At 39.2% G+C, this 72,089-nt stretch overlaps 2 protein-coding genes across 2 annotated transcripts; one reads left to right on the forward strand and one right to left on the reverse strand.

Annotated features, from left to right (window-relative positions):
* Positions 1-9,654: 9,654 nt before the first annotated feature.
* On the forward strand, positions 9,655-26,359 carry LOC114319147 (uncharacterized). Its single transcript, XM_028266141.2, has 2 exons — positions 9,655-10,615; positions 25,972-26,359. The coding sequence occupies exons 1-2, from the start codon at positions 10,072-10,074 to the stop codon at positions 26,151-26,153; spliced, it is 726 nt and encodes a 241-aa protein (XP_028121942.2). The 5' UTR covers positions 9,655-10,071; the 3' UTR covers positions 26,154-26,359.
* A 3,570-nt stretch (positions 26,360-29,929) lies between these two features.
* On the reverse strand, positions 29,930-39,662 carry LOC114319148 (iron-sulfur assembly protein IscA-like 1, mitochondrial). The gene is made up of 3 exons (XM_028266142.2): positions 39,263-39,662; positions 30,837-30,954; positions 29,930-30,287 (listed from the first exon to the last, which is right to left on the reverse strand). The coding sequence occupies exons 1-3, from the start codon at positions 39,459-39,461 to the stop codon at positions 30,176-30,178; spliced, it is 429 nt and encodes a 142-aa protein (XP_028121943.1). The 5' UTR covers positions 39,462-39,662; the 3' UTR covers positions 29,930-30,175.
* Positions 39,663-72,089: the final 32,427 nt, after the last annotated feature.

The raw sequence follows: 72,089 nt of genomic DNA on the forward strand, positions 1-72,089 counted from the left end.
AAGGCAGTGGCGGAGCTGGAGAGTCTGAAGAGGGGAGTGGAAGAGGAGAGGGCGACGGCGGCCGCTGAAAGGGGGGCCCTGCAACGGGAGCTGGACGAGGAGAGGGCGAAGGCGGCGTCTGAGAGGGCGGCCTACCCTGATCTGTGCGTCGCAGCAGTGGAACAATATAAAGGGTCCCCCGAATTTCAGTTGGTGGTAGATGCCGCTGTCGTCAGGAGTCTGGCTGGGCAAGAGTCTGGGGGGGTAGGTCCATCAAGGAGGACTGCTGGAGGTAGGACAGAGGCAGAGGTGATTGAAAGCTTCCAGCAGTCAGACTTCTACAAGCACGAAATGGCCGAGTTCTGGGACAGCGGTTGGAAGATGTTCAAGCGCAAAGCTGAAAAGCTGTTCCCACACTTGGACCTTAGTAGTGTGACGATAGGGGAAGATGATGTGGCCCAGACCCCCCTGGACGAAGGCATTGAAGAAGAAGATCTGGCGTCTAGTGAGGAGGAGTAGCCAGGGAGAAGAAGAACTGGGCGTGCTCTGTGTCTGTGTGTGTGTTTTTTTTTTTTTTTTTTTTTAATGTACTTGTGAACACAATGTAAAGGAATGAGTGCATGAATAAATGTATGAAGAATTTATTTGTAATGAATTTGTGTACAAAGGTTACTTCGTTTATGTTGCCAGTTGAATTTTGGTTATTTTGTTCATGGTGCCAGAATAAATGAAGTGTTGTTATAAAAACTGGTCATAGAGATTGGGTCAATAAAGATATCGTGTAAAATTAAAGTTAAAGGTTCCTCTCTGCGGAGTGTGATTAGAGTTGTATGAAAATTGAAAGGATGATAGTGTTTGATTGAACAATTGGAGTAGCAAATTGTAGAGCATAATATTAAGCACGGATGAAGACTAAACATTTAATTGCAAATTGTAACTAAACAGTTAATTGTAAACTGGGTGAGGTGGCAAATAATCTGATTAGTAAATGAAATACGTGAGAGTATGTTTGGAATTTAGCTAGGTAAAAACGTGGTCCTGGAATTATGAAGAAACTTCAAAATATGACTAAGTGTTAAAAATGTGGTTCTGCTTAGCTTTGAAGCGCAGAGTCAGGCTGAGGCTTTTGAAGTGCTCGGTCTGGCCGAGGCTTTGAAGTGCTCAGTCTGGCTGAGGCTTTGAAGTGCTCGGTCTGGCCGAGGCTTTGAAGTGCTCAGTCTGGCTGAGGCTTTTGAAGTGCTCGGTCTAGCCGAGGCTTTGGAGTGCTCAGTCTGGCTGAGGCTTTGAAGTGCTCGGTCTGGCCGAGGCTTTGGAGTGCTCAGTCTGGCTGAGGCTTTGAAGTGCTCAGTCTGGCTGAGGCTTTTGAAGTGCTCGGTCTGGCCGAGGCTTTGAAATGCTGCAAGTGAAAAAGTTATGGGAACGACATAGAGACAGTTGAATTATGAAAACCGAGGTCACCAGTTGGAATTTACATTATGTATAAAAAAAGAAATACAACAATGTTGACAATACAAAAGTATGAACTTATTGGTAGTAACGCTTCAAATGTTCCGCATTCCAGGGATGGGGCAGGTCTCGGCCTTCCATGTCTTGAAGTCGGTAAGTGCTTGGTCGTGGTCGGGCTTTCACAACGTAGGGCCCCTCCCATTTGGCTGCCAGTTTGCCCTCGGTTGGATTCTTCGTGGCAAGAGTCACTTCTCGTAAGACAAGGTCCCCTACGGAGAACTCTCGTGGTCGGACTCGGTGGTTGTAGTGTGTTCTCATTTTCTACTGGTACGAAGCCAATCTGACAGCAGCGGTCTCTCTGAGTTCTTCGACGAGGTCCAAGTCTGTTAGGTGGAGTTCTTCGGCTGCGGCCAGATCCGGATGTAAAACCCTGGGAGTGGGCAAACCGACTTCTACCGGAATAACCGCCTCAACGCCATATGTTAAGCAAAAAGGGGTTTCACCAGTGGGAGTGCGAGCAGTGGTTCGGTAAGCCCAGAGTACGTTTGGTAGTTCCTCAGCCCAAAGGCCTTTAGCAGCTTCGAGCTTAGTTTTGATGATTTTCAGAAGGGAACGGTTGGTGACCTCAACTTGGCCGTTTGCTTGGGGGTGGCCGGGGGAAGAGAAACATGGTTGAATCTGGAGATCTGCACAAAATTTTCTGTACTTCGCGTTATCGAATTGTTTACCATTGTCAGAGATGATGGCTTGAGGGATGCCAAATCGGCAAATGATCGATTGCCAGATAAACCTGGTGGTGTTCCGCTCGGTGATTGTGGCAAGGGGCTCAGCCTTGACCCACTTGGTGAAGTAATCAATAGCGACAATCGCGAACTTGGTCTGGCCTCGACCGGTAGGAAGTGTACCGACCAGGTCGATCCCCCACTTGGCAAACGAGTAAGGGCTGCAGAGTGTGATTAACTCTGTAGGAGGAGCATAGGGGATGTTGGCAAAGGGTTGACATTTATCGCATTTGAGCATGAAGTCGGTCGCATCCTGATTAAGAGTCGGCCAAAAATACCCAGTACGGAGTATCTTCTGGGCAAGGGACCTGCCACCCGAGTGATTACCATAAATTCCCTCATGGATCTCCTGTATTACATAAGTTGCTTGAGTTGGATTGAGGCATCGTAGATATGGCCGGGAGAAACCGCGTTTGTATAATATACCATCGACAATGACGTAATTGAACGCTCGGGATCAGACTTTGGCAGCCTGCTGCTGGTCATTTGGGAGTACTCCTGTGGTCAAGAAGAGGAGAATGTCGGATGCCCAAGGGATGGGTTCGTTTTGTATGTATTGTACAGCTTGCAGATCGGGTGAAATGGCTGGGTGGTGTAGATATTCGACGCCGACGTCGTGGCTGAGAGTAGGATGGTCAGCAGAGGCCAATTGAGCCATCTCATCTGCTTTGGAGTTTGCCGCCCGAGGAATGTACCTGATGTGGAAGGTATTGAAAAGGCGAGCAAGGGGGAGTGCCAGGTCCCTGTAAGCTCGCATCGTGTCTTCCTTGGCATCAAAGTCCCCCGTCATCTGACCGACGACGAGTTGGGAGTCGCTGAATACTCGGAGGTGGCTGACCCTTATGTCCTTGGCAAGGTGGAGTCCTGCTATTAATGCCTCGTACTCGGCTTCATTGTTGCTTGTTTCGAATAAGAAACGGAGGGCACATTTGAAGTAGCCGCCCTCAAGGGAGGTGAGGATGAGGCCGGCACCACTTCCTTCTCTTCGGGACGAACCGTCGACATTGAGAGTCCAAGAATGAGGATCTTCTGGTTCTGTTGGAGTTGGTGGGGGCGGAGGTGTAGTGGTCGGGGTCGGTTTGGTGAATTCCATGATGAAGTCAGCTACAGCCTGCCCCTTGATTGCTGTTCGAGAGCGGTAAGAGATGTCGAACTGGCTGAGTTCTACGGACCACTGCATCAGTCTACCTGAGAGTTCTGGTTGCTGTATGACCTTCTTCAGGGGCTGGTCGGTGAGGACCACTATGGAGTGGGCTTGGAAGTATGGGCGGAGTTGTCTAGAGGCAATGACCAAGGCCAGGGACAGTTTTTCCAGCAAGGGGTAGTTTTGCTCCGCGCCCCTGAGAGCCCGACTGATGTAATAGACCGGCCGTTGAATTGAGCCATCTTCTCTGAGGAGAGCTACACTGACTGCGGTTCCCGATACGGCTAGGTAGAGGAAGAGGGGTTCGCCCGTGATTGCTTGGGAGAGAAGGGGGGGTTGGCTATGCATTGCTTTAACTGTTGGAAGGCCTCTTCGGATTCAGCTGTCCATTCAAAAGTCTGCCGAAGAACTTTGAAGAAGGGCAAGCACTTATCTGTTGCACGGGAAATGAAGCGGTTGAGGGCCGCCACTCGTCTAGTGAGTCTCTGAACCTCTTTGACCATGCTAGGCGACTGCATCTCAACCAAGGCCTTTATCTTCTCAGGGTTAGCTTCGATGCCGCGCTGACTGACCAAAAAGCCCAAAAATTTGTCAGACCCTACGCCGAAGGCGCACTTCTCTGGGTTGAGCTTCATCTGGTACTTGCGCAAGGTGGCAAAGGTCTCACGTAAATCAGTGAGGTGATCGGAGGAGTATTTGCTTTTGACTAGCATGTCGTCGACGTAGACTTTCATATTCCGACCTATTTGGTGATGGAAAACAGCGTTAACCAGCCGCTAATAAGTGGCCCCAGCATTCTTCAATCCGAACGGCATTACACAGTAGTGGTAGGTACCTCGATCGGTAATAAATGATGTGTGCTCCCGATCAGATGTGTGCATCAGGATTTAGTTGTACCCAGAGAAGGCATCCATGAAGCTGAGCATTTGATGACCGGCCGTGGCATCGACCAGCAGATCTATGCGGGGAAGAGGGTAGCTGTCTTTGGGACAAGCTCGGTTCAGGTCAGAGTAGTTAACACAGAGCCGCCATTTACCATTGTGTTTGTGGACGAGGACCACGTTGGACAACCACCTAGGATAGTCCACATTTTTTATGAACTGGGCCTCGAGGAGTTTGTCAACTTCGGCGGCTATAAGAGTGTTGCGCTCCGGATGGAAAATGCGTTGCTTCTGGCGGTGGGGTCGAAAGTGGGGTTTGATGCTGAGGCGATGGGTTATGAAGGAGGGGTCGATGCCTGGCATGTCAGAATGGGTCCATGCGAATACATCTCTGTGCTCGGTCAGAAGAGCAGTAAGGTCGGCCTTAGCTTGGGAAGGTAATTGGCTGCCAATCTTGGCGGTTTTGATTGGGTTGGTGGGATCAATGTTAACTTCAACAAGTTCCTCTACAGGTTCACCTCTGACCAGCTCGTCCTCGTCTCGGACGTCGAGCCCTTCGATGATCATGGCCTCTTTTAGCTTGACTTCTTTGAGTGAGCCGACATAACACTCCCTGGCCACGGTCTGTTCTCCTTTGACAGTTTCGACACTGAGATCAGTGGGAAATTTGATGGCAAGATGATATGTAGATGTGATGGCTTGGAAGGCGTTGAGGGCTGTGCGGCCAAGGATGATGTTGTAAGCAAAGGGGCAGTCGACCACTAGAAATGTGAACAACTTAGTGGTCTGCCGTGGGTGCTCGCCAATGGTGATAGGTAGATCGATGGAGCCGATGGAGGTCACACGGTCGCCGGTGAAGCCGACCAGAGGGGTTTGGAGAGGAGACAAGCTTTCCTCTCCAATCTTGAGCTGGCGGAAGCAATTGAGGAAGATAATGTCTGAAGAGCTGCCGTTGTCTATGAGGACTCGTCTGACTTTGTAGTTGGAGAGGATGGCGGAAATGACGAGGGGGTCATCATGTGGGTAACGGACTCCTGCACAGTCAGTGTCGGTGAAGGTGATGGGTTCGATCCATTGTTTCGACTGTTTGGGAGGTCGGTCCACCGTCGCCACTGTTTTGTCTGATCCCTGCCTGATTTTTCTGAGTTCTGCCTTCTGAGCCGAGCGGGATGGCCCCCCGCAAGCAAGGCCGCCTGAAATAACTCGGATTTCCTCGACTGGTGGAGGGGGGATTACCAGGAGGCCGAGGCTGTGGTGGTGGGCGATCGTGGCCTTAGTTAGGTGGGGCTTGATTGCGGGGTGGTGTTTGTCGGCGATTGTTTCTGGTGAGGTCGGTTCTTTGCCTCTATGGAGGGCGGGTGTCTGTGAATCGGCTGAGGCGGCCCTGGCGTATGAAGGTCTCGATCTGATCTTTGAGGTTAATACACTTGTCAGTGGTATGACCATGGTCTTGGTGGAAACGGCAGTATTTGGACTGATCTTTTCGAGTGGAAGGGTTTCGTGAGGGTAGGGGCCACTTGAGGGGGTAGTCCCGTTGGATCTGATTGAGGACGTGCTCCATGGGGGAGTTGAGAGGTGTGTATTGCTCAAACCGACCGGGCAGCCGGGTCGGAGTCGACCGATTGGCACGGGGGGGTCGGTCGTTATAGTGGGGTGTTTGGCTATTATACTGGGTGGCTCTGTTTTTGGGGTCTTTCCTCTTGTCTCTAGGGATCGGATTTTTAGGGGTGGGCTCTTGCCGAGCGGCCAGGGAATCTTCAGCATTCATGTATTTCTGGGCTTTGGAGAGTAGGGTTGCCATGGTGGTTGGAGGGTTTTTGGAGAGCGAGAAAGAAAGTCCGACGACCGCAGGCCGGCCATGAAGGCGGTAAGGATGACCTTGTCGTCATTCTCCGCCACTTGAAGAGCCTCGGTGTTGAAGCGAGTGACGAAGCTGCGGAGCGACTCCCCCTCGGTCTGACGAATGTTCAGGAGTTGGGTGGCTGGGCGTCTCTGACGCTGGGCCCCGATGAAGTGGCTCAAGAAAGAGTCACTGAGGTGTTGGAAGGTAGAGACGGAGTCCGCCGGTAACTGGCTAAACCACAATCGAGCTGATCCCTTTAGTGTCACTAGAAAGGCTCGGCACATGATCTCGTCAGGGAAAGCGTGGAGGGTCATGAGGGTGCGGTATGTTTCCAGATGGTCAACTGGGTCCGTCGTGCCATCGAATGAGTCAATGGTAGGCATTTTGAACTTGGCGGGCAGCGGTTTGCAGCGGATGGAGGCAACAAAGGGCGAGTTGGCGGTGGCTGAGGGCTTGTGCTGGATGTTCTGGATGACCCCTTGTAGTTGGAGTTTCATGGCTCGGAGTTCTGCGTCCTAGAGGGGAATGTTGTCTCCATGGTCGGTCAATGGGGGCTGGACACTGCTGGCTTCCCCCTCAGGGGCTAGTGGCACGACCGGCGGGCGTGGAGGCAGGGGTGGTAGGCTCACATGTGGAGGAGGAGGGGGTTGTAAACCTTCTGGGTTGGAAGGTTGGGAGGAGGGGGTTGTGGGGCAGTGTGGTCGGGGGTTCTTGCTTGGTTGGGTGGAATGTCTGGAGGTGGAGCAGAGAGGTTTCTTTGGAGCAAAGCATTGATCAGGGCCTGGTTTTGCTCGGCCATGCGGTTAATACTGTTAGTAAGTTTGATGATGTACTGTGGTGGGTTGTTTGGATGGGAAGGGTTTGTTTGATGATCGGTGGTATTATGGTGGGAGGCCATGGACCTAGTCGTGACCATACACCTGGACGGGTGAGAGGAAAAAGGTAATAGTGAGGAAGGAGGGCTCCGGCGATAGCGAACACAACTAGCGCACGAATAAACCACCAGCTTCCCACAGACGGCGCCAACTGATAATACTGTCCGTCTCTGGTGGATGGGTCGGGCTGGTCCAAGCCCTTCAAGTTCCAGTTCAGGATGATGATTCCGCTGAGTGACCTGCAAGCAAGTCCAAAGGGGAACGGGACAGTCCCCCAGTGAACCCTCCGGCGAGATAATCAGTAGTCAAAGAAGAGAATGTAGAGAGAGAGAGAGAGAGAGAGAGAGAGATAAAAGTCTAACCTTCCTCTTGTCCTGTATCCTTGCTTATATCCTTTGGTAATCATTTCACTGCCCCTTGTGACGTGCCCCCTTCCGCCGAAAGCCTGTGCCGTAGCTTACCTTGTTCAGGGTGAGGGGGCTCTGTTCCGACGGGAAGGTGTTATCGTAATAAATGCTGTGACGGGCTGCATTAATGGTGATGTGTTGTGGTAATAACTCTGCAGATCTTTGTCTGCTGATGTGGCCTGTGTTCCACCTGCCATGTGCCCAAATGCCATTGGCCCTCCATGTCTAGATGGCCTCCAGCTGTCCTGGGCTTTGTCAACCGGGTTATGCTATTGGTCCCAAGCGATGGGTTTGGGGTGGTTTGTTGTGGGCCGTATGCCTTGTGGGCCCATCCATGTCAACCTATACTCTATTTTTTTGACTATTCACATGTGGTAAGCTTTTCTAAACCTATGATTTGATAAGTGTGAATAAGTTACTATCTTCTGTCTGAACGATATAATAACAATGTGATATTAATGAGAGTATTATTTGTACAAGTGAGTGACATGACATAAACATGAACAGTGGACCTAAGGTCATTCTACATATATTTGAACTATGAAGCGAAGTCTCTCGATATATCTGAATTGAGCCTATGGTCGTTTTGTGTATTTGATAAAGTGGATCCAAGGTCGTTCTAGATCTTCCTGATAAGATTGATTGACTGATATGATATGATTGAATCTCTGAATGGTCTGAATAACTGATATGCAATTGTAATAATTGAATGGCTATTATACTACTGTAAATGATTGGACCCAAGGTCATTCTGATAAGAGATGACTGAATCCGATCGGTGAGTTTGTTAACTGTTGGACCTAAGGTCATTGTGTACACTGTTGGGCACAAGGTCGTTCTATTGAGGAATAATTGAACTCGTACCGTATATTCTGCTATCTCTTGGACCTAAAGTCGTTCAGCCGCATGTTGGACCCGAGGTCGTTCTGATATAAAATGCTTACTGATTATATATACTTATTGATTAGATATGTTTATCTATTAAAAGGGGCTCATTCACTCAACCCCACTACTTTGGTACTATTCATTGGGCGTTAGCTCACTATTTATTTATATGTATATAGATGAGCAGCGGGATGTGCAGCCTCAGCCCTAGTAAACTCGTTAAGGATATCAGATATCGTGGAGTCTGCTTTGAATGCCTCACGTGCGAGGCATTGTTAATGATTTTTCTTTTGTTTACTTTTGTAGTCCCATATGACCAAGTATGTATCTAAGCATATAACTTAGTTGCTATTAAGATTGTTTATGAATGATCTTGGATAAATGTATATCAATATTGACTGTATAGTGTGAGTTATTAATATAATGTGAAAAGTTTTTGTAATGCCATATATGCATAATTCATTAGACAAAATTTTCAATTCTGCTTCTCCATCTGGCCCCCTATTAATATTAAATGTGATTGATTTCTGTCTGAGGCTATAAGTAATTTCATGATTATTGGTCAGTTATGATCCTAACCTCTAGAGGCGAGTTCGAGTCATGACGGCTTTCCAAATATTTTACACCCATATTTGAGTATTGTGGTTGGATATAATTCTCAAAAATTAATTTTACACCCATGTTTGAAAACTTTTTCCAGCACTTGAATTTTGAATTTCGAAATTTGGTCTACTGGTTATTCGCTTGAATTTTGAATTTTGAATTTTTGGGTGTGTTCGACCGTCCTCCAGGACGTTCAGCCGATTGACGGGAACAGTTTTTTTTTTAGTTGTTATGTGAATAAATTTTCCAATAATTTTTTTCAATACTTATTTTTTAGAATTGAATTTTAAAAAAAAAAGTTTAGTTATGAGTTTTGAATAAAATTTTCAATAAAGTTTTGAATTGTATATTTGGTTATGAGTTACAAGGTTTTTAATTAAAGTTTTGAAAACCATTTTTAAAACTCATAATCAAACAATTTTACTTATTTTAAAACTCATTTAAAAAATTCAATATTCAATTCAAAATTTAATTCAAAACTCTTTTAAAACTCAAAACTAAACAAATTTTTTATTTTCGAATCATAATTTCAAAACTTACAAATTTAAAATACAATTCTATTATCAAATTATAATTCTACAATTCTACTAAACGCTACCTTCTTTTTATTTTTTGTGTTGGAATTTCGAAGGAACAATTTTAGGTGTTGTTTGGTTTTTGAGTTGAGACTAAAAAATCACAAAAGTGCAAAAAAAAAATTTAAAATCACAAAAGAATAAAAATCACAAAAAAATAAATAAAAAAAAATTTGTCATTCCAAAGTTAAAAGGTCAAATAAAAATACTAAACAATCAAAAAAGTCTAGGCTAAAAAAGTTTTAAAAAAATCAAAAAAAGAAAAATAAAAAAAAAAAAAAACCAAAAAATCAACTAAAAAAAAGTCATCGCCTGTGTCAGCACCGATCAGAGTCTAGGTGCTCTCAGAGTCAGCACTCTTCCAATCAGCGCCTCCATGGTATTTTCCTTCTCCTCAACACACTTGGTTCTGTCAGTCTTCTGATTCTTCTAGTTTTTGCTGTGTCTTTCTACTAAAGCTGCTTATTCTATCATCTGTAATCACCTTTTTCTGTACTTGATAGGCACAATAGAACTAATTTAGAGATACCCAAATCAAGATTCCTTCAAATTTCATCAAACTGTAGAAACTAGAAGGAACCCTTTTAACAATTAATACATTTGAACTTCATCTTTTGCCTCAATCTTTGTATTTTGGGTCAAGAAAAAAACATGGGTTTTGGTTTATCTGTGCTGATAGGGTTGAAGGCAACTGTTCTATTCTTGGTATTTGCTTACCTTAGAGTCCTTGGTTTCAAATTGTTGTCACTACCCGTGTTGTACGCATCTTTGATTTCCATGTTGGTCTCAATTGCTTCTCACCCATATATTAATCTTCCCATTCTTTTGGGGAAAAACCCAGATGGGACTTTCCCCATTTGGTCATTAATTATGTTCAGTCCATACTTGTATTTTGTCCGTGGTTTCTCGGCGTTGCGAAGATTCAGCAGTGGGGAGGCTCCTTATAGCCAAATTAGTGAGGGTTTGTATGTTGGAGGGTGGCCTTGTTCACCTGAAAAACTGCCTCCTGGAAATCCTGCTATTATTGATTGTACTTGTGAATTGCCAAGGAATTTAGAATTACCAGGACATGGATATTTGTGCATACCCACTTGGGATACGAGGTCACCTCGGCTGAGTGAAATGGAATCCGCAATTCAGTGGGCTTGTAGGAAGAGAGCTCAGAAAATACCGATCTTCATTCACTGTGCATATGGTATGATTTGAACTTCCTATGAGTTTCATGTTTTAGTATTGAAGCAAACTTGGCTTATGAAGTACTTGTTTCTAATCCTTGATGTTTTTATGTTGTTACAAAATTGCTTGATTCTTGTCTGGTTTTATATCGATAAACTGTCCATGAAAACTTCTTTCTGGTATCTTGAATAAGGGGTTGTTTGGGGTGTCCTAAATAAGTACACTTTTTGTCTTTTTGGACTAAAAAATTGAGGAAGAAAATATGGATGTTTGGGTTAACTTTTTAACTTTTTATGGAAAAATGTGTAATAAAAAATTGTAAAAATTGATTTGTAGGAAAAAAATAGGATTGAGAGTTATGCAGCCGTAATTGTTGACTTTTGGTGAATAGTGTTAACTTTTTAATTTTTTGGCTTTTTGACTTTTTTACAATATGCCAAACTTGGCCTAAGTGTCTCTTTACGTAGTTGTCAATTGGCAAGGAACATAAGTTCCATTTGTTTTCAATGGAATGGCTGAAACATTTTCATGTCCTAATTGACCGAAAAGAAATGCTCGTGGAATTATGAATTTTTGTTTGCATAAAAACACAGCAGAATATAGCAAAACACACAAACAAACTGTGCAATATACTGAAACAATAAGTTGTGTTGACGCAAACAATAAGTCATTTTCTTTTGGAAATATATAAAAGACTCTTAATATTGTAATACTATTATTATTACTGACTAAGTAAAGTTTTAGAGCTTATTTTGTTGGATCTTACACATTTTTAGAGTCATCTACATTTGAGTTTTAATAAAATTGAGTTGTTTGACAATACTTAATAATTTTTGGTATATATACGTATTACAATTGTTCTTTTATGTGATATATACATCTCAATATGTTTAATTAATCAATCATTAGGTTTTCATACATTTATGCAAATTTCAATTTATGTTACGAAGCATTTCTATGTATATTCAATTTCTTTTTGTCGATTCAAAATGTTTCTGAATGATTTTCATTTCCATGCTAAATTAAACACCCAGAGTCATCTTTACACAAATAGGGGGTGAAATTTCATCTTTGCTAGTGTGATTTTCACCAACCAATCAATAGTTTGTATTTTGAGCTATTGACCAAGCAAAAAATCTCATTTCCACAGATCAAAATTGACCCCAAACTATGATTGAGAACATTGAAGCAAACTCTTGATCTCCTAATGATTATGCAACTAATGACCAAATCCCATATAAGAGCATCAATTCACTGTCCTTCCAAGAAGAAGAAAAACCTTAACTTCAATTTTGTGGCACTCTCTAAAAGGAAAGGAACCTTGGCTTGATGGTGATGCTTTATCAAACTGCTCCCTGCTTCTTATATCATAATAGATTAAAATGCTTGGACACATGATTTTCAATTTTCCACAATATTTGCAAGGAAGCCTCCTGCTTGATTTGATTGCTCCTCCATCAGAAATTTTTTCAGATGATCTCATTTTTAAGGGCCTAGCAACTTCAAAATGGGATCTCTTTCTATATTAGCCTTTATAAGGAAAGTAGATTCTTAAGGTACTTTGATTTTCAGGAGGTTGTTTCTTTACTTCCTCAGGAAGGGGTCAGGTGTACAAAGGCCCCTTTGAAAGTGATGTTCTTTGTTTTGACTACTGTATTAGAAGCCAGTTTGACTTATTAATCTAAAAAAGTGGACATATTTCATTACTGATTGCTTTTGTATTTGCCAACAAGAGAAAACTTTTAATCTCCTGCTTATTCACTTTGGAGTTTTGGCACTTGTTATTCTTAGTTTTGGAGTAGATGGCTCGTCCTGGTTTCTTTTTGGGCTAATTGGATGGTTAGGCTGGTAGGTGTTCACAAAGAGGTAGGAAGAGTTGCCATTTGGCTCCTTACGCTTGATGTGGTTGATTTGTCTTGAGCATAATGGTTGGTCTTTTGAAAAAAATGAAGTTCCTGCCTATAGATTGACATACTCATTATTGTTTGTCTTTTGTATTATTGCCATCGGGGGTCATTTTCAACTTTTCTCTCTTTTGTAAGTTTGGTACGGGCTGTAATTTCATATTGATAAATTGGGTAGTCTTCTTTTTGGTATATCTTGTGAGTACATGGGTCACACCCTGTTTTCTTGGTGCTATTTAATGAAATACTTGCTTTTAAAAAAAAAAAAAAAAAAAAAAAAGCTTAATGTATTTTTTAATACTATCAAGGTTCAAATCATAAGAAAATGGCGCCTTTTAACTTATATTTAGATTACACTATTTTGTATGTCTTATATATAGGTTTGAGGGAAGGGAAAGCTTTAAAGTTCTTCCCTTCTCCAGCATTTTTTTTTTATATTTTATTTTAAGAAGAAAGAAGAGAAATGTAGAAATCTGGAAAGCATTCTCTCTCTGTGGGCCTACAAGAACTATAATATTGAAGTGATTATGAGTGATTGGAGACAAGTACAAATTCAGGAGAAGGTATAATCAAAAAAGGACTTAAGTGAGCTTCTTCCTTCATATCCAATTCTTGTCTATAACCAATCTGATTATACATTTCAAGCTTTCGACTATTGTATATTCTCTTCATTTTAAGTGAGGAATCAAATGATGCGAAAAGTTTACATGGGGCCAACTGAAATAAAGGTTGTAGTTAGGAATGTGTTTTTTTTTTTTTTTTTTTGGTATTGCCAACTTCTTTGGTTCAGCTTCTCCATTATAGCGCAGCAAATCACTGATTACGTGAATCTTGTACTGATAATTCTTTTCATGCTAAGATCATGCAAAGTCCCAAAATGTGGTGTACTGGAAAATTTTCAACGCAGATTGGTATAATTGGAAGAATTTGCTACTGGCCTTCCATCAAGGATATGTATGTTTTGAAACTACCGCTGCCAAAGCTATGATTTGTTCTAGTAGTTAGTGTTTTAATGAAGTAATAAGTAATATCATGTAGGAGAGATGGACGGGTGTTTCTAGGTATAGCAGTGGAACTGGCTCATCCTGACAGTAGCAGAATGGACAGAGCTTGAGCTCAACTGGTTAACTCACTGAGAACCAAAACATGCTTAGATAGGATTGCCTTCTTTGCAAAGACATAAGCCGCAACGAATTTCATCAATTTTCTAAAATTTTGACCTTCACTTTCCATTTGGGTTTGAGCTTATTCAAAAAGTTTTGCATTTTAAAACTTATTTCAGTTTCAGCATCTTAAAGTACTCCCTCTGTCTAAAAATATTATTTCCTTATTTTATTTTTTATTGTCCCAAAATATTAGTCTCCTTTTCAAAAATCAAGGACTAAAATAACATGAATTTGTTGGAGATAAGATTATATTGTCAAAGATATCATAAGATATGGACATCTCATGATTTGTGCTTCTCATGATTTTTTGTATCTTTGATTTATTTTAATTCTTTAATTGAATGGATTTAATTCCATCTCTCATCCTATATATATAGTGTATCATTTAAACAAGAGGATAAAAGATGTAGCCGTTTAGGACTTTGTGTGTGTGGATAAAGGCCAATTGGCTGAAGCATATTAAACCTTTGTGTTCTTTCTTTTCTCTTTTCTGTCTTGATTATCTCTTTATGTTCAACCTTAGTGCCTTATTACAAAATTCAACTTTGTATCAGAGCCTACCAAACCATAGCCATATTTCCCTCTAGAGTTCTTTCTTACTCCATATTATTCTTTTTTTGGTTATCAAGGTGTTTTTCCCTTTTCCTTGTGTTGATCACTGGTTTGCTGATGTGGCAAGCAAACTTTGTTATTTTTACTTGTTTTGGGACTGCCAGTATATTTGGTAGCATTATTCCATGATACGCCAAGTTTTTCGGCTACTTCTCTACCCTTTTGGGGTCCCTGTGCTGATATTGTAAACACATATTTGGTTCTTTTTTGTTTTTGGGCCACCGTTGTGTTCAGTAGCATTCGTTGTGATACGTCGTTCTTTCGGCATTGTTGCTTTTGTTAGCATATTATATTAAGTGATAGCATATGATATTCGCCGAAAGGCACACTAGGGTCTGTCTGTAATCACTGTAATCATTTTATGCACTCAGGGATAGCACTCAGGGATCATCTTGTAAATTGCATTTCTTGTAAACCCTAATCTTCTTTTATAAATAGGGGATGATATTCTATCTTCCCCAAGCTGGTTACCCAAGCTTCATGGTATCAGAGCTACACCTCTAGGGTTAGGGTTCAAAACCGTACCTAGTTGGATCATCTGCTTCGTCGATCTTCAGCCACCGTCGTCACTCCGCTTCGTCTTCATCAGCCGCTTCGTCTTCATCAGCCGATTGGATCATCTGCTTCGTCTTCGTTGATCTCCTGCTTCGTCGATCTCCTCAGGTCCTCAGCTCGTCTTCGTCTTCTCCTCAGCTCGTCGATCTCATCGCCCTCGTCGTCCTCAGCTCCTCTGTCGTCTCCGTCACTCGTCGCCCTCAGCTTCGTCACTCGTCGTCCCTCGTCGTCCTCACTGTGGTATGATACTCTAGTATATCTATAAATATATGTATATATCCTGATATCTACATAAATCAATCAAAAAAAAAAAAAAAAAACAAAAACAAAACAAAAACAAAAACAAAAAAAAAACAAAAAAAAATCAATAAAAATCAATAAAAAAAAAAACAAAAAAAAAACAAAAAAAAAAACAAAAAAAAAAAAAAAACAAAAACAAAAATGGTTTCTTAATTTTGTTATATCTTTATAGTGGTCATTGTGCCTGTTATATCACTACCACCTTCCAGGTTTGTGATTGCCCCTAGTTGTGTTGCGGGTTCGGTAGTATTGTATCTATGACAGATTCCACCAGTGTGTCCCCTTCTTCTCAAACACCAAAGAGTGAGAGTCCCATTCTACCTACTGCCATGATTGAGAATCCCAACCCTAGTCTGAAAATCACCACCTCTCTATTTAATGGTCAGAACTACCTAGCATGGTCCCAAAGTTTGACTATGTTTTTGAAGAGCAGAGGGAAGATGGGATATGTTGATGGCAGGATACAGGCCCCTAGTACCACTGACTCAAGTTATGAACAATGGGAGATTACTAACTCTTTAATTATGAGTTGGCTTATCCATTCGATGGTTCCAGAACTTGGTGAGGGCTACTTGTCTATGGAGACTGCCCAGGATGTTTGGGAGGCTGTGGCTGTTACCTATTCCCGCAAAGGGAATTTTTCACAGGCATTTGAGTTGCGCCGCTCTATTGAGAGCACACTTCAGGGGGAGCAAACTGTTCTTCAGTACTTCACTTTCCTCACCAACGGCTGGAAACGCCTTGATCACCTGGAAGACTATAAGCCCGTTTGCCCTACTGATTCTGTCGGGTACAAGAAGTTCATCGCACGGGAACGGGTCTTTAAATTTTTGGCCGGCCTAAATGTGGAGTATGATCCAGTTAGGGGTCGAGTTCTGAGTATGGATACTCTTCCTTCACTTCAGGAGGCATTTTCCTATGTACAAAATGAGGAGAGTCGCCGGTCTGCTATGATGTCCCCTGTCTCTACTGACCGTTCCGCATTACTGTCTACTCCTCGAGATGGCCTCAGCCTGCCTCATCCGTCTGCTGCTAAGGAGTCTGTATTTTGTGATTATTGCAAGAAGCCGCGGCATACTCGTGAGACGTGTTGGAAGCTTCATGGGACTCCATCCGGGGGTCGCAGTGATCGGTCTGGTTCTCGAGGAGGTCGGTCAGGTCAATCTAGGGGACGTGGTTCCTATTCCCGGGCTCATCAGTCTAGTGCCGTTGATACCCTTGATACTACTTCTACTTCTGTTACCCAAGCTTCTGACACTGAGCTGGAGGATGCTTTGCGCCAATTGTTGGACCGCCGATCTTCTACTGCTCTCAGTACCGCTTCCTCATCCTTTGCCCGCTCAGGTAACTTAGCATCTTCTCCTTGTGCTTTCCTGTGTCATACATCTTTGCCTTGGATTATTGATTCTGGTGCCTCAGATCATATGTCTGGCTCCGCTGATCTTTTCTCTGTCTATAAGCCCTCTTCAGGTCAGGACAAAGTTAGGATTGCCGATGGAACTGTTTCTTCCATTTCTGGCAAAGGTTTAGTCCAAGTCACTCCTACCATACATCTATCTTCTGTTCTCCATGTTCCCAAGTTTTCTGTTAATCTATTATCCTTAAGTCGTCTTACCCAGGATTTGAATTGTCGTGTGACGTTTTTTCCTGATCATTGTCTTTTTCAGGACCTTGTCACGAGGAGGACGATTGGCAGTGGTAGTGCAGCAAATGGTCTCTACTTCCTAGATCAACCGGACAAACTTGCTTATTCTTCCACCACGTCTTCTACTACCCCCGCTGATGTATGGCTGTGGCATCGGCGTCTTGGGCATCCCTCCTTTCATTTACTTAAGCATTTATTTCCTTCTAGTTTCGCAAATCATCATGTGTCTGACTTTCTTTGTGAGTCTTGTCAACTTGGAAAACAACATAGAGCTTCTTTTGCTCCCAGTTTGAATAAAAGCTTTGTTCCTTTTTCATTAATACATTCTGATGTTTGGGGTCCCTCTCGTGTTCTGTCTGTGAAAGGTCATCGCTGGTTTGTTACATTTATTGATGATTTTTCTCGTGCTACTTGGGTGTATCTCATGAAAGATAAAAGTGAGGTTTTCTCTGTGTTTCGCACTTTTCATAAGATGATTTGTACTCAGTTTGGGGCCACTATCAAAATCTTTCGTTCTGATAATGGCGGGGAATACATCGATTCTAGGTTAGGACAATATTTCTCTACTCATGGCATTATCCATCAGACCTCTTGCACCAATACCCCTCAACAAAATGGGGTGGCCGAACGCAAGAATCGGCATCTTCTTGACATGGCTCGGTGCATGTGTTTTTTTATGCATGTGCCTCGACCCTATTGGGGCGACGCTGTTCTCACCGCTGCCCATCTTATTAATCGTCTCCCTACCCAGGTCTTGGCCAAACAGGCTCCGCTTCACGTCCTCCTCGGTTCTCAGTCCTTGTTTTCTATTCCTCCTAAAATATTTGGTTGTGTCTGTTTTGTCCATAATCACTCTCCCTCTCGTGGTAAGTTGGACCCTCGCTCCCTCAAGTGTGTTTTCCTTGGTTACTCTCCTACTCAAAAGGGGTATAAATGTTACCACCCTTCGTCTCGTAAGTGGTTTGTGTCCATGGATGTCACTTTCTTTGAATCCCAGTCCTATTTCTTGTCCTCTCCGGTGTCACCGTCCTCATTTCCGGGGGAGCCTTGGTGTGAAGTGAGTCCTGTGCCTCCTATGGTGGAACCAGTTGTTCTTGCACCACCCTCTACTACTGTGCTTCCTATGGTGGAACCAGTTGTTCTTGAACCCCCCTCTTCTACTGGGACTATAGAACCCACTGTCACCAAGAATACGGACGGGCATGTTTATGTCCGGGACATAGACAGAAAACAAGTTAACTGGATACACGGGACCGTTTCTGCTACCCCACTGCCATCTCCTGCTTCTGATGAGAGTCGAGGTAACTTTGAATCTCTCGAGTCCATTGATCTTGATGTTCCTATTGCCAAGAGGAAGGGTGTGAGATCTTGTACTCAACATCCTATCTCACAGTTTGTATCATACTCTCATTTGTCATCCTCATATAGAGCGTTTGTGTCCAATATTTCCTCTGTTAGCATTCCTAACCATTTTCAGGATGCTCTTGCTACCTCTGAATGGAAACTAGCCATGATTGAGGAAATGAAAGCACTTAGGAAGAATGGCACTTGGGAATTGACTGAGTTACCTCCGGGCAAACGACCTGTGGGATGTAAATGGGTATATACTGTGAAACACAAAGCAGATGGGTCTATTGAGCGTTACAAGGCAAGACTTGTGGCAAAAGGGTTTACTCAGACATATGGCATTGATTATCAGGAGACCTTCGCACCCGTGGCTAAAATGAATTCAGTCAGAATACTTCTCTCTTTAGCAGCTAATCTAGATTGGCCGCTTTATCAGTTTGATGTCAAGAATGCTTTTCTCCATGGTGACCTCGAAGAAGAAGTATATATGGACATTCCTCCAGGTTTTAAGGATCATCAAACAGAAGGCAAAGTATGCAAACTTCGGAAGTCATTATATGGTCTCAAACAGTCTCCAAGGGCTTGGTTTGAGAGATTCACTCAGGCTATGATTAAATATGGCTTCAAACAAAGTCAGGCAGATCACACATTGTTTGTGAAACATTCCTCACACGGTAAGACTACAACACTTATTGTTTATGTAGATGACATAGTTCTTACAGGCAATGATAGTGGGGAAATACCTCTGTTGAAGAAATATTTAGCTAAAGAGTTTGAAATCAAAGACTTGGGCAGCTTGAAGTATTTTCTGGGCATTGAAGTTGCTCGCTCTAAGGATGGGATATTTATCTCACAGAGAAAATATGTGCTTGACCTGTTGAAGGAAACTGGGATGCTTGGCTGCAAGGCATGTGCCACCCCCCTGGAACCCAATCAGAAATTAGGGGATGATGAAGGAGGAGAAGTTGTGGATAGGGGGAGCTATCAACGATTAGTGGGTAAGCTCATTTACCTCTCTCACTCCCGTCCTGATATTGCTGTTGCTGTCAGTATAGTTAGTCAGTTTATGCATGCTCCTCATCAGATTCACCTTGAGGCTGTAATGAGAATCTTGAGGTATTTGAAGTCTGCTCCTGGTAAGGGTCTGTATTTTTCAAAGTATGATCATCTTCGTGTAGAAGCCTATACAGATGCTGACTGGGCTGGGTCAGTAACTGATAGGAGATCAATTTCAGACCATGTTTGTTTGGGTGGACATGAGCTTGGGATTAGACTAATAGTCCAATAAAATTATTAATCCGATGTTTGGTTAAACAATTGAAGTACGGACTAATTATTTTAAACTTGACTATTAGTTAAGATAGGATACATAATCCAACGGATTCGTAGTCCTAGGACTATTAGTCATGGGAATGCTAATCCAGTCCGCCCAAACAAACATGGCCTCAGGGTATTGCACATTTGTTGGCGGCAACCTAGTTACTTGGAGGAGTAAGAAACAGAATGTGGTTGCCAGGTCAAGCGCAGAAGCTGAGTTTAGAGCTATGGCACAAGGTGTGTGTGAACTTTTATGGATCAAATTATTGTTGCGTGATCTAGGTATTGATCAGACGGACTCCATGCGGTTATACTGTGACAATAAGGCCGCCATCAACATCGCTCACAATCCAGTTCAACATGACAGGACAAAACATGTTGAGATTGATCGCCACTTCATTAAGGAGAAACTCACTAGTGGTATCATTTGTACTCCCTTTGTCCAGTCTGGTGAACAACTTGCTGACATTCTCACCAAGGGAATTGGGAATAAACCATTTCATGACATCGTAGGCAAGCTGGGCATGAGAGATATCTTCGCACCAGCTTGAGGGGGAGTGTTAGCATATTATATTAAGTGATAACATATGATATTCGCCGAAAGGCACACTAGGGTCTGTCTGTAATCACTGTAATCATTTTATGCACTCAGGGATAGCACTCAGGGATCATCTTGTAAATTGCATTTCTTGTAAACCCTAATCTTCTTTTATAAATAGGGGATGATATTCTATCTTCCCCAAGCTGGTTACCCAAGCTTCAGCTTTCTCTCTGTCGGTTGGTTTCTGTTGTTGCCATCATGACTAAGTTGATTCGTTGCCTATGAACGTTTCTCAGTTGCAAGATGTTGATTCCTTACCTATGTTCTCCGAAATTGTCATTAAAGGAAGTTATTACAATTGTTGTCGGCTTTCAACAACTCAATTGTAGTTGTTTGTGATGATCATCATATTTTTGAGTTCAAGATGGACACTTCACTTCAACCATTCTGTGTTCCAACTTGAGGGGGGTGTTGGAGATAAGATTATGTTAAAACCTATCACCTACTTCACCCACTTAAACCTACTCCACTAAACCTAACCCACTACACCACTACCACCTCACCTACTCCACTAAACCTAACCCACTACACCACTACCACCTCCACTTCACCTACTCCTTACCTACTACACACTCACCCTCTTCTATATATAGGAATCATGAATCATTGTAATAAATCAATAAACATCAATCAATAATACATAAATTTTTACATGGTATCAGAGCAAGGTTAAGACCTTAGTATTTCTCGCTTCACCGGCGGGCGGCAACCTCGCCTTGGCCGCCCGCCGGACCTCAACCTATTCCGCTTATTTTCTACACATACCTTGACTTCTTCAACATTTTCTTACACCCCTCCTCCGCTATGTCGGCGGCGGCACCCGCATCATCGTCTAGCCTCTATCGCCGTTCACCTCGCCTCTCACATATCCGTGGTTGTACTCTTACTCCTCGTCGTCGTCGTTGGCGTTTCTGGCGCTGCTTTTCTGCTCGTCACTGCTGTTTTTTTTCCCGATTTGCTCTCTCTCTCTTAGCCATGGATTTGGGTGTGGGGTGTAGAGCTGTGGCTCTGTTGTTGGTAGCCATGTTTGCTGGCTTGAAGGTTTCAATGGCAGCAGTGTACAAGGTTGGGGACTCCGCTGGTTGAACCATCATTGGGAATATTGATTACAAGGCCTGGGCTGCTTCCAAGACGTTTCATGTTGGAGATGTCATCATTTTCGAATACAATTTTCAATGTCACGTGTTGCAAGTGCCCCACAAAGAATACCAAGCCTGCAGAAGTGTAAGACAGTAACATGCATCTTCACATACAGCTTGGGTAATGTGTAACTATCAAAAGCACAAGCTTCTTGGACATCCCTCTCTCTCTCTCTCCATGGACCCAACATCATCATCATGCACCCACTCTATCTCCCTCTCTCTCATCTTTTCCCACTTTCAAACCCACTTTAATCATATCTCTCCTTTCTCTTAATTTATTTCATCCACAAATATTTTTCTCTATTTTCTTTATCCATTATTTTCTTTTATTTTATTTTTCTTATTAAACAAAACAACACCACAAAATAACACCAACAACATCCACAACCTTGTCATTTTATTCATATCAGGGGATCAACCCCGATCACACTTTTACATCAAAAAAAAAAAAAAAAAAAAAAAAACCCACACAAACAAAAACAAAACTACCACACCCACAGTGGGATTTTTCTTCTCTACTCAGCCACCGGTCTTTTCTTCTTGCCTCCGTCCTGGGTGGTCCTTGCCGGTGTTGCCTCCGTGCTTCCTAGACCACCAAGCAAGTTGCCTCCTCCCTGCTCCTCCACTACAGCATACGGTGGACCTCCAAATCGGAACATCACGGTGGCCTTCCGCTTCAGCTCCTTATTTTCCGCCTTTAGCACACTTAACTCTGCTCGCGCATCCTTATACATGTGTTGGAGCAGAGCCAGTTGGGCGTTTAACTGCTGCACCTCATTTGTCCTACTCTGCAGCCGGTTCGACAAATTTGTAACCGCAGTCATGGTTTCCACACATGACTTCAATGTATACTGATTGGCCTCCACATCCGACTGCACTGCCATTCTTTGCTCCACCGACCGCATCGGAAAGTTCAACGGAGCAAAACCAGAGGTGTTTGGTTGAGGTTCACGGGCCTCCGCACCAGTTATCTCTCTTGTTGACTCGTTGAGGTCGGGAAAGAGAGTGAGTAGACCACGGGATGAAGAGGCCATATTCTGGGTAGCTGAACGGGAAGAAGAGGCCATGTTTTTTGGGTTGCTGAGTGTTTCAGCGAAATAGCGATTTCAGACTGATAATATTCGGAAGGGGAGTGTTTCAAGATTTGCAGCTCTTAGAGGCAATCTCTCAGAAAAACGAATATCTCTCTCAGAAAATGAAGAGTTTTTTCAGAAGTTTTTTCCCAGGTTTTTTTGTCTTCGCTTCTGCCTCAAGCACAGCCTCCGCATTGGTTTATATCGACACTGACGACGCGGCCGACACGCCACTCTGTCACTCACGTGCCTCGCCGCGTCTCCGGCTCACCTTTTGATGGCTCGACGCTTTCTGTCGGGCACGACTTTTGATGAAGTGGGCGCGCCTTTTGAGGGCGCAACTTTTGATGGCACGTCTTTTTATGGATTGGGCACGCCTTTTGATGGCACGCCTTTTGAAAGATTGGACACACCTTTTGAGGGTGCGACTTTTTAAGGGTCCGACAAGACTCTGTAAACTGTCCCGACATTGATTCCGGTTAGCTCCTTCATGGGTCCGACAAGACTCTGTAAACTGTCTCGACATTGATTCCGGTTAGCTCCTTTATGGGTCCGACAAGACTCTGTAAACTGTCCCGACATTGATTCCGGTTAGCTCCTTTATGGGTCCGACAAGACTCTGTAAACTGTCCCGACATTGATTCCGGTTAGTTTCTACAAGGGTCCAGCAAGACTCTGTAAACTGTCACAACAACTGTCACAACATTGTCTGCTACAACGGTCCGACATGATCCCATAAACTGTCTTCTACATCGGTCTGACACCACCATACAGTGTCCTCTACAACGTTATGACACCCCCATACAGTGTCCTCTACAACGTTATGACACCCCCATACCGTGTCCTCTACAACGTTATGACACCCCCATACCGTGTCCTCTACAACGTTATGACACCACCATCCAGTGTCTTCACCAATGGTCTGACACGACCATACAGTGTCACCTATCCTCTTTTATTTTTATGTATTTTCTTGTTTTGTAACTCTCTCCAAACTCAAGTTGGTTAGTTCCTATCTCCCTTGAGTTTGCGGGGGGCTGTTAAAACCTATCACCTACTTCACCCACTTAAACCTACTCCACTAAACCTAACCCACTACACCACTACCACCTCACCTACTCCACTAAACCTAACCCACTACACCACTACCACCTCCACTTCACCTACTCCTTACCTACTACACACTCACCCTCTTCTATATATAGGAATCATGAATCATTGTAATAAATCAATAAACATCAATCAATAATACATAAATTTTTACAGATTATATTATCAAAGATATCATAAGATATGGAAGTTATTAGAAGATATAGAGATCTTATGATTTGTGTTTCTCATGATTTTTTATATTTTTGACTTATTTTAATTCCTTAATTGAATGGATTTGATTGTAGCTCTCATCCTATATATATGGTGTATCATGTAAATAAGAGTACAAAGTTGAGTGAATGAAAAATGTAGCCGTTTAGGGCTTTGTGTGTGGATGTAGGCCAATATTGGCTGAAGCACGTCAAACCTTTGTGTTCTTTCTTTTCTCTTTTCTATCTTTATTATCTCTCCATATTCAACATTATTGCCCTATTACAAAATTCAACTGAATTTCCTATCTTGTCCTTCTTTTAAATTCATTAACATTAATATTTTTGAAGTGTAATAATTGTACTACCAAAGGGTAGTTTTGGAAAGTTAATATTTTTGAAGTATAATAATTGTACGGGAGGCTCTATTTACACACCACCTTTTTTCTCAAGGCACACCATTAATTAATTTATTTTTTATTACAATTTTAACCTTAGGTGAAATGACTATAATGGACAAGCTATGATACACACCATTTATATAATTACCATAAAGGACCGGACAAACTACTCTTGTTCGAAAGAAATGGATCGAACAAATTACTCTTGTTCGACAAAAATGAACCGGACAAACTATTCTTGTTCGAAAGCCAAGTGTCGAACTCCATATTGTTCGACAGAAATTGACCGAACATATGTTTGGGGTTCGAAATTCCAGTGTCGAACAGTTCGGAAACTCAATCATGCGAATACAAATTTCATGGCAATGGAAAAAACTACCTAAGACCCTAAAATCTGAGCCAAATGAGAACTCACCTACTGTATCTCCAATGTGAGTTGTTTCCAACTGTGTTGAGCACCGCTGATGACGTCTTTGATGAGGAAAAAAGTGTATTCAGCAAATGGGTGTTCACCGTTTGAACAGAGAATGGAGGGGGAGATGGAATATCGTGGGTGGGTGAGGTGTGTGAGTGAGGTTAGATATGGAAGATTGTGGGTAGATTTTGAGTGGGGTGTGTGAGTGAGTGAGGGTAAAGATGGAAGGTTCTGGTGTGTATTGAGTAAAATATTAATTTATTAAATTATTATAGGTGTGCATTGAGAAATGGTTTGCCTTGAGATAAAATGTGATAGAGGCGCCCTAATTGTACTATAAAAAAAAAAAGTTGGATTCCCCAAAAGAGACTAATATTTTGGAACGAAGGAAGTAAATTTTATGCTATCCTAACAAAATTTTGAGGAAGTTTGGTATGTTTGGATTTCACTTCTTAGTTGCACGATCACAAACACCTACGTCACACGAACTCTTTGTTTTTTGGGAGGTACCTCGTGTCGACACGACACGACACGACACGACACGACACGGGTGCGGATGCGGGATATGGCCGGGATACGGCTCTTTACAAATGGATACGGGAGAAGAAACGAAAGAGGAGACAGCAAGGAGAGAACTTGGTCGCTACATCTATCTCTCTATTGCTGACTTCAATCCCTCTGGTCGCGTCCTTCGACTTTGTCTTCATCAACTTCGACTTCGTCTAGTGCCCTTCATCTTTGACGAGCACAACCATAAGCCCCTCTCTCTTTCTCTATCACGTCTCTCTCTCTCTCTCTCTCTCTCTCTCTCTCTCTCTCTTTTATTCTTTATATTCCATCCCTCTATTTTATTTTTTTTATAAAAATATTTGTTTTTAAAAATTGGGCTGAATCAAATAAGTAAAATAAAAATTTGGGCCTACTAAAATTTTGGCCAACAAATCTTTTAATATCATGGGCGGTTATGTGGCTAATTTATATGTTTGGTCCATAAATTATATATATCAAAAATTATTGGGTGTCAACTTTTTAACTCATGTTTATATAAAATATATATTTAATAAATAATTATTTGACGGATCCACGTATCCTTCATTTTTAGTTTTGAAGTGTTTGACCCTTAGATATGCACCCACACCCGATACTCGCACCCGAGTCCGTGGAATGTTGACGAACACCACTAAATTCATTTTTAAAACCTTCAACCTTAAAAATCACGAACACTATTGAATTCATTTTTAAAACCTCTAGGCATAAATTTTTAAATTAAAATGCTCCATGAAATTTTTGCTAAAGAGAAAATGGCATGCATGAAAAGTGTTTGATTGACGAGAGGGGTTAGAAGGTTATCAATGTTGAAAGCAATCACTGATTCCTAGATTTCTTACTTTTATTTTGTGTTTAATATTTATACCTTTTGACAACATAGAACTTATACCAAGTACAAAATTTTTAAATGAAATATTTGTGATATTCGAACACAAAGTGTTTAAATGAAATATTTGGTATTTGAACTACATTAATTGTTCTAATGCTTGGAAAATTTTGAGGCTTGTGATCAATTTTCTTTCCCAACTCATGAAATGCTTGCTCTAGGTCATGGACGAAGCGTTGCGGTGATATGTGCACTGTTGGTAGCTCTAGGTGTGGCTGATGATTGGAAAAATGCTGAGAAGTTAATTAAAGAAAAACGACCTCATATTAATATGAATGCTCTCCACCGTAAAGCCTTGGATGAATGGTCAATGCACAAGCTATCTACTGTGAAAAAAGGATGAAGAAATCCGTAAGTTCTGGAATTTGTCTAATGCTTCTGGATGATCTCAATTAGATAGGCCACATGGCAAAGTTGATTGCCTATTCTCTACTTTCATTCACTATGAATACTTATCCCTCATCTGTTGGTTGGGAATGACTGTATTATTGGTGTTACCTTTGTTATAACTCAGTTATATTATGATATTGTTGTTCTTTTATCGTCTCATTCTGTTTGTTGTCAAGATTTTATATTTGATAATGGATGGAATATTCAGTTTGATACCAACAAGGGGCAACTGGTTCAGTGATTGAAACCTGGCCTATCATCTTTGAGAATGTGGTTTTGAACCTAGGTTCGTCACATTTTGGAAATAATGCCAAAGATCAGGTCTATACCTAACTTATCTTTTCCGGAGCTCCATGAAATAAGGGTTAAACTGGGCATGCATTTTTATTGTTGTCCGATACCATCATTTACATAGATAAGATCTCTCGAATCATATATTGAGATACTACTTGATTGCTTCAAATATATACGGCAGAGATGCTTTTCAGTGTACAAGTGAAATTAGAAAAATAATGTCAGCTAGTTACCATCACCGTCACTGTCACAGACACTATCACTATCGTTACAATATCATCATAATCTTTTTCTTGTCAGGAAAAAAAAATATATATATATTATTGTTGCTTATTATAAATAAGTAAACCTTATTGTCTAAATTAAGAGCATATGTATGTTCCAGATGCAGTTATATATGAATAGGATGTTGCTGTCAATGTAGCATTAAATAATCAAGAGTCATTTTGTTGGATGCCACCCATAAGAAGCTTGCTTGTTGAATGTTGGCATAAAAAATGAGAACTTTTTTTAGTACACTGATGATCTCATTAGAAAACCTATAGTCTTTCTGGATTTTCTTGAGGATGAGCCTTTGGTTTGAGGTGGAGGAAGTGGATGCAAGATTGTCTTTGGGAGGAAGAAAAAAGAGCAGCTCAGTGCACGAGGCTCTCGCCATTGTGGGAATGTCAGATGTATGTAGCCTTATCCCAATACTGCGGGTTCTGGGAAAGGTCTTCTTTCTTTTCGCTTTTGATCGATTCTTCAGCCTCCCAAGGTTGAAGGCTTGGAGGGAGGAGCTTTCTTTTTTCCTTCCCTTATTTCGTGGTTGTGAATTATAACCATTTTATTTTTAAAATTGATGAGTAGAATCTTAAGAATTTAGCTGGCTTTTGCTGGTTTCGGTGTGTTTGGGAATACTCTAATATTGTGTTTGGTCGGAGGATTTGGGGAGGGATTTGAAAAAGGAAATGGAAAAGGTAGGTGAAATGTGAATAAATCATGCCTATATTTCACATAGTTTCACACACTTTTTCCCTTTTCCTTTCCCTTTCCAAATCTCTCTCCAAATTCCCCAACCAAACACAGCATAAATGGGCATTGGCATGAACAAGAACAACAAAAGGAACAAGCTTTTCTCCTTAGCTAGATCTGTTGGTTGTTATTCTTCCACAATGCCTCTAGAGTAAATTGGGATTGCATTTGAATGTCTATAAAGAGGTTTGACTTCCATGCTTGTATAAAGGTGCTGCAAAAATTCGTGGAGCACAGTTCTTCTCACATCTCAGAGGATTGTATTTCATCTCTTACTGTTTGATTCAGCACATGAGCCAGGAGACCGTAGCATTACCAAAGTGAATATTACTGGCACTTGAATGAGCAATCTTCCAATTTCCATGAACCATGAATTTTGTTAATTTCCTAGAAATAAAGCTTAATATCATAGATCCGCAGCCAAAATCAAATCTATGATTTTTGCATGATTTGGACATCTGAACTGGATGATTTCAAGATCAGAAGGGTGTCGGATTCTTCTATACCAAAATTATCCAAAAAATTGGCAATGTGGGAAAGCTTCAGAGAAGCCTGGGAAAAATCAAAATTCATTCCGTTTAGTTGTGTTTTCATTTTTTTTTTTTTTTTAGATTTAAAAAAAAAATTAAAGCAAGCCCACATTTTAGAAAACATCAAAAAGTTGTTTATGATTTTTTTTTTTTAATTCTGTTTTTGAACAAAAATAAAAATAATATGAAAATGATAACTGTTCAGTGAATTCAGCCTATTTGAGCAAAACCCAAATGAACATGAGCTACCATCCTTTTCCTCGAACCATCTGCCAAACGGTTAAAACTCAAATCCGAGCAAATACCCATCAGGGAAGTTTCTGAAATGCTGAAGCATTTGCAGGAGATGTGGTAGTTTCTAAATATACATTATCAAGCATAAAAGAAAATTGTTTATTAGAGAGGAAGTACTTCGATTTGATTTTTAATGTTTTCTGCAATACAACATCAAACTGATCATAGAACTGAATGGAAATACATTTCTATGTTTGGTGAAACTCTCAAATCATAATTCCACCCCTCTATTTGCACCATCAATTTAGATAGAGTTTTGAAAATGTGATTCCACCATACATTTCAAAACATATTTTTCTTTCACGTTTGGCATATCTCTCTCTTTCGTCTTCTCCATTCTAAAAAGCAAGGAAGGTTTTGAATTTTGTGTCTACCTCCCCCTAGACGTCCGGCCGGTTGACCGGAACAGTGTAAATTATTTATTTATTTTTTATTTTTTTGCAATTGTCAATCGCCACCTGTTATTTTGGGGGTGGGGTGGGGGGGGGAGAATTATATTTGTTTTTGATACTTTTTAAATATAGAATTTATTTTTTTTACACCAAAATGACAACTTATTTTTTTGAATTGAATGTTAAAAAGAGTTTAGTTATAAGTTTTGAATATAATTTGCAATAAAGTTTTGAATTGTGCATTTGGTTATGAGCTATAATTTTTTAAATTAAATTCTGAAAACTCTTTTTCTCAATTCATATGTTACATTAAAAATTCAAAACTCAATTTAAAAATCTTTTCAAAACTCATAACTAAACAAATTTTCTCTTTTTAAATCATAATTCTAAAACTCACAAACTTAAAATATAACTCTATTTTCAAATCATAATTCTAAAACTCTACTAAACGCAATTTATTTCTCTTATGTACAGTAGGTTGGAACTAGGGGGCACAAGCCTATGAAGTTTTGATAATTATATTAATATATATATTGATATATAGATTATATTATATATATTCTCTATAAAATTATAATATTATCTCTTAAAATTGTAATAGTGCCCTCTATTATAAATTTTTCTTCTAATTACAAAGAACCTACTAAGGGTGTATCATATATAAGTTATGACTTTGTGGTATTTACATCATAAATTTTCATAACCAAATTATTTCCATTCATAACTAAAATGACCACTATATAAATTATAACCAAACAACACATCTTCAATCACAACAAACAAACAAAAAAATCACAATAAGTCATAACTAATATCAGAATGAGTCATAATTAATCATTACTTGATGTATAATTAAAAATCTCTTTAGTCACACCCAAAATAATAACCACAAGAAATTATAACTAAGTTATATCTAACATTACAATATGTCATAACTAAATACCACAAAGATCATAACTATAACATATGATAGCCATTTTTTTACAATGTATTTTATAAAATTTCTCTATTTAAATATATCATTTCTATCTCAACTTATCTTCTTTTTTAATTTTTCAGTCCACCTAAAATAGTTACTCAATATTTGTATAAAATTTAGCCTCAAATCCTTTAATTTAAAATTCACATTTATCCAAATGGACTCTTCATATTTAAGTTAAGTAATATCTCACTATCCTTTATTATGAAGAAAAAAAAAATCAATGTTGTCATTAATTTGTATCTCCTCTTTACTGAATTCCTTCCTGACTCCACCATGGTCATTACAGTAGTCACCTTGAATGTACTGAAAATGTAAGCAACACAATGTTTTCAAAAGCCTAGTCCTACCATTTTTAGGCCACGAAATTCACCATACAAACAAATAAGACCCAAGTAATCTGAACTTTTGATACATATATTTACGGATTCTTAGACATTTATATTTTACCTTATTGCAAATTTGTCACAATTTATGATCCTAAGCTACCACCAGTCTTCGCAGCTTCTGCACTGCTTGTCAGAAAAGATTCTCCACAGCCACACTGCCCTTTAGAGTTTGGATTGATAAATATGAACTCGGATCTGCTCAAAACCCAAATAGGAGTGTCAGAAGTGATGAAAAGAAGCAAGAGGGTAAAAAAGGTTTTTCTCAAGCAACCTTGTCGAAGTTTAACTGAATACTAAAATTCAACTTCTCAACTAGTGTTGTCAGCTGAGCAGTGCTAAACTGGTTGATTCTCTCAATTCAAGGCTGTGTTTTGATATAGGATTTGGGAAGAGATTTGTAAAGGGAAAGAAAAATGTAAGGGAAAATTGAAAAAAAATTAATCTATTATTCAGTCCCTTGTTCCGTCCCTTTTCCTTTCCCTCCACAAATACTTCCCCAAATCCTAAATCCAAACACAACCTAAAGAAGATATTAGGAAATGGAAGTCTTCGCTTTTGACAAAGTAGATAATACACCTTGGAATAAATCAAAGTTGCAAGTGATGTGACATAGAATCTAACATCAGGTACATTCATTGTAGTGACCATGTGGACAGATTACATCAAACACGATATCTCTCATAGATGTGTAAGCAGCTATAAAATTTATCCGTAAAAACAACCATGATTGATATTTGGCTATACCTGAGTTTGTCATCAACAAAATCCATCTTGGTTCCTATGACATGCATGAGAGCCTTTGGATCAATCAATATCTTCACACCATTTTGCTCAACCAACTCATCGAACTTTCCCTTCTCATCTGTATATTTGGTGTATTGGCACATTAGGAAATTGATGTCAGTGAAGCAGTAACAACATTTTTCAGTTACATCCAAATAACTTGGAGCACAGAAAAAAGATTGGGTAAATTACTAGTATACTCCCTGAGATTTATTTAAAATACGAATTTCCCTTCGTGGTTTGAAAAATTACGAATACCCCCTTATCAGAATTTTTTATTTAATAGAATTAATTGAAAAAATGAAATTCCTAACTGCTCTCTTATACAATAATAAAATTATCAGAATTATTGATTGAACTAAATTCCTGACATCATTAAAAACTATTAATTGACTTGATGATTTATTAATAAAAGGGGCTATTTATTATGAAATTAGAAACTTCAAGGGGCGGGATGTAATTTCCAAAACCACTAAGGGGCAAATTATACTTTAAGCAAACCTCATGTGCATATTCTAGGTTGAATCTAAACAAAAATTCAAGGGATGCAAGTGGGCAGTTTTAGAAAACTCCAAAGGTGAAGTTAAATCCAAAGAAACGTATGATCTACGGAGATATGACGCCTTTCCAATGATGTTGTCCATGTAGCAGATACAGGCAAATCAAATTAAATAAAGTGTAACTTCAACACCTATGGAGATAAGTTGCATCAAATTCATGTGAACAGACAGATTTGAGGCCTAATTTGGTAGTTTTGGAATTAAATGAATGAAACAACCAACAAGGAGCCAAAACACAAAAAGGACACTAAGTAGTTCAAGAAGATACCAACTGATTCAAATTCTAGAGAAATTAAGACTGTCCAGCTGTCTGTAAAGAATGTTTCCGACAGCCTCGAGTATAAACTGTTTGAGTGAGTGTAGACTCTACTACTCTGATAACAAGTTAGAGCATTAGGCACCTGAAATTGCACCGTGGAGGGGTATTTAAATAGTCTCAAGACTGAACTCAAATGAAATCTGACTATAATAGGTAGTTCTAAAATATTTGTCGAATCTGATATAAACTAATTAAACAAAAAATCTCCCATAAACCAAACACTCTCATACAACATACAACAGTGAACTCTCTAGGAGTTGGGCTTAGGGTAATTGATGAAGATCATGGAAAAAAGAAAATGGGGCAAATTTGGAATTTCATATGAAGCATGTTTAGGGCATCAAGGATTGAAGTTTTGGAATAATTTTGATTCATTAATTGTATTTATTATAATTTATGTTGCTAGATAGATTTATATTATTATAGTAAGTTTCAATACTTATGGGTATTATGGTACGTTTAATAATTGATGTACATGATTAGTAGTCATAGTCCATGGGTTGTCTTGCAGGTCCAGTAATGTTATTTGAATTTTATTTAGAGTCCTAGTTGGTCTAGAGTATCAGTAGTATCCAAATATTCTTAGTTTCTAAAATTGAGTAATAATCTATAGAAATAGAAATGTCTTTAACCTATAAATATGTGCAATCTCAATGATTCAACAAAAAAGTTAATACTATGAGAATTTGCGATTGTGTTCATGTGTGATTGGCCTATTCCTTGTGAGGGTGAAACACCCCTCTTTTTTTCTTTTTTTTTATGGATCAACAACAAAAGAAGAATTTTATTAAAATGGAGAAAAAAGAAAAACAAGGAGGACAAGAAGTCCTAAAATATGAAAACCAAAAAAATCTAAAAATGGCATATGGCAGTGTTTTAGGCGCGCACTTAGGTGCGAGGCGCACTTGAGGCGCCTCAGATAGCTTGAGGCAAGGCGCAATAGGAAAGGCGCATTTGAGGCGCTTGATGGATATATGGCTTTGGGATTACAACCCCTTAGGGCTTAGGCACGAGGCGCACGCCTCATGCGCTTCATTTAAATTTTTGCTCCATCCTTATTCTTTGTGTGTGTAACCATATGGAATTACAACCCCTTTAATAAAAAATGTAAACACATTCTTTGAGTCCCAATTTTCATATCAAAAAAAGCTCTAGGCATTAAGCACAAGCTCTGGGATTGCAAGATGGATATATGGCTTTGGGATTCCTTTCAACGTAGTAAATTATAATAGTTTCGGACCAATGATTGAAGCTATTGGGCAATTTGGCCCCAATTTAAAATTAAAACCACTAAGGTGCAAAAACTGCACAAAGCGCGAACACCTTTGCTTTTTTGTTTAGGCCTAAGAATCGAAAATCAATAGAGGGTGAAGCACCTTTTCCTCTACTTCTTCTCTTTCTTCTTCTTTGCGCACATACCCAAGTTATTATTTTTGGGTCATTATTCATAGCCCACTAAAAGTGCACTTTTTAGCCCCAAAACCCTATCCCATCACCTCCAAATCAACACTAATTATTTCCCCTACCCATTAATCTTCAATTTAACCATTAAAACCCTAAATTACTCATTATTTGAACCTTTAATTAGCCTTTGTTTAAAAATCCAACAAGCTGTCCTATTTTGTTGCGCCTATGGGTCAACAACCAACAATATATGGTGTATCCATTGTAAAACTACAAGACTGAAAGGAGAATGGTAAAATGAAAAAGCTTAACAAAATCCATAACATTCATCAAATGCCTTCCAACCTATGAAGCACGGGTATGACACGATATGGATAACTTGATACAAAAATTTCTAAAAAAGTTGGATACGGACACGTTAATAATATGACGATACATGTGTATAAATATGATGCATACTAAGAACCACGGACTCTTCTAAGGAGGTGGCGTACCCATGTCGTGTCTGTTTTAGACACCAGCACCGACCCCGACACATGTCCGATACTCGTCAAAACGTGTCTTATTTAAAAAAAAAAGAAGAAGAAGAAGAAGTCAGATCTAGACATTCTTTGGACACTCGTGTCCTTTGCTTAAACACAGGTGTCCACCGATTAGGCACATGAAATTAATTAAAAGTTTGAACTAAATACCTTAGGATCTATGAAGCATGGACACGCCAGATTTCATACCGTGGCGGTGTCAAACACGATGACACGCCGGAAACACGGGGACATGCAGGGTCAGGACACACCGCGTGGCATGTCCCTTTAATTTAATTATTTTTTTGTAGGGGACACGCATGTCCACCAAATCTAGACACTAGTGTCCAAATTTGGACACAAAGAGCAAAAGAGAAGAGTAAAGGTTAAGAGACAAACCTGGACTTCGATCCAGTCGACTCGCCTATCGACCTCCATGACTTCGACCACCGTAAGCCAATCGACTTCGACCGCCATAAGCCGTCGACCTCGACCTTGACCTTGACCTCAACCTCCATCCAGTCGACCATCGTAAGCCTCTCTCTCTCACACACACACCCACCCACCTTCCCTCTCGCTCTCTCTCTCTCTTGCTCTCGCGTCTCACCCTCTCTTTGCTCTCGCTGATTCATATGTATAATATATATATATATATTATATAAGATATAAGATATGTCTTTTTATTAATATTAAATAAATACATACATATATATATATATATATAAGATATAATATATACTTATACATATTAATCAAAAAAAAAAAAAGTAGATAAAATAAAATTAAAAAAAATAATAGAAACACATTTATTTAAAAATAAAATAATTAACTTGCATTAAAATAAAAGTATTTATAAAAAAAATTTGCCATGTCCCCAGCTGTGTTCGTGTTCGTGTTCGTGTTCGTGCTTCATAGCTTAGGATACAATAATGAAAGAAAAAATAATCTAAATTTATAAAATAAGTGTTATATTACATTTTTTTTTATTATCTTTGAATGATGTATTCATATATATAACATATAATAAGTACATAAAATTATATATTTCATGCGTGTTTCCCGCATATTGTACCCTGCATTTTTTAAAAATTGATGTGTGGGCGTGTCCGTGTCATATTCGTGCTTCTTAGGATGCATATATGTATATAAGTAAAAATGTAATTTTGTCATAATATATTTGTAATATATCATGTATTTAATTATTTATCAAATATTCTCAATTTCAATTTTACTCCGCATTGACATAAAAAGGATCAAGGTTACATTATGAAAACACAAAGTTGAACCAAATTCAACATGTTTTAATCTCATTATTTCCCAATATTCATTCTTTAAGGAGTATACAAAGTACTGGAAATCATTGTTGTATTATTTTAACAAATTATACTCTAATACTAGACAAGAAATGTCACATCTTAATTATAAGATAGGTCAGATGCTTGGAATATCTAGAAAGTATCTAATACTCATTTAAAGTTAAAGAAATTAATTTCAAATTGTGAAAAAATTTAAGAAGTATCGGATACATGTTTGCGAGTATCCAAAGAATATCGATATCCGATACAGATATGACTCCCTCGTAGAAGTATCCATACTTCATAGCTTCCAAAAAATCACAAGGGGCACATTTCCTAAGTCTAAATTTCTTTTCCCAATCAGCCCCAAAACTAAAGGTGCATTTTTCTAAAAACTTGTCTTTCGTGAAGATAACATCAACAATATTATAGGCATTGCACAACAAAACAAACATTAAAGTTAACCAATGGGATTAAATATTGAAAGTAACATCAAAATGAAGAAACAAAACCTTAATCTATTAGTCATAATCAGATTGCCAAAAAGAGGGAAATCCATTGCAATATTCTATTAATTGTTTCCAATCAACTAATAAAGCATTTTACAGTAACATGGGGCTCCTTATAAAGTTTAGAGGAAAATCAAATGCCATCACCTATTAAGCACGAATACCTCCCCAGGCCCTTGTATCAGTGTCTGACACATCTGGGACACAGACACGCTCATACACGTTTTGGACACGTATTGGACACGCCTCTAAAGGTGTCTGAATACTTTATTTTATTTTTGTTTTTCAGACACGTCATAAACACTCTTGGGGAAACATTAGTGAAAAGCGAGACACACTGGGGCTGTTGAAAATTTTAAAACTATGTACTGGGGGTCAAAATGTAATATTAAACTTTGAAACAAAATATCCAATTGCCAAATCCCTAATTCAGTATCAGTCGTAATAGAAAGAAGAAAAAGGAAAGAAAAAAGAACAAGATCGTGAAACAAAACCTTAATCTATTAGTCATAATGAGATTGCAAAAAAGCGGCAATCCATTGCAATATTCTATTAATTGCTTCCAATCAACTAATCAAGCATTATACAGGAACATGGGGCTCCTTATAAAGTTTAGAAGAAAATCAAATGCCATCACCTATTAAGCACGGCACGGATACCTCCCTGGGTCCTCATATCAGCATCTAACACGTCTAGGACAGGGACATGCTTCGACATGTCCTGGACATGTGTTGGAAACGTCTTTGAGCGTGTCCGAATATTTTATTTTATTTTATTTTATTTTATTTTATTTTTGTTGTTCAAACATGTCTCGGACACACTTGGGGACACGTTAGCAAAAAGTGGGACACGCTGGGGCTGTTAGAAATTTTAAAACTATTTAGTGGGGGTCAAAATGTAATATTAAACTTTGAAACAAAATAGCCAAAGCCTTGATTCAGTATCAGTCGTGATAAAGAGAAGAAAAAGGAGAGAAAGAAGAAGACGATTGGGAAACAAAATCTTAATTCAAAAAATAGGGCAATCCATTGCAATATTCTATTAATTGCTTCCAATCAACTAATAAAGCATTTTATAGGAACATGGGGCACCTTATAAAGTTTAGAAGAAAATCAAATGCCATCACTTCTTAAGCACAGGTACCTTCCCAGGCCTTGTATCAGTGTCCAACACATCTGGGACACGGACATGCTCAGACAAGTCCTGGATGCATGTTGAATGAACACACCTCTAAAGGTGTCCGAATACTTTATTTTATTGTTGTTGTTCAGACACGTCTAGGACACTATTGGGGACACCTTAGCGAAAAATGGGACATGCTGGGGCTGTTTGAAATTTTAAAACTATATAGTGGGGGTCAAAATGTAACATTAAACTTTGAAACAAAATATCCAATTGCCAAAGCCCAAATTCAGTATCAATCGTAATAGAGAGAAGAAAAAAGGCAGAAAGAAGAACACGACCAGGAAACAAAACCTTAATCTATTAGTCATAATTAGATTGCAAAAAAGAGGGCAATCCATTGCAATATTCTATTAATTGCTTCTAATCAACTAATAAAGTATTTTAAGGAACAAGAGCCTCCTTATAAAGTTTCAGAGAAAATCAAATGTCATCACCTATTAAGCACAGATACCTCGCTAGGCCCTCGTATCAATGTTCGAGGCACGTCTAGGACACAAACACGCCCTGGACGGATGTTGGACACGCCTCTTAAGGTGTCTGAATATTTTATTTTATTTTATTTTATTTTTGTTGTTTAGACATGTCTCGAACACACTCGGGGACACATTAGCGAAAAGCAGGACAAGCTGAGACTGTTCGAAATTTTAAAACTATGTAGTAGGGGAAAATGTAATATTAAACTTTGAAACAAAATATCCAATTGCCAAAGCTCTAATTCAGTATCAGTCGTAATAGAGAGAAGAAAAAAAGAGAAAGAAGAAGACGATTGGGAAACAAAACCTTAATCTATTAGTCATAATTAGATTGCCAAAAGGAGGGCAATCCATTGCAATATTCTATTAATTACTTCCAATCAACTAATAAAGCATTTTACAGGAACATGGGTCACTTTATAACGATAGAAGAAAATCAAATGCCATCATCTATTATGCACGGATACCTCCCCAGGCCCTTGTATCAGTGTCTGACATGTTTGGGGCACAGACACACTCAAACTCATCCTGGACACGTGTCAGACACAACTAAATCCTAGTTTTTTTTTATTATTTTATTTAAATTGAACATGTGCCCCAAAGTGTTCGTGTCATGTCTGTGTCCCGTGTCCGTATCCGTACTTCTTAGGACTTCACCCTCCATCCTCTATGTGAACTACTTAATAGACAAAACAGCTGAGGAAATTACAAATGAAAAACATTCAGTTAGAAGAATCTACCCCCACTAATACCTTAAAAAGAAGCTACATGAAACAGATCACAAACTAAACTTATGATCATGGAGGTTTCTCCTACAATCAGGATATAATTACCCAACTCTGATCCAAGCATGACTTAATAAATATATGAGACTCCCAACAGCCAACATAATTGACTTGCTAAAACCTCTCATATGTTGACACCCATAGGAATTAGCTATCCTAGCTATAGTAAAGTTGATGGAGTTTATCTCATAGATTATTAGTGTAACAATTCTCTGTAACCCAATGTTCCAAGCAAATCTGCATGGAAGAAAGTAAACTTGCATCCCATTTTCTGTATATGAATTTTTTGACTATGCTATAGGCCAAATCAAATGTGAAAGTTTTGGGTGTTTATTTTGAGCGCCAATGCCCAGCACCTAATTAACTTAGTCCATGATTAGCCTATGATTGCTTTCATATAATGAATTTTTTAAGTTGAGATTAAAAATTATACCGCAATTTGTTTATTTGCCAATCCACCATTCACGGGTTGGTTTGTAATTTTACTCTCAAACCACCCCAACCGCACCATGCACACCCCTAACCATCACAATGTAGATAGATATCATTCAATAGCTAGCTAAGAAAAAATAACGAAAATACAAAATTTGATTGATTCATCAAATACCTCCAAGTTTGGTGTGTTTCTACAAATTCCGAGGTGTTTTTTTTGTTTTTTTTTTTTTGTTGATATGTAGGGTATGCTGGGCCAGTTTGCGCGCACCAAGCTAAGTCCCTACAACCCCAACAAGCCTTTCGAAATAGGCAAATTCTTTGCGGTCTGTGGCCATAATAGTTTTGCTGGTGAGGGGAGTCGAACCTAAGACCTTGGAGGGAGCAAATTCCAAGCCTCAAATTTGAACCTGTAACCCCAAGTCCCAGGCCTCATCCACCAGGCCAAATCCTTGGGGTAACAAATTCCAAGTTTGATTGCCAGAAAAGAAAAAAAAATCACCAATTAGCATATAGACAACCATTGAAGTATAATTCACATAATCAATTAACAAATCTATTCCATCTTTTTCTTTGTTATGCGCTTCAAAGTACAGAAAAACTAGAAAATTTATACATGTAATGACACAATAGCAACAATTTCAAGCCTGCGAGTGAAATAAATAACCTATTTCAAATTTCTTGCAAAATTGGTATGTCCCCAAAGTAAGAAATGAGCCTAATTTAGAACCCAAAAACATTTCTGAAAAACAATCCTTCCCCAATTTCACACACACTAGAGGCTATATGTTAAATTAGATTCAAATATGTCCTATTAAAATACAAAGGATCTGCATGAATTTTCATATACATATACATATATACCGAGGAGAGAGAGAGAGAGAGAGAGAGAGAGAGAGAAAACCTGCATAATTGAGGGTGTACGATAAGCCGTTGCAGCCGCGAGCCTTGACGCCGAGCTTGAGAAAAGGGCGTTGGCGCTGCTGCAAAAGGTGGCGGATTCTAGAGGCCGCCGCTTCAGTTAAGCTGAGGGCTTGCCGTCGGACGGCGGCTCCCACCTTTTCTCCCGCTGCTGCCATCATCCTGGAAGAAGAAGCTGCCATCTCTCTCTCTCTCTTTCTAGAATGTTAATAGGTGATAATAGGTATTGAATTTTATTTTCTGCCCTTAAAAGAAAAAATTATTTTCGTCGAACGAGATGTTTTGGCTGTTTTAAATAAATATACTATTTGAATTTTGGAGTTAAAAAATTAGTAAAAAATATGATTATTTGAGTTAATTTTTTGATTTATTATAAAAAAATGTGTATTAAAAAATTACATAAATTAGTATATAGGAGAAGATTGAGATGGAATAGATGTCGGGACGGGGTGGAGGGTAGCCTGGGATATGATTCCCTACTTTTTGGGTATTTAATTGGAGGGTTGTTTTGGCCATGGAGGTCCACTACGGGTCTTGTTTTGCTAATCAAAATCGTTCAATGTGTAGAATTTGTCGAGTACTATATGCTTGTAAAAAATCACGTTGATTGGATATCGATAGCTATCTAATCAAATTAGTTTTTTTTCAACCGTTAATTATAACACCATCCATTTTATAAATTTTAACTGATTTAATCATATAGTTATCGATATCCAATCAACATGATTTTTACAGGCATATAGTACTCGACGAGTTTTACACATTGAACGATTCCGATTATTAAAACGGGACCTGTGATGGGCCTCTACAAGCCGAACATCACCGTGTTATTTGTGCATCTAAATAAGTGCAATTTTTCCAAAAAGGGCACTCCGCCTGTGGGATGGGAGAGTTGTCTGAAATGTAATTATGTGTTAAATTAATTTTTTAATATTTTTTTTTGTGAATAGTGATAATTTTTTAACTTTTTGAATAACTTTTTATCTTTTTTTTTAAGACATGCCAAACCAGGCGGTTAGCTATTTATTTTAGATTATTCATTTGTGACAAATAAAATATTAAAGAAAATTTGGTCTAAAGTCTCTCTTTAACTTTTAGTAATAAAAAAAGTTTGCAATATATATATATTTTTTATAGCTTAAGATTTTTCATCCACATTCATATATCACACACACTCTTTCATTCTCTCTCCTCCCTCCTATTTTGTAGCCTCCTTCTTTGCCTCCACCAGGGGTGGTCGTGGATCGGATTTGCGCGATCTGCGATTTGGTTTTGACCCGCTAGCATCTATACAATTTGGGAAAAAGTCAACCCGCAACCGCTCGCAGTGCGGTTTGCAATTTGTGCAGATAATGTTCGCAGATGTGCGGACAGTTTGCGGTTTGGACTCTGCGGACAGAGAGCACTTTGAACCCTCCAAGTTCAACAAAAGAAACAACCATCACTAGTATTCAAACCATGGTGTGTATATAAAATATATGAACTGGTACATATTTATATATACCAAATAAAAGAAACAGCAAAGGTCTTTGTTATATATATACATATATGTGTATATATTTATAGGTTTATGCTTTTGTTTTTTTGGAATTCCAAAATGGAGGAGAGAGAAATAGATTGTCATGTGCTTGATGATTTGAGACTCCAACGCCACCGATTCCTTAATCTCGAAGGTCACGCCATCGGAGCTTTTTAACACGATTGTCTTCGAAGTCGACATGGTTGTAGTGAGCAGATCGAAGGCCATTAAAGTGCCGTCTAGAAGCTCTGATTCAGATTGCCGTTCCAATGAGTCTGACAGTGAATCCCACAGTCGCGAAGAGAAGTCCTTTGTAAACGAAGATTGCGAAGCGGTTGAGGGGTGTGTAGGGTGTGTAAGCTTAGGGTGTGTAAGCTCTGGTTCTGGTCGCCATCGCCACAGAGAGAGATGTGGGAAATGAAATGAGTGAGAAGAAGAGAGCTATGCAGATTTCTCAGATTAGTATTAGGGTTTGGTTTGTTTGGTCAAAACAAAAATATCCAGGATAGATCATAGATGAATGGTTCAATTTTTTATTTTTTTTTAAAAAAATATAAATTCTAAGTGCGAGCAGGTTGTGGCGGGTGCCGTTCAAACCCGTAACCTGCCCGCAACCTACTAGCAACTCGAAAACTTGCTATATTCCAAACCGCACCCTACTCTATTGTATTTGCGAAACCGTCCATACGTGTGCGGGTTGGTTCGGGTTAGGTTGCGCGGGTCGGATAACCCTATGCCCAGCCTTGGCCTCTGCTACCTTGACTCTCTCTCTGAATTGAGAACGATAATAAAATTGAAGCAAACAACAATGGTTTCTTCAATCTCAGGACTTTCTCTGTGAATTCGATTTGCTCATCCAAATCTTGCATCCCTTTTTCTCTTTCTTCAAGCTTTCCACTTAGTTCCCTTCATCTTCAAAGCCATGGCAGTTCTGTCAATCATATTCAGCGAAGCTAGGTTTCATCTCCACGAAAATCTTTGAGATTTCTTCTCAAAAATTTCTTTGACGCATTTTACTTTCATCCTTAAGTCAGTTCATCTTCATTCATAATCAGAGTTTCATCATCACCACCTCACTCAAATAAGTGCTTCTATTCCTGAACTAGTTTTTCTTTGTAATACACAGTTCATTGCATTTTATAATATTCTTCAATTAATTAGGGTTTCGATTGTATTTTGTATCTTCTTGAAACTTGTTATGTATTTTTGTCTATAATTGTCTCTTACATTTGAATTTTCTCTAATGACATTAGATTCACTTTACTTTATGTGCTTGCGCTAAAGCTAGTAGTTTGGTTGATGAATTTCTCTGCAATTTCTTTGCCATTAGTTTGGTTGAGATGAATTTTCTTTGGCATTTCAATTTGTATTACTTGTTTGATTTTCATTGGTTAGTTTCCTCCATGTGATGAATTTTCTCTAGAATTTGAATTTTCTTTGATCACAATTATTATCACATTAACTTATATGCGTTGATTGATTTTCTCTGGCATTTGAATTTTCCCTAACCTATCAAATTATGTTGCTTGTTTAATTTTCACTAGTTAAGTGTATCCTTGTATTTAATTTTTCCCTTGAGATGAATTTTCTCTGACATAATAATTTTCTCTAAACACATTGGATTCACTTTTACGTTATGACCTTGCTTGATCTTGTTGAAGCTAATAGTTTGGTTGAGATGAATTTCTCTACAATTTCTTTGCCATTAGTGTCTTGATTGATTTTCTCTAGCATCTGAATTTTTCCTGTGAGCAAACCAAAGAAATTTCAAACTAGAAAAATTTCAAAATACAGAGAAATAAAATATTGATTTTTGGAGTTTTTTTTTTTTAAGTATCTCGTATTAAGATTTTATAACGTAAAGGACATGAAATTTTTTCACAGTAATTGGGATCTCTCAAATTTTTACAAAGAAATTTTGAATTAGAGAAATTTTGATCCAAAGAAATTTCAAAACACATCTGATTCAAAAAAAAATTGTAAAAATTTGAGGGATCCCAATTACTATGAAAATATTTTATATCCTTTATGTTAAAAAATCTTAATATGAGATACTTAAAAAAAATTCCCTAAAAATTAATACATAATTTATTATGTTACGTTTAAATAATTTTTGCTTCATTTATGGATAAATTTTTATAGTCCAATTAAACTTTTAAGACAAACTTAAGTAATAATTTTAATAAAAGTTTTCTGTCAATTATTTTTAGAGATTTCCATCATATCTTAACTATGGCAATTAGTGACTAAATTAAATAAATATAGAATTTGGCATTTGAGTTAAGATTTGAGTTTGCATTTATTTAAGTAAAAATTCAAGTAAAACCCAATTTGGTATGATCTTTGAGTTAAGAAGTGGAGAGTGTTTGGAGTGATTTTATTACCAAAATTTAAGTTGTTTGTTTGTTTGTTTGTTGTTTTTTTTTTTCTTTTCTTTTTGAACAGAACTAAAATTTATGTTTTAATCAACATTTGAGTGAAGATTTTTTTTTTTTTTTTTTTTGCCAAGATTAGTTAATTGTTAGTAAAATTAGATTATAACTTGAGGAGTTTGCCGTTGCTCCATCAACTCAAACTCCAGATCCTCTCCTCACCACACTCTAAGATATGGCTAAAAGACTACTAGGCCAAAGCCCAAGGGCTTTGACTGAAGATTGGAAATGCTTGTTTTAAAAAAAAATTATTTACAAACAAACTCTACACAAACAAAAAATTTATACATAATTTTCATACATAATGATGTGTTTCATTATGAACTTTTCATTTCAGAATAAAACATCATTAAATATGAATTTATTTATAATAATGATATTATCACATCATTCTTGTTGATCTTTTTTTTTTTATATAAATTTTATGTAAAAATAGAATTTTTCTTTATAATATAAATAAAAATACATCCGGACAATCATAATCTAAAAATTATAAAAACTCAACAATCAATACAAGCCACCCTAATTGAAACGAAACTGCTAAACCAACAATCAAAGCAACTTTAAAAATAAAATAATAATAAAAAACTGCATAATGAAAAAATAAATTAATAATACAACAAAAAGAAATTACCAAACATTGTATTTCACAAAGAATAATCCCTTCTCAAATAGAATGTACAAAAGTAACTAAACTAGTCCAGCTGGTAATTGGAGATACTCTTAATTACCGAACTAACACGGTGTTTGAGATAATTTAAAGGGCGATACACCAGTAAATTCTAAATCTTTATCTTATGACTCATTTGGTCCTATATTTTATCTTATGATCCAATTAGTCCCAAGCTAATGTTAATGACAAAATAATCAGTGTTACACTATGTTTTTACCATTTTTAGTAAGGGTAAATAAGGAAAACCCCAACGTGGTATTGACTGAAATACCCAAAACTCTGTAGATGTTTGTTTTCCCTCCAAACAAACATCAACAAAACATAATCAAAACATCAAACATTAAAACATCAACAGACATCAAACATCAACAAAACATCATCAAACACATCAACAACATCAAAAATTAACAAAACATCATCAAACATCAACAAACATCATCAAAAAAAATTGTGAACATCATCAACATCAACAAACATCATGAACAAAAGATCATCAAACATCATCAAAAAAAATTATGAACATCATCAAACATTCGAACATCATCATTAACCATCAAACATTAGGATTATTCATCAAACATCAACTACTAAACATTAGGATTATTCATCAAACATCAAATATTATTCATCAAATATCAAACATCAGATTTATTTTAAAAAAAAACTTAAAACTATTGCTCGAGATCCATCATCAAAATAACGATTAAAAATTGTTTGGATGTTGATATTACAACCACAAAAGGCAGATGATTGTTTGGTTCTATTCCGTGTATATATACGTACATATATAGATGATTGAGAGAGGCTCTAGTTCAGCAGACTCAGCACTAAACTGTCTGAATCCGAGAGACAATACAGAGAGAGAGAATCAGAAGATGGGTTTGGAGTCTCATCTTCTCTTCTAGGGTTTCCTTTTTGTAAGTAAATCGTTGCCCCTTTTCTATTCCTTTATACATTTATAAACATCAAACGATCCTACGGTTATGTGTAGCGAATTGCCAAATCGGGATGATGATGATGGTTTTGTATATTACAATGGATCGCCGCCTAGGGTTTCACGAAATCGACATTGCTGTTGCCCTGTTGTCCGAATCGTTTGCAGAGTCCATAATGTTTCTTACTGGCTATGAAACTCTTTTGGGTTTATTGGTGAAGCCGTACTTGATTGAGAGGAGAGCTCTTATTCCGCACACTGCTACGCTAATTGGGTTCTACAGAGAGAGTAACGATGATGATGATTTGCACATTTCAGGGACTGTGGAGATTTGTTTTGATGTTGAAGACGCAAGAAAAATGAATAATCCTAATGTTGTTTTGATAATGATGTTTGATGTTGTTTGATGTTGTTTGATGATGATGTTGTGATGTTTGATGTTGTTTTGATGATGATGTTTGATGTTGTTTTGATGATGATGTTATGATGTAAAAAAACGACTAAATGGTTTACAAGAAAACATTTAGGATTAGATGGAGTAACATTTTTCAATATGGGATTTATGAGTAATTTTTTCTAATTTAAATACGTATATTTTTTGATTTTTTATAAAAAAAATATGTGTAAAAAAATAGATTTAAATACATATATAAAAAATATGACTTAAAAAATATAAAAAAAACAGAAGTGTGCCTAGGCAGCTTTTGGTTTAATTTTAGAATCATAATTCCAATCAAAAAAATTCAAAATTTTTTTCAAAACTCAAAATTCTATTTTTAAAAGAAAAAAAAAATTTCAAAAAAAATATATTTTATTTTTTATTTAATTTTTTTAAAAAATGTTTTTTTAGAAAATATTTATTTTTATTTTATTGTTGAAGAAAAAATTATTTTTTTATTTTTTTAAGTATTGACCAAATAATTTGTTATGATTTAGATATATATGGGCAATCCAAAATTTTTTTAAATTAAAAAAAAATTAAAATGTAAAATATATATATATTCAATTTTTTAAAATTGTTTTTGAAATATTTTAAAAATAAAATAAAATAATTAAAATAAAAAATAAAAATATTTAAAATAAAAATTATGTACATAAAATAAAAAAATAAATAAAATTTTAAATATTAAAAAATACAATGCACAAATGTAGTAAATACAACAACATTAAAAAAATATTTACAATAAAAAATATTTACCATAAAAAAATAAAATTAAGAATTTTTTTAAACATTTAAAAAAATAAACCAAAAAAATTTTAAAATACAACTCAAAACTCTTTAAAATTCTTTTCAAAACTCATAACCAAACAAATTTTTTATTTTCAAAACTCATTTCAAAAAGTCAAAACTCAAAATATAACTCCAAACTCAAATCATGATTTCAAAACTAAACCAAACGAAGGTGAAGAGGCTGCGTGTAATTAACATAAAATGACATTAATTATTTCTTAACAATTTGCCAAGGACACTTATTAACATGGCTCAAAATAAAAGGAGCAAAATACCTTAACCTGTTTTGAGATTTGAAAAAATACAATAAATCTTATAATTTTGACATAATTATATTGAGCTTTTCTGAGGTTTTAATTTATTTAATACTTAAATCTCATTTTCATTAATAATTTGTTAGTTAAATGGGTAGAAAAATGATATTGTTAGGAGTAAAACACCAATAAATCTCAAGTTTAAATCTTGTTAATCATTTAGTCTAGTCTTTTATTTGATGAACCCATAGATACCATTTCAATGTTAATGACATAATTGTACACCAATTACGCGTGTGTCGTACCAATATTAGGGGTATATGTGGGTTTGTGTAATGTGGAATTTACAAATTTGTCCAAAAAGCTTTCTATAGGGTTTTGGGGTATTCCTCCTTCCCAATCAAATCGGAAAAGATGAAGACGGAAGGTTTTGGTGTAATTCTATTTCCATATCACAATTCCCTCAATACACATCATTTACTCAGTACACATCACACACAAATTAAATATATTGATTTAATATCAATACACAACCCCAATTTTCATATAATACCATATTACCCTCATCTCCTCCAACAAACCCTAACCATAACCCTTGCCATCGTCCATTGCCGGCCGCCGATAGCCAACAACCACTCTTCTCCCTTCCTCGTCTCAATACTCTCACCCCTCGTGCCCCTTACCCAATCCCAAGTCTGCAATTCAAGGGTCAGAATGTTTTGATCGGCAAAGATGGTATCAAATTGCAGACTTGGGTTGTGCCAAATAGATGGTGAAGGACGGCGGAGTTGCGGCAGTGCCATTTTTCGGTACACCGGTGTTTATGGCGCTGGAGGTGGTGCGTGGTGAAAAATAGGGGTTTTCAGCTGATGTGTGGGCTCTTGGGTGTACTATAATTGAGATGGCCACTGGGTTTCACCCATGGCCGAAGGTTAACGACCCTGTGTTGACTCTGTACACAATTGGGTTTTCCGAAGAAGTGCCGGAGGTTTCTACCTGGTTTTCCGAGAAAGCTAAAGATTTTTTGGGAAAATGTTTGAGAAGAGATTCCAAAGAGAGATTGACAGGTAAAGAGCTTCTTCGTCACCCATTTCTTGATGACCTGGAATCGAATTCTCCTAAAGTAGATGAAGAATTTACTCGAAATTCTCCAATGACTATGTTAGATCAAGGTGTTTGAGATTTAGTGGAGGTATCGGAAGCTCACCGGAATCTGACCCACATCGGTTCATCTTCAAATTTTCCGGCGAAGAGAATCTGAAATTTGATTAGAGATAGTTCAAATTTTCCCAATTGGAGTTGGGAAGAAGATTGGATCACTGTTAGAAGCAAGGAGGACATTGAAGAAACTGTGATGATTTCAGAGCAAGACTTCAATGTCGAACCAAACGAGAGACAATTAATTGATGATGGATGAGATGGTAATTTTGTTAAAGGATAAAATTGTGATTCTGAAAAAATTCATTAAGTGTGTGGAGTAAGAAAACTTAGTTTGTGGAAATAGAATTTCCCAAGGTTTTGGTATTCCAATGTTGATTCCACGATGTTTGTTCCATTGTTGCATTATTCGATTTTGGTAACATTAATTTCACAGTCTATATTGCCTAATTTAACATTGGTATTTCATCCCGAACCCTAGAAACACAAAACCCCCTTCTTGTACGTGCATTTCTGGTGCCAATTAGGGTCTGTCACAAAGTTGATTTTCCGTTACAGTTGACATTGCCTTTCACATTAGTCGATGATTGTGTTCCAAACCCATGGCGGAAGGTATGTGTTCATGATGTTGTTTTATTCGCTTTGTTAGATGTTTTGAGTTGTATAAGTAATGTTGTAGATTGGGTTTGGCATTAATGGTTCTTACATAATGTTAGTTAAACGTCTGTATTGTTGTTATGTGTAAGTAGGTAATGTGGATTTGGAATTGGTTGGGGTTAATGTTGTGTTGTGTCCTTCAATTTTGGGGGTATTAGTTTTGCTAGTGTAACAAGCCTTAAAATGAAATTATTTTGCTGTTTGGGTTATTATGTGTTTGTGCGATGGTGTGTTTGTAAGTATTTTGTGAAGTTATTGATGTATGTTCCTCGTTGGTTGTGTTGTTCTATTCGAATGTGGCTAGGAATTCCATGGTTTTTAGTGTATATAGTTTGTAGGTGATGTGTGATTGCAGTGACATTCTTTTCAGTTAGGGTGTAACATTGTTAGTGTCCATGTTGATTAAATGCAATGTTAGTGTATCGGTGCTTGCGTTTGTGTTGTTGTTGTGGTATTTTAACAGTTGGGTTCCCATGTCTGGGTTAGTTTGTTCATGTTGTGTACACATTATACGTAGCGAAGAAGGCAGGCGAAAGAACTGAATATGTGGACACATCGTACATGTATAGTAGCGTGCGTTTGGTACATACTTCTAATTTCAAACACACCGTACCCCCCTTAAAAACAAACTGTGAGTTGTACCTGTTAATGTTTAATTTATATGTATTGTTATTGAACACATGTAGGACATGAAGAGGAACGCGAGTGCGCTGTTGCGTACCACACCAAAGCCGCACGAGGACATCGGTACACCCATTTCCCGATCTACCATGCGAACCATTGGACTGTCATGATGCATGATGTAGAAACCAAGACGTGGAAGTATTACAGCTCTATGAGGCAAAGACGAGGAATGCGAGATGACCACTATAAGGAGGCACTTAAAGTGGTAAGCACGTGAATGGTACTGGATCTTAATTTAAATTTTATTAGTTTTGCTTATTAATTTGATGACTGGTGGACATACTCCTATACAGTTATTGTCCTCGAGTGAATGATGTTAATGCTCCTATGATTACATTGTGTGTTACATCACTAAATTAATGTATGTATTGATTTGTCAGAAACAATTGGTGGTCAACCACTACACGAGCTTCGTCAAACCAAGGTTGGCAACCAACAATGTTCAGGGCGAAGATTTTGACGGCACACCTGTGCTAGTTATGGACTGCCCGCAGTAGGGCCCAGATTTGTAAGTGTATCTAATGTTATGTTGTGGGATCGCCTGTGTTGCATTGAAATTAGAGTGACGTGTGTCATTTTTTTTTTTCCTTGCAAGTCTGACTATGCAATTTTTGTCTTTTTCATGCGGGGTCGAAGTTGACAACCCAATGGACAGACTTATGCCAACTATCCTCCATAAGGAAATGGTGAAAATGTTCCTGAACGACCCCAAAAAAGGGTTGCGTGCGAGAATAACATTAGATGTTTGACAGCCCCTCGATCCCACCATCACCAACAAATTTGACTATGTTTTTTGCCCATTTTGCGAACCGTATATTTATTTTTTGATGTAATTGAATGTTATAGTGGATAGCTTTTTTTTGGAAAACTTTTTGGTTGTTTAGACTGGTCAGTAGTTATTTGGTTTTGGGTGGATGCCGTTAAGTCGGGCTAAGCGATTATGTTATAATGCAAATAATAAAAATATTATTTTCGATATATGACAGTGGGTGTTTGGGAAGTTGTTATTTTAATAGGCTATTTTAGTTTTTTGGCTATTTTAGGTGGCTAACATTTTTGTGTTTGGGAAAATAGTTAGATTTTTTTGTAGTTGGATGTAATATTTGTGAGATAAAAAGTGAAATGATTATGGATTTGATGTGACATTTTGTCTTATTGGCTATTTTAGCTTATTTGGTCTTTTAGTGCTATTTTAGCAAAAAAAAGCTAAAAAAGCTGCTTCCCTAACACCCCCACAAACATAAAATAGGTGCTTTGTTTTTGTGCTTTGTTCTTCATTTCATAAGCAAATGTTTGAAAAAATGAAATCATAAGCAGGTATTTTGTGCATAATCAAGCACAAAATCTCCATTTGTTTTTGTATGTTGTTCTTATTTTCATCAAACTTGGATTCTTCAGGAAGTAATTAGGTGTATAGAGGACAGGAGCAGGATGCACTAATTCAAAGATAATTGTTCACGTTGTATGTAACTATCAATAATGATGGAGATAGTTTACTCACATGGTTCCCAAATTGATTAACATTTGGTAATTACGTTGTAATGAAGCCAAGGATAATATTGTTTTTGGTGTATGGCCATCTAGGAACATATGTTTTTCAGATTTTCTGTGAAGTCCATGTTGTTATACTTTTATATTAGATGAACATTTTCATTATGTTGGTATGCTTGATTGTTATTTAATCTCAAACGAACATTGTCGATTAGTGGAATTTTATTTACCATAACAGAAATAGTATGATGTTTTGGTCGTTTCTGGTCGTATTTTGTGAATAGGTGATGCGAATGTAACTTGAATTGGGAAGAAACCTGTAGTGTATGTTGTAATGATCGTTATATGGCACGGTGATACAAAGGAATTCCATATATGGTAGTAGGCACATTTATACATTCTAGTAGGACTAAAATGGAATAGCTTGAATGTTGAACAGTATCTCATTGTTAAAACACAAACAGACATGCTAAAATTGAACGACACCTCATTGTTCGAAACCCATCGCTCCCTAAATGGATTCGAATAGAATGATGTAATAAACAAATCAATTTTTCGAAATGCACATCAACTCTTTTTTCGCAACCCATGCTCGATATGCTTTTAATGTGATGTACAACGACCAGGATGTTCAGTAACGTAAACTGTGGGAGCCGAATAATAATGGGTCAATAGGGACGAATGGACAAGAGTTCAGTCCGGGGCATAACCTTTATTCGGCATTGATCCTAGTCAATTGAAGAGCCGAATGAAATAATCGGCATTCCAACCAGTAGAATAAAGGCCAAGTAGAAGTACATGTAATGGATCGAGGGTGGACCTGGCCCTAAGGCCCAAAGAGAATAATATAAATAGAGGATCATCAATCAGAGAAAAATATGTGAGAATGAGTACACTTAACTTAGGATACAAGCAATCAAGAGAGTATATACTGACTTATCCGTCGGAGTGCTAATTCCGGCACCCCCGACCGGAGTGTTTATTCATTTTCAGGTTGTTAGCTGAGGATCTCGAGCATCCCAGTGGATCAAAAGAGTATTTCCAAAACACTTCCCCACAATTGGCGCTGTCTATGGGAATACTCAAATACATCCATGGCGGGTGTAACAGAAGACCCTCCGATAGTCACTAACGAGACCACACAGAGAGACAACCTCACTCGAACAAACATGTTTGGACTGGAGACTATCACCGCAAGACGTGCCTTGAACTTCGACTCACTTGCCCCGAACTCACCCTCGACTTTAGCACATGAGACAATGCAAGCAATCATGGAACAGGCGAAGCAAAACGAACAGAGGCTGGAAAACATGATCGTTGAGAATGAGCGCCTCCGTTAGGACTTGGCCTTGGAAGTAGCAAAATCAAATCAAGCTACATGCCAAGATCCGGGACGACCTCTGAGAGTGGGTGGTCGAAGACCTCGAGTTCGGAAGCAATATATTGACAGCGACTCTGACTCATTATCCCCAGAGCCCAAAAAGAAGGCACGACTCGAAACTACTAGTTCCTCTGAAGAGAGTCCACGTGTAAGGCATAAACGAAGAAGAAATGGTTCGGATGAAGAAGACCAGCACGATCCCTTTGTGCGACAGATCGCAAAGGCAGACGACAAGGCTCTCATGTGCAGAATATTTCCGAACAGTTTGGGGCCATTGGCCGTCAGATGGTATTATAAGTTGGAGCCGGCGTCGATTAAGAGTTTCCATCAACTACAAAAATCCTTCAGGGCAAGATTTATCACCAACGAGGTCCAGCCGAAGCAAGACGACTCTCTCTGGGCAATGCAGATCCAGCCGAGAGAAACCTTACGAGTGTATTCAGTGTGCTATTGGGAATGCTTTAATCTTGTCGATGATGCTTGCAATGACTCCATGGCTATTACCACCTTTAAAATGGGTTTGCATCCTGATGGTGCTCTCCGCAGTTCCTTGACTAGAAGACCCCCCAAAACAGTCTGGTCGTTGATGAAGAAAGTTGAGGAATACTGCAAAGTGGAAGATGACGCCTTGCGGGTTAAAGCCGGAAACATGACCAACAAGACGGCCCCTTCTAAAATTGCTCAGCCGTTAAATTTTGTACCACCTCAGAGCCCTGAACCACGACATCAGGCTAAACGAGACAAGAGACGGGATTCTCGCCGATCAAGCGACCAATGCTCCCACCGAGCAAATGAACAACTGCAAGTCGATAGCAGGCGCACAAGGCGTGCAGACAAGAAATATACGGAGTTGTCAGAGCCGATCAGTGCGGTTATGTCCAAAGTCCAACACCTTCTGTTCTTCAAATGGCCGTCCAAAATGGTGGGACCTCTCGACACGAGAAGACGGGATAGGTGGTGCGAGTATCACAAGGATCACGACCATGATACTGAGAGTTGTTATGCATTGAAGGATCACCTGGAGGAATTGGTACAAGATGGTCGGCTATAACAGTACATCCGAAAAGGCAACTCAACCAAAGCAATAGCCTTATGACAGGATTCACCTCCACTCGGCGTGATCCACATGATATACAGCCTGCCAATGTCATCCGCGGTGCATACGATTCAGTCAAATCCCAACCCTCAAAATCAACTCACTCCGGCTAAATGGCCCCATGAAGCTGCGAGCATTGCTTTTGATGGTTCAGATTTGGCCGGAGTGACACTTCCCCACATCGATCCCTTGGTAATCGAGTTACGCATAAATCGATTCACCATTGAGCGCGTACTCATTGATCTGGGGAGCACATCGAAAGTTATGTATTACAAGACATTCACCAAACTCGGCTTCTCCGAATCAGATCTTTCTCCAGCTCCTTATCCATTATTCGACTTCAACGCTAATCCAGAATACCTGTTGGGGAAAATCACACTACCTGTTTGAACGGGCTCCCGAACAATGGATGTGGAATTCTTAGTTGTCAAGTTGCCATTGCCGTATAATCTCATCATGGGGCAAACTTGGTTGTATACTATGCAGGCCGTGCCAAGCACCTATCATCAACTGCTACGCTTCCCGACAGAATACGGCATTGAGCAAATATGTGGCTCCCAGAAATCGACACAAGCATGTTATCTCCTTGCTGGAAAGATGCCAAAAAAGTTGCATGTGAATTCTATTGAGGTGCCGGATCGAGAGAGCCTCGACGATATTGGGCGGCTCCCAAGTGAAAAGGCCACGGAAGCCCTAGTACTCTAAGGCAAGCCAAAGAAATAAAATGGTTAGAAAAAATGCTTGACCCTAATGATGTAAAATAACTAATGCAACACATATGAAATGCAACTAATAGGCTCAGTTACTAGTATGACATGTGAATCAATTTGATAGTATGTAGTTAGCACATTTTTTAGTAAGAAATGACCACAAAGTTAGAATGATGTACCGAGCCAAATGCATGCAAAATGAATATGGTAAACATGGTAATGATATGAAAAATGTAAGACATGATGCTACCATTATAAGCAGATAAATAAAAGGGAGAAAGAAATGGGGTTGGAAGACTTACACAATATTACAACTTGCCCTCATGCAGTAGGGTCCGAATAAACGTCCTAACTTAAACCAACTACTACAATACCAAATAAATTAATTAACTAAACTAACTACTTATTACAATTTAAAATTACTCTAAGTAATGAACAAATTATTACAAGTTGTTAATGAACAACACCGAATCAATGCATGAAGGCGAATTTCCACCCAAGGATGCCTTTGTTTTGCCGCTAGACCTTTTCTGTTTGCAGTCAAAAAATTATTCTGTTTTCACCCTCAGCCTCTGCTCTGTTCTGCCATAAAAATGGCACTACTTGGTCAGCAAAAGGTGGCCGACTGGCCAGATAAAGTGGTCAGCCGGATGGTCAGGTGGTCGGCTGGCCACTATTTTGGGGGTTTACCCTGCTGCAACAAAAAGGAAACATAGCACAAATAGAGTGTTCCCAGGGCTGTTTGTCCTTTCTGCCTCTCCTTATCATTAAACAAATCAAAGGAGAGGTAGGCTCGATTCGCAAACCACCAATACGCGAACTCGTTACGTAATGATCTATGAGTCGACGAGACAAAAGCTTAATAAATGAAAATAAAAGGCCAACAAGAACCTCCTCCCTATCATGGAGTTGCCTCTCTAGGGAAATGGTAGACATCGTTTCTCGAGTCATTAACATCACTAATGAGTATGTGATGACTCGTGACATGATTGGTTCAATTAATGTTCGATTGAACCCAAACCAAAATTTATTACTCTTGCTTCTTTTAGTCCAATTTTATTAGCCTCTTTTAATTTCCTTTCCATTCTTTAATCAATTAGTCCAAATATGAGAGTTAAGTCCCTTAAAAGGAGGGAAGTGTCAAACAAGAAGTTGTTTTGGGCATGAGAGAGATGTAATGCCTTGATAATGAACCTCCGAAGAGATTAAAACATTAAGCATAAAAGGTCTCTTTCTAAAGCTTAAACAACACTCGTTTGAAACAACTCTCAAACAAATAAAAAGCTAAGAAAGGAGGGAGAGTGTAGATGTGATTATATGTGAACACAAGTATGGAAAGTATGAAATAAATGCTATTAACTCAAATAGGTTGGTGTCTAATGCCTAAACCACCAAACCTATAAGGACTACAACACTACAAACATACTATACAAAGCATGAATGAAGTAAACACACAAAAATAATCCTAAAACTTACAAAAATGGTGCTGAAATTATCATGGAAAAGCTTGAAAAAGTTAACTAAAATAATGGAGAAATAAAGCTAGTAAGTAAGCCTAAGGGGGGATGGCTATCCTCTTTATTTTTAGGACTTAAAAACCATATTTTTAGCATTTGAAAAACTCTGAAAAATAGTGGTAAAAAATTGGAAAAAAGTTGAGGAAGAGGTAGGAAACACAAGGGCAAATGCTTGGAAAACAAGGTTTAAAGAAGGGTAGTTAACCCCTCCACCTAAGATAGCTTTAAGCCACAAGTTTTAGCCTATAAAAATAGTGTAAAAATAGTTCAAAAATAGAAAGAAAATATAAGGGAGAAGTAATGTAGAGATGCTCAAAATTATACCTCTAGAAGAGAGGTAACTCCTTTGTTAACAAACCAACAAGTTCTCACTCTCGAAGTCTGAGATTTGGGCTCAAGAACCTCGGCAACAATAGTCAAATTTTTAGTTTAGGAAGTGTAAAGATAGAGTATTTATGTTGCAAAAGAGAGACAGATAGAGAGTGAGAGAGAGTGTGTTTTACAAGTCTTTGGCCTTTGATAATTTTTCTAACCTTAATTTCAAGAGAGGTGGTCATGTCTATATAGAAAAACCAGTGCCTATGTCGAACACAGCTGTATAGAGGCAGCTGGTGTGGTGCATGCACATGGGAGAACAACTGGCAGCAAAATATCTGCCAATCGAGAAACTTGGCCAGCCGGCCACCTAGGGGATGGCCGACCACTAAATTCTGGCCATCCGGCCACCTGTTGGCTTACTGGCCTCTGAGTGGTCAGGCTTGGAAAAAGTCAGTTTTTGGGAATCAAAATAGGTTTGGTACAAAGGCGATACAAAATTATAGGCTCTGTAGTTGGAAAATCGAAGCTCTTTTGCTGAGGAACTTGCACAATTTGTACAACGTAGTACTTCATCGTCAAGTGATCAACTTAAGGCACCCAAGTCTTAAGGGCGGTCAAAAATGGGGTGTTTACAGTTGCCCATCTTTGACAGGCCTCGAAGTTATAAAATGACGTGAGTGAATGTTAAAGCTCAAAGACGACCCATTTGACACGGTCACAAAACTTGGGCCATAAATCAAAATGCAAATGCAATGGTTGAACTCGAGAGTTGCTTACGTATCCGTTTGCAAGGAATCAAACCAGCGTAATTCAGGGCAAGAAACAAATGATATGCTTGAGACTACACTTGAAAGCTAGACTTACATGCCTCGCGAAGCTGGCTACTTTTAAAACCTCATGATCATGCAAAACAATGCGAGGAAACAATGCAACAAGCAATAACACATTTGAATGAAAAACTTAAATCAAACCAAAAAAAATCAAGCTACGTCTCATACGGAAAGAAATAAGTAAATAGCAATTCCAAACACATCTCACTTGAAAGGAGGATAGGAGATACAAACCAAATTAGGTCTCATGTGGGATGGATGTGAGAAAATACAAGCCAAACTACGTCTCACGTAGAGAGGATCAAAGCTCCATGCCAAACTGTGTCTCACGCAGAGAGGGTGGAGGGTGCAAACCTATCTACGTCTCCCGTACAAAGGGTAAAAAATGAAAGCCTAACTACGTCTCACGTAGAGAGGGTCAAAAGATGCAAGCCTAACTACGTCTCACGTAGAGAGGGTCAAAGCTCCACGCCAAACTGCGTCTCACGCAGAGAGGGTGAAGGGTGCAAACCAAACTACGTCTCACGTAGAGAGGGTCAAAGATGCAAGCATAACTACGTCTCACGTAGAGAGGGTCAAAGCTCCATGCCAAACTGCATCTCGCGCAGAGAGGGTGGATGGTGCAAACCTAACTGCGTCTCACATAGAGAGGGTCAAAGATGGAAGCCTAACTGCGTCTCACGTAGAGAGGGTCAAAGCTCCATGCCAAATTGCATCTCATGCAGAGAGGGTGGAGGGTGCAAACCTAACTATGTCTCACGTAGAGAGGGTCAAAGATGCACAAAGAGTATGATGCATGTAGATGCAGCACAATGCGACATAATTGATACAACATGATGCATGACGTGACAGAATAGGTAATAGATTTGAAAAGGGGTATCGAAAACACCTCACAAAGATCTCCGATTTACCACTTGGAGGTTGTCAAATGTTCAAAAAGGATACAATTTGCTAAAACTTGAGGTTTGGAGCATGCTCATGTAATGGAGGATCAGCGTGTCTCAGGGATGGTACAACCATAACACAGTCTTAGAGCCTTTGGAATCTGAAGTAATCTTCGCACCTATCAACTTTCCTTCCCCAGATGGAAGTAGGGCCTCCCATACACAAATTTGGCATGAGAATAGCAAAAACTAGCACTGGACCACAAAAGGGGTCGGCCGGCCACAAAAAGGAGATGGCTGACCACTAACCAATCGGCCGGCCACCCGTGGGGTTTTCGGGGCAGTTTCGACCTTTTGGCTCAGATTTTCTTTAAAACACCACCTAACTCTCATTTGACACACACACACCATCCAAAATCTCTCTCTCTAGGTTTTTTCTCTCTCTAGTTTCGCGCTTTCCTCCCGTTACCCACCCCCCACGCAAACTTTATTCGCGAAACACTCATGGTCCTCTACGTTTTGAACTGATCAGATTTTGTTTTCATTGAGTTTTTGGGTTTTTCATCATTTTGGCTTATTTCCCTTGTGTTTTTCTTAGGTTTCGCACATTTTCTCGGGTTTTGACTTTTTTTTTTCTCTTTCTCTTTTAGGGTTGACTTTTCAAATTTTTTGCCATTTTTTCTTCATTTTCTCTTTATTTTCACCATATTTTCCATGGCGGATCACATTCCACACGACGGTGCCCCTCTTGAGGTACCAGTGTTTCCATCTGCTGCTGAGGTTGAGAAGCTCATAGCCAATGAGGTTGATGGGGTGACGGAGGACATCACCGCTGATCTCGAATGAGAGGAGATTTTCCCTCCTAGGACTGAGCCCGAGTTACTGAGATTGAGGCCATTTGACCTGGATACTTATCACCCTCGAACGCATGAGATGGCCCTCGACGGCATGCTGTTGTTTGAGAATTTCACGATAAGCGTGCCTAAGGATGTTCTCCTACCTTTCGCATGGTGCCGCGAAGTTAAGAACTTTAATTATATGCACTCACTTTCTTGTTTTTCCATTGCATTATTGCCTTTCATTACTGTCTTTCACTCTGTTGCATAATTGATGCTTTCCTTCTTTGTTAACACAGGGTGACACCCGCTCTTGGAGAGGATATGGGGTGGTGTTAGCGAGGGACTGGTATCATGAGCTCCCTACTCGGGTCCATGAACTGGTTGATGAGACGAGCTTCGACCTATTCTATGCCGGACTTTCATAATTATTGGTCAGCCGAGCCTTGCTTGGAGCTTTAGTGGAGAGGTGGTGGGATATCACCAACTCCTTCCATTTCTCCTCCACCGAGGAGATAACGATGATTCCCTACGATTTCTCCATGATCATCGGCATGAGAGTAAGGGGTGATTCGATCCCCTTCGACATGGACATGGGCTAGTGGGAGGCGGCCCGGACCTACCTACTTGGAGTGCTACCTCCTCTGGACCGGCCAGCTATGATTCGATACAGCTGGTTCCGCGAGCATTTCTGCGGGTGTCTGCCAGAGATGCAGGAGGAGGTGAAACAGTACACTAGGGGTTTTCTTACCTATCTCCTCGGTACCACTTTGTTTGGGAATAGGTGGAATACCATGGGGCTGTACTTGCTGAGTGCCCTCGTGACGTAGCCCCGGGTGAGATTCTATGACTTGGGTGAAGCTAGTCTTGCTACGCTCTACGGATATATGAGCTCTAATTCCCGCATGAAGAGGAACAAGGTCGGCGGCTATTGGAGAGCTTGGGAGGTATGCATTGCACTTTCATTTCAGTTCTTTTCACTATGTTTTCTGCTTTGCACTTTCTGCCTTTACATTGTTTATACCTGTGCTTTTTGCTTTGCACTTTCTATCTTTATCACTGTTTGTACTTGTGCTTTCTGCTTTGCATTTTTTACCTTTATAGTATTTGTATCTGTTGGTTCACACAACTGATCTTTTCTTTGCAACTCTAGGTATATGCATATTTCCCGACCCTTGCCCCAGTGCCGATGGATGAGATAGCGCCAACCGTATCCTACTCTCGACAATATGATGGCAGATGCCGCTCCAGGCACCGTGATGACATGACCTTCGCTTATTACCATTGACATTTTGACATAGTGACTGCGCAAAAGGTAATCCAAACCCTCATATTCCTTTCCGCTTATTTCCATTGTTACTGCTTTGCTCTATCTTTGCTTTAATCCATCTTTGCCACCAACAATAACAAATAACTACGAATTCTCCATTTGCAGATCACATGGAAGCCTTGGGCGATGATGACTGCCGGGATATGGGACCAGTATGCCAAGTCGTAGGGTGCTTCCTGCTTTCAGATTTTATTGGAGGGCCCTTTCTGTCGGGCTTGGTATCTGGGTGAGCGGTTCGTGCGCCAGACACTGGGCCTACCTACCCTGGTTGTTCCCGCTCCGCCCTCAGTATCCATGAGGACAACTGATAGCCTTCCTGTTGAGGCTATCATTTAGCACATAGCGGGGCAGGATGTTGATTACTTCCGGCGAGACAAAGACTACACGGCCTTCATTAGGACTCATCTGATGCCGCCCTTGTCCGGAATTCGTGTGAGAGATGCTACAAATGTCCTTGTGGTAGAAGATACTACACATATAGCTAAAGCTGATATCGGTAGGGCCCCTCTTACTATGCCCGTAGTCGGTTTACCAGTGATCCCGACCATGATCCCATACTGGCAGTTGATCAGGACAGCCTATCAGGTTCCAGTTAATCCACTAGAGGGAGAGCATAGATACGTTAGGGACCCTGCCATGCAGCACGAATGTACTTTGCCTTGCAGTTTATAGTTCATATTTCCTTTTCTGCATCCTAATGTTCAAACTCATTTGCAAGTGCCTTTAGAGTTTATAGACGGCCTTCTCGGATTGATCGCCTCCATAGTTCAGATGGTGCATTGAAGGGAGACACTGCTTACACTCCACGGTATCCAGGTATTTTCGTTTCTCTCAGACTCTGACTTGCACTGATTCATACCTATACAAATTCTGCATTATACTGCTCTGATACTCTATACTGTTCTGCATTGATTATGTATCGTATTGATTTCTTGTTCCTTATTTTCAGCCTCCACCTGCACTAGTGGCACTAACAGTATTGACAACATCGACAGCATCAGCAGCATCTCCTCCAGCGGCAGGTAAGAGAGGCAGATGGGTCCCAGCACGCGGCCGGGATGATAACAGAGGTTGGGGTGTCCGGAGTAGGAGCAGCGACTCTTAGAAGGAAGAGACCTCCTCCTCCTAGGAGCCAATTCTGAGTGGAGATGATGTTGAGTCTAGTGGCACTGATGAGACGACGAGCAGGCACTCTAGATCTGAGAGTGAGGATGGTGGCACTGGCTTAGGATTAGGGAGAGAGAAGAGTGCCTCTGAGTCAGGGAGTGGAGATAGTGATTCTGGCTCTGAGTCCTATTCTTCTGACGACAGTGGTGCTGATGGAGAAAGTGCCCCCGAGTCCCCTCCACGGAAGAGGACGAAGAGGGCCTCTCGAGCTTGACTATTGTAGATTTTGTACTTTTTACTTTTTTTCTTTTTCATTTTGGTAGTTTACACCTGTATAACTTTAGATAGGCCTTTATTTTTATTTTGGAAACACTTGTATTCTTTTGTAAAAACGATGATCGGGGTAAAACCCTGCAGTTTGCTAAATTGAGTTTTGTTTTTGCGCCTTGAGCATAGCACCATACTTGCATAAAATTGGAATTGAATGAGGAAAATAATTGTATTTGAACGATGTTCGTAACCAGATATTGAGCCAACCACCGACCAAAAATGTAAAATGCAACTCCATAAATGGAAAACAAACTCAAAACAATTTAAACACAACTATTTACACTTGCTGAAAATAATAAAAATCAAAACAAGACTTCAAAGCAAAAAGGCCAGAACAAGACAACACTGCCCAACTGCCTGGCCAGCAGAGGTGGTCGGCCGACCATTGAAGGGATGGCTGGCCAGAAAAAGTGGTCGGTCAGCCAACTGTTGTGGGTGGATAGCTGACTGACGACTAGCATCCACTCACATAGACTTATCCTCTATAAAAGGTTCTCCTCCACTGTTTCATCGACAGAACCTCATTTTTACTGTTACTTTTTTCTAAAAATAGAGATATTTCTTGCCGAGAGGCTCAAGGATTGGATAGCGACTTTAGATGGCACGGAAATGGTAAATTTCTGAGATTTTGGCATAAACGCACTTTTTCCATTGAGTCGTACTTCACTTTGTTTCCCGTTCCTTCATGCCGCAGTTCAATGTTGGAACCCAGTTACGCAGGTTTTTTTTCTTCGGAGCACAAAAGATGTGCCCTACACTCGAGGAATTTCAAGCTTTGATGGAGTCCAGGCATGACGAGGAAATTATACCTCATCCCTATTTTGGCTATACAAAGACTTTGGAACGGATGTGTGGGCATACTTTACATGAGGCTTCATCCTTGGCTCATAATAGGGAGCTAGATATTCCTGGTTTGATTCACCGATTTTCGGGTATTGGGAACAGGGGTGACCTTCTCTAGCGAGGTTATCGCCAACATACCCTTTGTTTATGCTTGTTGGCACACTTCCTTCTTGCTCCTAGTTGCTAGGAATGGCAATGGGACGAGGCGGGCCAGGGCCGGGGACTACACTCCCCGTCCCCGATCCCCGAAAGTGATATATTCCCCATCCCCATCCTCGATCCCTGACGGGGACCCATCGCCCACCCCCGCCCCTAAGCGGGGATCGGGGATCCTCGACCCCAAAAAATCCCCTATTTTTTATTTATTTATTTTGATCTGTAAAAATCTGTAAGCATCCTAATCCTATTGAAATATATTTGTCAACATATTTGCAAATTAAAAAAAAAAAATCTATAAACATCCAATTCAAACATATTTGTCAATATATTTTCAAATAAAAAAATCTGTAAACATCCAATTCAAACATATTTCAAATATGATATTTGTCAACATATTTTTTATTTGTAAAGAACAAAATAACATCTATCAATACTACTCAATAACTCTGTAGCAGATTAACATCCTCTTCAAATCAATATATCCTAAACAACAAAATAGCATTTATCAATATGTCCTCAATAAATCTGTCCAGTAGATAATAACATCCTATTCAAATCAATATATCCTAAACAACAAAATAGCATCTGTCAATATGCCCTCAATAAATCTGTCCAGTAGATAATAGCATCCTGCTCAACAAAATAGCACAAACAACAAAACAACATCTGTCCAGCAGCCCACACACAAAAGAAAATTCAACAAGATGCAAAGAGAATAATTAGTCCCAAACACAACCTGCAAGGGATAGGTTACCCAAAAATTGAAATTAAAAAAAAAAAATTCCATTACAATATAAAAAACACAAATCCATTGTTTCTCCAATACTCATACAAACCACACAACTTCTTTCATAATCTCTTTCAACTTGAATTCCTGCTAAATAACAAAAGGAAAAAAACAAATAATTAACACTAATAATAAGATGTAAAAAATGTTAACAATTAAAACAACAAAGATGACAACTAACACAAAAGTGGCACATGACTCATTCGAGTCGATCTCATCATCATCATATATAGTTGCATAGCCCACCGATTCCAATGTTGAATTTCCTAAAAAGTAAAGAATATAAATTCAGTATTGAAATTATTCCATGGTAATATAAAAGTGAAATAATAATATGTAAATTGGATGAAATAATACCTTTCATCTCTGCACCCCACAACTAACTTTGTGCACACATTAACGCTTCTAATGTGTTTGGATGAAGTCTACTACAATGTGGACTCACCAACCTTCCACTAGTACTAAATGCTAACTCAGAAGCAACGGTGGATACAGGAATAGCTAAAATGTCCCTAGCTATTGCCTGTAAGGTCGGATACTTTGGTCCATTAGCGTTCCACCAATTCAAAACATCAAAACCTGAAGTTCTTAGCAAAACATCATCTTCTAGATAACGGTCCAACTCTGATCTTACATTCTTTATTTTTTTGCTTCTCTTTCTACTAATAAACAAATAAAATTCTGAAAGGGTCTCTGTAACAATTTCTAGATGAGTAGAAGAGTCACCAACAACATCGGTCTCCATACCAACTCGATGTTGATACTCTTGCAACAAATCATAACAAATCTGACGATCCCTATCAACTTCATCTTCAGCTTTGTCTCCATAAAGTGTTTCAAAATAAAATTCCAATATACTCATCTTATACCTAGGATCAAGTACAACTGCAACTCCAATAACACCATGTATCACTAACCAATATTTATCAAAATTTTCCACCATTTTTGATGCCATTGTTCTAATCACTTCAATTTCACAAGAGAGTCATTGAGACGGTGTCATCCTAATCTCACATAAAGCTGGGAAACAAACATTAGCCGTGGGATATTCATGCATGATTATGACATGTGACAACTCTTTCTTAGTAAAATCTTGATAAAAAATATAAGAATTCATTTTTAGACTCTCTCTACTAAAGTTGTTAGTTAAAACTTTTTGCCTCATGTTCATCACTTTTTTCCTAGTACAACTCTTATGGTGATCATGCAAATGCCTAGTTCCATTTTTTGAATCACCTCCAAGACGCTTATTACAATAATTACATATTGCTTTCCATACCCCTTTGGCTTGTTGTTTCTTAAAATGTTCCCACACAACACTAGGTTTTCTTTTAGCTCTTCCACAAGTAGTATTAGACTCTTCTTCTAAATCAATAACATTTTGATTAGAGAGGGGAGACGGTGAGTTCGTATGTGAGTTTGAAGCTGGCGATGAATGTTGTGACGCGTCACTCTCAAATGGTACTTGAGAGTTAACGGGTACTTGAGAATTAACGGGTACTTCAGAGTTAACTGGTGCTTGAGAGTCAACATCTGGCATTTTTAACCTTTATAAAAATAATATGGATTGAATTAATAGTAACAGAGGCAACATAAAAGTAGATTACTGGAACTGAGAAACAAATTAATAATAACTAAGCTAATGGATTGAAATAATGGAACTGAGAATGGAATCATTAACATCATCATCAACTAATCATCAACTAATCATCAATTTTCTTCACATAAACAGATAATGGAATCATCAACTAAGCTAATGGAATCGTCAATATCATCAATTTATATTCAACTAATGGAATCATCAACTACAAACAGACCAGAAGTAGTAAAATACACTTAGAAGCCACAATCAATAAAGAGAAAATATAATATTTAACCATGACATAAACTAATAAAAAAATATTAACAGAACTCTATATTTATTCATCATCATCATCATCATCATCATCAACATCATCATCATCAGGCTTGAAATATAATCAAGTCCCATAACTTTGAACTAAAATATTTGAACTACGCAAGTTCTAGCAGAAATATAATCAGGCTTGAAATATCATCAATTTAATAACTAAACAAGTTCTGGCTAATTTCTCAACATCATCATCAGGCTTGAAATATAAAAAATATATATCAGAACTGTATATATATATATATATTTAACAGATCAATAACAGATTAAGAACTCAAGTGATTAGATCGCCGAAAACAGATCAATAACAGATCATATATATACATATATTTAAAATAAATAAATTTAGAGAAAAAAAGAAAAGAAAAGAAACAGAGGTTGAAACCTCTTGATATACACGCAGATATATATATATATATATGTAACCCTATATCAAAATCCCGAGAGAGAGAGAGAGAGAGAGAGAGAGAGAGAAAGAAAGACATACCCTTTAAAAATCGTCGGTGAGGGAGGATCGCCGGTGAAGGAGGAGTGGCGGTGAGAGCGCAGCAGCTGTCGTGTGTGTGAGAGAGAGAGGGGGAGGCGAAACTCTTACCAGCAGCGACGGTGAGGGAGAAGGATCGACAGTGACATATGAGTGGCTGTGAGGGAGGATCGGTGCCGTCGTTGTGTGAAAGAGAGAGAGAGAGAAAGACGAAACCCTAGAGATAGAGAGAGAGAGAGAGCAGAGCAGAGCAGAGCAAAAAGAGAGGGATGACTTTGTGTTTGTGTTTGTGTTTGTGTTCTATTCAGCCAAACTCTAAATACACACACACGTGTTATATATAAAGAGGGGCAAAAGAGTCATTTCACGTCGGGGGCAAGCAGTGCGGGGATCAGGGCCGAGTCCGGGGCTGAAACATGTATCCCCGTTCTCGGCCCGAATATCATCGGGGATTCAATTTTAATACCATCCCCGGCCCGTCGGGGGTATTTTTCAGGGAATAACCGCTCAATTCGGGGTCGGGGGATCGGGTCCCCGTCGGGTCGGGTTCCGATTGCCATCTTTACTAGTTGCGGCAGAGCTAGCATTGGATTGATCAAAGTGGCCCAACGTCTGAAAGAGGGTAAGAGTTATATTGATTTAGCACTGGCCGAGACCTTGATGGGTTTAGATGTTTTTCGTCGGCGAGAGACCACTCGGTTTGCAGTGAGTCCACTGCTTCTCCAGGTATTATTTCCCACCCTTCTTATTTACGATACTTACATCACTCGGCACTCACTCTCTATTTTCACTTGATGCCCTTTTCTTACTTTTTTCCCTCAACGTATATCTCTCTATTCTTTAATCTCTCTTATTTTTCAACCATTCCCAAGTATGGTTAATGGATAAGCTAAAAGTAGTGGACCCTTGCCCCGAGTACTCAGCCTAAGCCTACTTCTTTCGCTGACGACTAGTGGACTTCCTTTCGGAGGGATTGTGGTGCGACTAGATATGCAGCAGATCTGCGGCTGACATCGCTTGGTGTTGCCCCTAGCTTAACATAATGGAGATGAGCTATAGCATGTCCTGACAGTCGGACATACAGTTGATTGGCCTCATGCACTATGTGTTCTATTTTTCATTTAGGTTCAGACTCCTGTTTGGACATGATCAGACTTGTCCGAAGGAAAAGGTGGAATACCCGGTGCCATTTCCCATTCGTGGTTCGCACTTGCCTCAGTACCTCACTGCTTGGAGGATGAGAGAACTTCAGGCCCTTACCCCTAGCTTCAGTTACATCCTTTCTGGCGAGTGGTTGGCTTGGCTTGAAGATGAGGCACAGGTTGGGCCATCATTGGCTGCAGAGACCTCCACAAGTATGAGCCGAAGACATAGGACCACCTAACTTATTTATTGCTTTGTTTTTTTTTTTTTCAAGTTTTTACGATGTAAGAGCAACTTTGATTTAATCAGAGAGTTAAAGAATATACTTATGTTGAAATCAATGGAATTAAAGTTATGAGCACTGAAAATTTTCTTTTTTGGTGTGAAAATGGTCTAAGTCGTAAAAGGCAAAATTTTGAGAAAAATCAACTTTTATTAAAACTTTTCAAAACAGTTTTCGGAAACAGTCACTACCTGACACAAATGGGATCAGTCCTTAAGATGTACAACCCCGAATCAGAAGATCATAACCATTCAGAACTGCATTCAGCGTCACTGCTTTCACTGCTACTGACCTTTCTGCCAAATGAAGGTAACACAACCCAGAGAACAGGTGATGGAAAAAGATGGCCCGATCAAATAAATCAATAGGACAGTTGAGTTAGAGATGGTTATGGCCAAACTTCGGGATAAAGTTGCTTACGTATCCCAAGAATCAGGCCTTACGTAGTTCGATTAGGGTTCGCTTAAGTATTAACTCTCTTCTTTTGCGCTCTAACTTTTGCCAAAGTTGCCCTTTCGGGTTTACGACCTTGCGAGCTCAATTTTTCTTTATTTCTAATTTTTTATGCTCTAATTTTTTGCCTAGGTCGCCCTTTCGGGTTTTCGGCCTAGCGAGCCTCTCAGGGATAGTATTTCTTCAACTTATCCATGTTAATTGGTTGTGAAAACCCCAGGCTATCTAAATCAATAAGAATAATTGCTCCTCTTGTCCAGATAGATTTGATGATATAAAGACCGGTCCAATTGGGTTTGAACTTGCCCCTAGGGTCATGGATGGGGAAGCGATTGTCCTTCAGTACCATGTCTCCTTCCTTGAGGTTCTTGGAATTAACTTTCTTGTTAAAAGCCCTAGTAATTCTGCACTGGTAGCCCTGGATGTGATACAATGCCTTCAATCTCCTCTCATCAAATAATATCAATTCTTCAAACCTGTTCTGTTGCCAATTCGCCTCCGCTATCTAACACTCAGCCATAATCCGTCGCGACGGTACTTCAATCTCAATTGGCAGAACAACTTCCATTCCATACACTAGAGAATACGGAGTAGCCCCTGTGGATGTCCGAATTGACATTTTGTAACCCCATAGTGCAAAAGGCAATTTATCCGGCTAATCTTTATAAGTCTCAACCATCTTCCGTAGGATGTTCTTAACATTCTTGTTAGCGGCTTCAACAGCTTCATTGGTCTGTGGTCTATATGTTAATGACTTATGAAAATCCACATCATATTTCTCAAGTAAATCTACTACTTCTTTCTTGAAGTGCGAGCTGTTGTCCGAGATGATCTCGTTTGGCACCTTGTACCTGCAGATGATGTTGTTCTTGATGAATTTAGCCACATGTGATGCCTTCAATACAGAGTAAGACTAAGGTTCCACCCATTTGGTAAAATAATCGATCACCACCAGAATGAACTCATGTCCATTCGAGCTTTTCGGCGAGACTGCCCCAATGACATAAATTTCCTAGACTGAGAAAGGCCATGGCGAAGTCATGTTGTAGAGCTTTGACGACGGTATATTCATACGATTGGCGTGGATTTGACATTTGTGGCATCGCCAAACAAAACTAATACAATCTTTCTCCATAGTTAACCAATAGTAGCCTTGCCTGAGGATCTTCCGAGCCAACATCACACCATTCATGTGTGCTCCACAACCTCCTCCATGGATGGCTTCCATGAGACACTTTGACTCCTCTTCTTCAACACAGAGCTTGTGCATTCCCATATGACCTCTTTTTTACAGTTTACCACCGTGGATGATGAACTGGATGGCCAGGCATCGTATTCCCCGTTTGTCTTTCACATTTGCTCCTGGTGGATATGTATCCTTTTCCAGAAAATTCCAAATGTCGTAATACCATGGGCTTTTGTCTTGAACCTCATCTATTGAGGCAATAGTTTCGTAAGCTGGCATGTACTTCTATTCAATGTTGATCGAACACATCTTAACTCCAAGCGGGATGTCTACCATGGAAGATAGAGTTGCCAATGCATCAGTGAACCAGTTATTCTCTCTCAACAGATGTGTGAATGTCAGTTTTTCAAACCTCAAAATCAAAATATCCAAGGCCTGATGATAAATCTTCATGTTCTCTTCCTTGACCCTCCAATCCCCGTTGGATTGAGAAACAACCAGGTTTGAGTCTCCATTGACATCCAACCTCATTACTGTAGACGTCCCCGAACGCCCCGGGAGGGTTAACTCCCGTTCCGTTCATTTGGGGTCACTACAGCTCAGGACTCTCAAATTGTCACGGTTTCTAAATCTGAACCAAAGAGTCCAAATCCGGCAAATCGTTTTAGGAAAAAAACTGATTTTTGAAAGAAGTGCCAAACATGGACTGCTTTGCCAGATACAGAGTCGCCACCTAAATATTTTATTTGGGAAATTTAGGAAACCCTGACTCGGTGCCAAAAGGCCACGTGTCCGTCATCACCAAAGTTGCCTCGGCTCGGGAACTTGGGTACGATTGGGGAAGGTCACTTCGTGAGCACCCCCGCTCGCCCGGTCATAGACCGGCCTCTACTAACCATGATATCAATTTTTGAAAACATTGCGAGTTCTTATTCCGGTTTATTAGCCTAGGTTACTATGTGATGCGCACAACATACAAATATAGACCGGGTCGCCTGATTTGGAACGAAATATTTCATGTTTGTTTGTTTGAAAATGGTTTGCTACCCGCAGGTAGGCTTGAAACATTTGATGATATACTCCAATTCAGATAACCCAACCTTCACCCACGGGCATTCAGGCATTTATATCAGATAAGCAATTATCCTCATGGTAAGCATGCTATCATGGCAGTCACTCACACGCATGCAAGGATGCTAAAACATAAAACTTACCGAGTACTCCAAGCCAAAATAGAAACTTTATTAGAAATCATGCATGATCCTAAATATACAGAAATGCCTAATGCAACACATGCAAAAATGCAGACTATAGCAGGCTCGGCTATTCTAAGATGGCATATGAAATGCTACAACTATCATGTATTCAATTTGGAATTTGAAAGACAAATGCAGTTAGTATGATGCGCCGAGCCCGGTGCATGCAATACAGATGAATGAATGCAAACATGCTGTCATACTGTATGCTAATTTAAATATGCCCTAATCTAACCATCATAAGCTGGTAAATAAAAGGGAAGAAAGACGTGGGATTGGAAGACATACATCACACTCACGCACACTTATTACAGTTGTGCCCTCGCGCAGAGGGTCCGAATAAATAATACAGTCCAAATATTACAGTCCCGAATGAAAGAATATTACAGTCCGAAATATTACAAAATTCTAATTAATTAACAAATTAACTATGAAAGCAAATAAAACTGGCATGCAAGCCAGGGACTGCCTTGCTTCTGATGGATGATGCATGTCCGGGTTGTCTTGCGCGGAAATCCACCGGAATGCCCCAATTAGCCTCTGTTTACACCTGTTCTTGAAATGCGTGCCAAGCCCCAAAAAGTTGCTGATTCTTCGTTTTGCTGCAACAGAGAGCAGGAAAGGGGCATAGCAATGTATTTGCACAGATATATGCATGTCTCGATCCTCGTGCCACCAATCATACATACCGAGGCATAATGGCCGAGGAGTCGAAATGCACAACTCAATATAGGATGAATGCACATGAAACTACAGCTAAAACCTAACTCCATCATGGATAATCCGGAGTGTCGGTGACTGGGGGAATTGAGACACATTCCGTCACTCGGAGTACGAAATGTACCTCGTTTCCCGTGCCCGGGCTAACTCCTATTCCGGACATGATGCAATATGCATGATATGCATGAAATGCAACTAAGATGCAATCCTAACATACACAATGCTATGAAATGACATGCCTCGAAATACGTGCGCACAGGCACGCAAACCGAGAAAATGACAGAATGCAATCTAAGATACAACCTAGTATGCACAATGCTATGAAAATGAGGTGCCTCGAAGTGCGTGCACACGGGCACACAAACCGAGGCGATGATGAGTGCAATGAAAATGAGATGCCTCGAAGTGCGTGCACACGGGCACGCAAACCGAGGCGATGATGAGTGCAATGAAAATGAAATGCCTCGAAGTGCGTGCACACGGGCACGCAAACCGAGGCGATGATAAAATGCAATGAAAATGAGATGCCTCGAAGTGCGTGCACACGGGCACGCAAACCGAGGCGATGATAAGTGCAATGAAAATGAGATGCCTCGAAGTGCGTGCACACGGGCACGCAAACCGAGGCGATGATAAGTGCAATGAAAATGAAATGTCTCGAAGTGCGTGCACACGGGCACGCAAACCGAGGCGATGATAAAATGTAATGAAATGACATGGAAATGACAAATGGGCTTATACCAACATGAGTGAGCCTCAGCCACACTCACATGGGATGCCGGCGGATAAAAATGGAGTGCCTCGAAATGCGTGCACACTGGCACGCAAACCGAGGCAATGATAAAATGTAATGAAATGACATGGAAATGATAAATGGGCTTATACCAACATGAGTGAGCCTCAGCCACACTCACATGGGATGCCGGCGGATAAAAATGGAGTGCCTCGAAATGCGTGCACACTGGCACGCAAACCGAGGCAATGATAAAATGTAATGAAATGACATGGAAATGATAAATGGGCTTATACCAACATGAGTGAGCCTCAGCCACACTCACATCAGATGCCGGCGGATAAAAATGGAGTGCCTCGAAATGCGTGCACACTGGCACGCAAACCGAGGCAATGATAAAATGTAATGAAATGACATGGAAATGATAAATGGGCTTATACCAACATGAGTGAGCCTCAGCCACACTCACATGGGATGCCGGCGGATAAAAATGGAGTGCCTCGAAATGCGTGCACACTGGCACGCAAACCGAGGCAATGATAAAATGTAATGAAATGACATGGAAATGATATGCAAGCATTCTAACAGAATTTCAGCAACAAAATATGGGGGAAAACAGTCCCGAAATGAAGCGAAATGATACCAAATGCATAGAATTGTCCCGAAATGCAACATTAGGCACCCGAAATGGCCTATAGCTATGCCAAACATGCACAATATGGACATGCAATGCAAAGACAGAAGCTAGACAGTCCCAAAAAAGGCACTTTCACAGTTATAAACATGGCCAAACAGCAAGCATAGGTATGGCAAAAATAGCATGCAAGAATAGGGGCCAAAAGAGGGGTAATGAAGCAAGTGATATAAGAAAAACCCAAAATGAAAAATTTCCTTCTACAACACTGAAGATGGACCAAAAATATGAACATTTACAGTATATGGCAGCCTCAAAATCAGTATACAAACATGCTAAAAATGTGATGCAAAATAAGGCTCAAAAGGTGCTAAAACATGAAGTATACAAAATAATCACCAAACAGAAAAAAAATGTAAATGAAACATGAAGTATAGGCCGAAATGAGGTCACTTTCAGTTCGGACCAAGGTCCAAAAACAGAAACAAAGAGGGCTGCCAATTTATACAAAAATGGGGCCAAATAAGGGATATAACTACAAGTGACACATGGAGACACCAAAGAATGTTGAGCCCTTCTTCAATGTTGAAGAGGGGCTCAAAATAAGCCTAATATCAGTTTGCTACATGCTCAAAAACAGATTGCTCATGGGTCAAAAATAGCATGCAAAACTATGACATACAAGAGGATCAATGAAGCAAGTGTATTATGGAGGGCTCAAACAGGGTTGAGCCCTTAATGAAAAGTGAAGATGAGCTCAAAAGATGGCCCTTTTCAGTTAGGGCCGGAGCTTGAAACAAAAAGGAAGTGGGGCTTAGAAATAGATCAAGAAAAAGGGTCAAAAGGGT

This window comes from Camellia sinensis, chromosome 8 (genome assembly GCF_055761805.1).
Source record: "Camellia sinensis isolate YWXY chromosome 8, ASM5576180v1, whole genome shotgun sequence".
In the NCBI taxonomy this organism is placed as follows: domain Eukaryota; kingdom Viridiplantae; phylum Streptophyta; class Magnoliopsida; order Ericales; family Theaceae; genus Camellia; species Camellia sinensis.

Bases quoted from the DNA above. Each gene is read 5' to 3' on its own strand.
- LOC114319148 (XM_028266142.2), bottom strand. From the start codon at position 39,461: ATGGCAGCTTCTTCTTCCAGGATGATGGCAGCAGCGGGAGAAAAGGTG. The intron at 30,955-39,262 runs GTTTTCTCTCTC...CCAAATATACAG, and splicing joins GTACACCCTCAATTATGCAG to ATGAGAAGGGAAAGTTCGAT. The intron at 30,288-30,836 runs GTATAGCCAAAT...GGTTTTGAGCAG, and splicing joins TTTGTTGATGACAAACTCAG to ATCCGAGTTCATATTTATCA.
- LOC114319147 (XM_028266141.2), top strand. From the start codon at position 10,072: ATGGGTTTTGGTTTATCTGTGCTGATAGGGTTGAAGGCAACTGTTCTA. The intron at 10,616-25,971 runs GTATGATTTGAA...TGCTTGCTCTAG, and splicing joins CTTCATTCACTGTGCATATG to GTCATGGACGAAGCGTTGCG.